This window comes from Delphinus delphis, chromosome 18 (genome assembly GCF_949987515.2).
Source record: "Delphinus delphis chromosome 18, mDelDel1.2, whole genome shotgun sequence".
In the NCBI taxonomy this organism is placed as follows: Eukaryota; Metazoa; Chordata; class Mammalia; order Artiodactyla; family Delphinidae; genus Delphinus; species Delphinus delphis.
The window spans coordinates 53,324,907-53,396,995 of record NC_082700.1 but is presented as its reverse complement, the minus strand read 5'-3'; the positions used below and the strand labels follow the sequence as shown (position 1 = coordinate 53,396,995).

Sequence of the window (72,089 nt, the reverse complement as noted above, 5' to 3'; positions counted from 1 at the left end):
TTTTTTTTAAATTGGAGTATAATTGCTTTATAATGTTGTGTTAGTTTCTGCGGTACAATGAAGCGAGTCAGCTGTATGTATACATATATCCCCTCCCTGTTGGACCTTCCTCCCATTCCCCCCATCCCACCCATCTAGGTCATCACAGAGCATCAAGCCGAGCTTCCTGTGTTTTATAGCATGTTCCCACTAGCTATCTATTTTACACATGGAGTGTATATATGTCAATCCTAATCTCCCAATTCGTCCCACCCGCCCCTTCCCCTACTGTGCCCACATGTCCATTCTCTTCATCTGCGTCTCTATTTCTGCCCTGGAAATATGGTACAGATGAAGCTATGCTGCTTTTTAATGCCCTGAGTATTGACTGCAGTAAATTGGTAGTTGAAAAATTCTCGTTTTGAAAAACGACTAGTAGAAACTCAGGTTTTCACTGGAAATTAAGATGGAAGTGGAGTGTGAGTGGGTGGCAGGAAAGATTTAGTGGCTGAATTGAACACCTGAGACAAGCATACTCTGCCAACACTATTTTAGATCGTCCTCCCTCAATTCTACAATTTCTTTGATATTAATTAGCCTTATTAAATTCATCACCTCTTCCAAGTAAAGCCAGAAGACCTCCAAAACTTTTTCTTCTTTTGCAGCAATAGTCTTTCTAGCTTTCCTTTCGTATACTTCATAGAATTAAACAGGCAGTTTCCACTAAAAACTGTCGCTATTTTGATGGGTATTTTATTAATTCTATAGGTCAATTTGAAGAGACTGATATCTTTAGAATACTGAATTTTTTCATTAATAATATATCTGTTCATCAGTTAGGTCTTCATTATAAACTTTCAGTAAAGTTTTAATATTTTTCATAAAAGACTTGTACATCTTTTGGTAGATTTGTCCCAATGTTCTTTATGTTTTGTTACTATTTTAAATAATATTTTCTAGTTTTATTGTAGATGACATATAAAACCTCAGTTGATTTTCTGTGTAAATTTGAATCCAGCAATTTTACCAAACTCTCTTTATAATTTTAATAACATAGCTTTATATATTGGTATTTTGATTGTTTCTTGCTGCATAATAAACTACTCTAAAGCATAGTGGCTTAAAATAACAATTATTTTATTATATCCCATAATTTTGTGACACACCTTGGCTTGTAAGTTCTCGTCTGTATACTGTGCTAGTCTTTTTTGATGTCAAAATTATGCTGACCTCAGAAAACTCATTGGAGTGATTTTAGTTTCAGTTTCAACATGTAAAGCACTTGGAACGCATAACTCCCACTTTCACAACAACAACAAAAAAGATGAACAAACTCAAAATCAATGATTTTTCATAGGTCTATCAGAGAATGAGGTCACAAGGCAAACCACTGCCTCAAGATTTGGAGAGAGAGGTAAATATGTACAGTCAGATCTAAGATCAGCTTAGCAGAAGCAGAAGAAATTGGAGACAATAATTGGGCTACAGTATAATCACAGTGGATTTAAACTAACTGTGAGACTTGTTAGACTCAGTTTCTATTTTAGAAGGAATTTTTAAGGAAACCCAAAGACAACAGGGAGGAAGAAAAGAGCAAAAAAGAAAGTATAAGAAGCCAAAGCCTCTGATATCTAGAGCAACAGCATACATGAAGCACAGCTCAGTGACTAGCAAAATTAACATAAGACCTGATAAAACCACCTAATTACCTCAATTCCCATCACACAATACTTCATGTTCAGCTTTTAACAAAAATTTACACGACACGTTAAAAGGCAAGAAAAAAACACAACTTGTAGAGACAAAGCAAGCATCTTTGAATCGGTTGAAGCACTTGTTTTTTTGAATTTTCAGCGAGGAAATTTAAAATAATTATGATTAACATATCAAGAGCTCACATGGAAAGGGTATACAGCAAGTAAGAACAAATGTAAGCAGAAGGATGGAAACTCTAAGAATCTGAAAATAAATGCTAGAAATAAAAAATTCTATAAGTGAAATGAGGAATGTTTTTCATGGTCTCATCAGTGGCCTGGACACAGATGAATAAAGAATGAGTTTGCTCAAATACAGGTCAACAGAAACTTCCCAAAATAAAATGTATATTAAAAAAAGGAGAAAAATGGAATATAATATTCAAGAACTGTGAGACAATTACAAAGGTGTAATATATGTGTATAGAAGTACCAGAAAGAGAACAGAGAAAAGTGTACAAAGGATATTTGAAGTACTAATGGATGAGAATTTTTCAAAATTAATGACAGACACCAAACCACAGATCCAGAACTCTGAGAACACAAAGCATGACAAATACCAAAAAATTTACCACTAGGCACATCATAATCCAAAGTGAAGAAAATCCTGAAAGGAGCTAGAGATAGGGGCAGGGGAGGACACTTACAGGAACAAGGAAAAGAAATACACCAGCCTTCTCATCAAAAACCATGGCAGCAAGAATAGAATGGAGTAAAAAAAATGTTAAAACCAAAAAACTATGAATCAAGAATTCTGCCTCCAGTGAAATTATTCTTCAAGCTGAAAAATAAATAAAGACTTTCTCAGACAACAGCTAAGAGGGTTTTCTGCCAGTAGACCTGCATTGCAAGAAATTGTTAAGTTCTTCCAGGAGAAGGAAAATTATGTAGGTCAGAAACTTGGATCCATGTAAAGAAAGAAAGAGCATCAGAGAAGAAATAAATGAAATTAAAATAAGATGTTTATGTTTTTTATTCTTAATTAATAGGTAACTGTTCAGAGAAATAATAGCAAAAATGTATTAGGTGATTATAGCATATGTGTAAGTAAAATAAATAAAAGCAATGTGTTAAGACAGGAGAGGGAAGAATTAGAAATACTCTTTTATAAAGTAGCTACACTATATAAGTGGGGTTAGATTAGTTATAAATGTATATGGAAACATCTAGAGCAACTACTTAAAAATTTTAAAAGAAGTGTAATTGATAGACTAAGAGATAAAAAAAAATAAAACCAGGCTTCCCTGGTGGCGCAGTGGTTGACAGTCTGCCTGCCGATGCAGGGGACACGGGTTCGTGCCCTGGTCCGGGAGGATCCCACATGCCGCGGAGCGGCTGGGCCTGTGGGCCATGGCCGCTGAGCCTGCGCGTCCGGAGCCTGTGCTCCGCGACAGGAGAGGCCACAACAGTGAGAGGCCCGCATACCGCAAAAAAATAAATAAATAAAAATAAAACCATAAAAAATGCTCAATTATAACCAAAGAAAGCTGGTGACACCAAATGCTGGTGAGGCTGTGGAGTAGCTGGAACTCTCATTCATGCTGGTGCGAATGCAAAATGGTGCAGTCACTTGGAAGACACTTTGTCATTTTCTTAAAAAAGAAGAAGTACTGCTTTCATACAATCCAGTGATTATGCACCTTGGTATTTACTCAAATGGGTTGAAAACTTACATCCACCATAAGCCTAATTTTGACAAACAAGTGAGACATATTTGACAAACAAGCAAAAGCAATTCAATGGAGAAAGGGTGTCTTTTCAACAAATGATGCTGGAACAATTGGACATCCACATGCAAACCCTCCCTGCCAAAATAAAACAGAAAAAAAAAAAACTAAACACAGACTTTACACCCTTCACAAAAATTAACTCAAAATGGACCATACAGTGAAATGTAAATTAACAAGTTAGACTTTATGAAATTTTCTTCTGTTGAAAAAGACTATTAAGATAATAAAAAGGTAAATTACAAGGGGAAAATATTTGCAAAACATATCTAATAAAAGCCATGTATCCAAAACACACAAATAATTCTTGCAATTTAACAGTAAGTAAACAAGCGACCCAATTTAAATATGAGCAAAAGATCTGAACAAACACCTCACCAAAGAGGATATAATACTGATGGCAAATAGATGTATGAAAAGAAGTTCAGCATCATATGTTATTAGGGAATTGCGAATTAAAATAACAATGAGAGGGCTTCCCTGGTGGCGCAGTGGTTGACAGTCCGCCTGCCGATGCAGGGAACACGGGTTCGTGCCCCGGTCCAGGAAGATCCCACATGCTGCGGAGCGGCTGGGCCCGTGAGCCATGGCCGCTGAGCCTGCGCGTCTGGAGCTTGTGTTCTGCAACGGGAGAGGCCACGGAAGTGAGAGGCCCGCGTACCACAAAAAAAAAAAATTTTTTTTTAAATGTAGTGTATTGTTGACAAGAAGGGTGTCAAACAATAACCATCTTTAATCCACCACATTCTTTTTTTTTTTTTTTTTAAGAAGATGTTGGGGGTAGGAGTCTATTAACATATTTATTTTTGCTGTGTTGGGTCTTCGTTTCTGTGCCAGGGCTTTCTCTACTTGTGGCAAGCGGGGGCCACTCTTCATCACGGTGCGCGGGCCTCTCACTATCGCGGCCTCTCTTGTTGCAGAGCACAGGCTCCGGATGCGCAGGCTCAGTAGTTGTGGCTCATGGGCCTAGTTTCTCCGCGGCATGTGGGATCCTCCCAGACCAGGGCTCGAACCCGTGTCCCCTGCATTGGCAGGCAGATTCTCAACCACTGCGCCACCAGGGAAGCCCAATCCACCACATTCTTAATGAGAATGCTAACACTATTTCATCTTAATTATAATATTAACTAAAAATGTTGTAGATGTCTTTGTGCTTTTTATTAGCTTAATGAAATTCTCTTCAATTCCTGAGTTGATAATATTTAATGAATTGATATTGAACATTTTTAAATGCTTTTCCCTCATCTACTGAGATGATCATATGGTTTTCTTCTTTATGATATTAATGTCTATTATTTAGTAGATAGATTCAGTAAGTGTAAAAGAATCTCAAGTAAGGATGGCTTAAAGCAGACTAAAGTTTATTTCTTTCTAATTTAATAGACCAGGCGTGAAAAGAACAAGTCTGGTATAGAATCTGTTCCAGACTCCTGCCTTTTTGTGCCTACATCCTTCCATTATTCATAAGGGTATTGTATTGATATCACCATTTCTGTCAGCAGAAGAGGAAAAGGGGGTGAAATCAGGTATGCTCCTTTTTATTTAAGAGAACTGACTGGAAGTTATACACATCACACCATCTCGCATCCCCTGGCCAGAATTTAGTCCTAAGGCAGCATGCATTTGCAGAGAAGGCTGGGAAATTAGTGTGCTGTTCTGGAAAAACACTTGCCCCCATTAAAAATGTATTTCTGAGAAAGCATATTTCTAGGCAGAAATTGTATTTATATGGAAGAAGGAGAAAATAAATATTGGGACAATAAATAGTCCTGACACATGTGGTGAATTATAAGAATCAATTTTCTAACGTGAATCCAAGCTTGCATTTCTGAGATAAATGCAGTTAGCACATACTGAATCATCACTTCTTTAAGCATTGCTAATTTGCTTTGCTACTATTTGTTTTTATTTTTATTTTTCATAAGAGAGATTGGCCTATAAGATTCCTTTCTTATTCTATCCTGATCCATTAGTATTAAAGTTATGCCAATATCAAAAAAAAAAATTGGGGGAGTGAAACCTATTTTAAAATTCCTCTTTTGTGTGTGTGTGTGTACATATATATATATATATTAGCATTATTTCCTTGAACTCCATTCTCTTTATTGCATTAGGCTGTACTACCAACCTAAAATCACTTTAGTTACTTTTTTCTGTACATACAGATATCCCGTATGAACACAGACTGAAGTGAGGGGTGATTGTTTTTCCTCCCCTCCAGATTCCAAGTTTAAGACAGGTTTTATTTGTTTTTGTCTGGTTTTGTTGTCACTTTCTGCTTAGCAATTTTATTTTCCTTTTATCCATATGATGCCAATGAAATCCTTTTCCCAGCTTTATAGAAGTTTCTTATTTTGGGCCCCTTACCCTCGGTTAGACTTTATTTCCTTATTCTCATCCCCGTGCAACTATCAGAACAGAAATTCAAGGTATCCAGGTTTTTTCAGTAGTGATTAAGGTAAAAGCACCTTCCTTTGTTGTTTACCTTTGCAGAATTTTAAAACCTCAGCTAAAATTGGAGTTAGGACAGGCCTGAAGGGTGAGCTCTCACACCCTGCCTCCATTACCAGTTGCTCCAAACAGGAAGAGACATAAGGCTGTAACCTCCAACAGGAAGGTGTTGCCTACTCTGTTATCCAACAGGAATAAGAAAACTTCTCTCCCACTGAGGACAGCCCAGCCAATCGGAGACTGTAACATACCAACCAATAAAAAGCCTCCATACTTTGGACTCTTAGCTTCCTCTAATGAACTCTTTGGCTATCACAGCCCCTCCCAAGTCCCCTGCTTTTCTCTATGAAAGCAACTTCCCCCTCACTTTTGCTGGTAAAATAACTATTTTACTATTAAAGTTGACACCTTGTTGATCTCATTTTTGTTCTCTGTGAGGGTCTTCCTGTCTTGCCACCTCAGCAAAGCAGATATAAACACATTTAATCTTTCACACACACACACACACACACACACCAGCTTTTCAGCTGTTCCAAGTAGCAAAGTCAGTCAACAACTCAGATCTACTTTCCTGCCAGGAAGAGAAGTGGCAGAGGACATCTAGGTCACCTCTTCTCCGTCTTCTTCATTCAAAGTTTCTGTCATTAAATAGAATCAGTTCTTTAACTCTCTTATCACTTATCACATGTCAATATAATTAAAATTTGGACATTATTTTACCAAAACATACAAGTAAACAATGAAATGGTAATTAAGTGTAATTTTCCAGGTAATTGCTTCATTCATCTTTTAAGTGAATGCGTTGCCTAAAGAATATACCAATTCCATGACTCAGTTGTTCAGCAGTCTTTCACAGCTCACCTTTGGCTACAGAATGCTGCCCTTCTTAACCATACCTTCAAAGAATCTCCAGAATGGCCTCAGTTGACCAAATCTATGGTTTTCTGCAAAAATTTTCTTCAATTCATATTTCTCTGCATATAGCTTGGGCTACCGCTAATAGAGCAGCCCCTATTATGAAAATTCTCTTCACTTTCTCGACTTGCTGCCAGTGATACTGAGATACTACCTAGCTGAATTGGTTTTCATTCATAAATTCACCTATCAAAATCTTACATACCCTTAATAATGAATTCAGTGTTACCTTAATCACTTTTCAGATCCACTAGCCATGAATAATATTGCCCTCATCTATATTGCCAAAATACTTTTTCAAAAACTTTTCAAAATAAAGTAACTTCATGATTCACATTATAATGTTTACTCTAGGTGTCTATTCGTCTCCCTAAATAATATCATTTCTGAGAACACAGATCAAGCTTCAATCACCTTGGAATCTCTGTGGAGACCCAACACTTTACTCATTAATCTGTCAATATACATTTATTGCATTCAATTACATTTACCCCTTTCTATTTCTTTTAAATCACAGCATGATAAATTTTAGATTCCTAAAGTTATCCATTTAAAGTATCAGAGATATTTTCTACTAACAAACTTCAAAATAAAATAAAAATAAAAAATAATAAAATGAAATGTAAAAATAAAGTGAAATAAAAAGCATAGAGGACACTAACAAAACAAGGGGATTTTTATGAGTGGAAGGATTTAACCTAAAAGGCAGAGTCTCTGTGGGCCTCTTGGAAATATGCAGCTGTACTGCAGGCTGCGGTCTGTAGTTCAAGAGATATTTTCTAAGCCTGTTGTTGTTATTAATTTGTGGAGAAGAGGTCTCTGTAGAGGAAAAAAATCCAAGATTTTTTGTTTCCTTTTCCATCACTCACAGTCACTGTAATGTCAACACCAGTTAGGTCAAATTTCAGGCATTCGAAGTGTGCAGCTTCGTCCAGCTGCAAGGACTAAAATCCTTCTCGAGCACTGCAGCCTGACCCATAAAATATGTCTAAGGGTGTTAGTAACAATTAACAGGTGTGCACCTTCCCCAGAATGCTTTCATAAGACATGAAATGCATAAAGTAGTATGCGTGAATTTCGTAAGAATTACATATAGGCAAATATATATGTTTTTACTAATGGATCTCAAAGAATTGAAATTATTCAACCATGTAAATTAAACCATGTATTTAAATTTGTTACAAAAGGGCACCTCAGCCCTCTTGTAGTCAATGTGCTCATTGGATAATGAGCTGTGTTGCCCAAGAGCCTATCCCTGAATCGCCTCTCTTCCATTCCCAGGAGTATTAAAATCCTCTTCAAGTTACTTAATGTATCTAACTTTTGGTTTCCTCATCTATAAAGTAGAGATAATGATTCAACTGATGGATGGTGTTATTGTGAGAATTCAACATAGTAACACAGGTATCAGTGTTAGCCCAAGATGAGCAATCACTAAATGTTAGCAATCATTTTTTTTACAAATTATTTTATTACTTTTAAACCACAGACAGACTCATCCTTCCACCTTGTATCTTCTTGTCTTCTGTCTCCTTCTTCATCATGCTCTTTAGCATCTTTCTAGTCACTCCTCTTCTTGGCTATGAACCACACCCTTTCTCTCCACTCTGCTTAGCCCAAGATGAGCAATCACTAAATGTTAGCAATCATTTTTTTTACAAATTATTTTATTACTTTTAAACCACAGACAGACTCATCCTTCCACCTTGTATCTTCTTGTCTTCTGTCTCCTTCTTCATCATGCTCTTTAGCATCTTTCTAGTCACTCCTCTTCTTGGCTATGAACCACACCCTTTCTCTCCACTCTGCCAAACCCACAAAATTAATCAGGTCAATAACACACTTTCAAACTGCCGAAGTCTCCCTGCTCTTTGTTCTTCTGTTATTTCCATTTACCAATCCCCACATTTCAATAACCCCCCTTGCCCAGTTTCTCTTCCCATGTTCATAAACCGAAGCATGTCACTAAACAATAGTGACCAAGTCAACTGACCTCAGCTGGGCTCTCATTGTATCTCAGCAATTCTTTTATTTATCACTTGTTGACTCCCCATTGCATTCCTTGCTGCAGCTGTTCCAAATATTTCCGCTCTGCTCAAGTCCCTAATCCCAGCCCTCCAACCTCCCCTCTTAGCACTTAACCTCACCTCCTACTGAGAAAATTGAAACCATCCCAACATAAGTTTACACCATTGCCCTCCTTTTCTACTTAAAAACAAATCTGTGAATCTCTCCCTCATTGCTTTTGGATTTACTTGAGGAAATGGTTTCCTTTGCAGGGAAACAGCATTATGTTCTGGTGGATAGATTTGGGTTTGGAGTCAGACAGACCAAGTTAGATACTCTGTGTTGACACAGTAAGATGTTGACAAATGTTTCAATTTCACAGCCTCAATGTCATCATCTCTAAAATGGAGGTAATAATTTCTACCTCATAGGGTAGTAAAGAATAATTAACAGACTTTTTGCAGATAGTAAACATTTAACAAACTACAGCTATTATTATTGTTTGAAAAGCCCAAACTCTTAACCTGCATTCTTGAGCCTATAGATAGGGTTGACCCTAATAATTATGGTGGTAATAATAATAATGATGATGATGATAAAGGTAAATAATAATCTCCATGCCTTTTCTATTAAGTTAGTTACTCAATTATCTATTTTTTCTTAATTCTTTAACTCAATCTAGTTCATTGGTCAAGTCTTCCTTTTTCTTTAAAAGAAAAATAAATGACTACCTTCTTTTTAAGCTAAAATCCCATTGTCCCAACTTTTGACCAGTATCCTTGAGAAAATTGTTACCCTACCTGCCTTTTCCAAATAGTTCTTAAAACCCTTTAAACATAACTTTTTCACCCTATTTAACCTGTTCCTTAAAAAGCACCACTGGACATACGCTCATCCAGCATCATTTCCTCAGTCTCCAGCCTCAAGCTTTTGTAGCTCTTGTTCTGACTCATCCACTCCCTTCTCCGATTTCTATAACTTTATACAAACCACATCCTCCTCTTCTTTCTCCATATTCTTTACTTGCTATTGATATTTCTTCTATCACCAAAATTTAGCCATTCTTTTACGTTTAGTCCTTGGCTTTCTTCCTGTATTTTCCCTGAGCAAACTCATTAATTCTCACAGTTTTAATGATTAGATCCTCACAGTGGCTGCTCATACTCAGGAAATTTTATATTCTCTGCAACAAGTTTTTTTTTCTTACCAATATAAGAGTACCTGTAAGTACTTTCAGTTTGGTATTCACCTTAATGTCTTTTTTCCCTACTTTTCAAGCTGCATAATTATAATTGCCTCTAAATATCTACACCTAAAAGTCCTACCTAAATTAAAATTGAGCATAAAAACATAAATTTGGTCTTATGAGAAATACCTCTTCCTTTGAGTTCCTTATTTCTATTCAATAATTATTTCGTATTCCAAGTCACCCAAACTTGAAATAGTAGATATCAAATCAGCAACAAGTATTCATTGATCCCTACTCTGTAACAGATCTGGGTACAAGCAGTGAGCAGAAAAGAAGTGGTTCTTGAATTCTTAGAGATTAAAATCTAATATGAAGCACACATAGAGCAACTAATACAAGTGTTATCAATATCAAAAAGGGAGAGTACAAGATGCAATAAAAATTTTATACACCAATGAGACTTAATTAGTCTGTAGAGCTAGTGAAAAGGTGTCACTGAAATTTACCTGAAGGAAGAGTTATGCATGGTAGGGAAGCAGAGGAAGATGAAGAATACAGGCAGAAAGAAGAGTATGTGTGAATGTCCTGTTATAAGAACAAGAGTAGGGAAGTGAATAACTAGTGGAGACTGGGTTTAGAAGGAAGTAGCAGAAATTTGACCTTACAGAGCTTCTAAAAGGCAAGGGAAGTCATTTGAGACTTTTAAGTGAAGGACTAAGAAGACCCCATTTGTATTTTTTATTTTTTTTCTGTTCCGCTTTATTAAAATATAATTAACATATAACATTAAGTTTAAGGTATACAGTGTGTTGATACTATACACATATATTTGCAATATGATTACAACCATAATATTAGCTAACACCTCAATCACATCACATGATTGCCATTTCTTTTTTTGTGATGAGAATATTTAAGATCTACTCTCTTAGAAATTTTTAAGTATACAATATAGTACTGTTAACTATAGTCACTATGCTGTACATTAAATCCTTGTTGTACATTAAATACTTGTTTTATAACCAGAAGTTTGTATCCTTTGACCAACATCTTTCCTTTTCCCCCAACATCCAGCCCCTAGTAACCACTATTCTACTCTCTATTGCTATGAATTTGGCATTTTTGAACTCCACATATAAGTGGTTTCATATAGCATTTGTCTTTCTCTGACTTATTTCACTTAGTATAATGCCCTCAAGGTCTATCTATTCATGTTGTCAAAAAAAGGCCGAATTTCCTTCTTTCTTATGGAGGAATAATACTTCATTATATATACACACCACATCATCTTTATCCATTGATGGACTTTAGGTTGTTTTCATGTCTTGGCTATTGTGAATAATGCTTCAATAAATATGGGAGTACAGATATCTCTTCAATATCTTGTTTTCATTTCCTTTGAATATATACTCAGACGTGAGATTGATGGATCATATGGTAGTTCTATATTTAATTTTTTTGAGGAAACTCCATGCTGTTTTCCATAGTGACTGCACCAGTTTACATTGCCACCAACACAGCCCATGGGTACCCTTTTCCCCACATGCTCACCAGCACTTGTCATCTCTTGTCTTTTTGATGATAGCCAATCTAAGAGTTGTGAGATGATATCTCATTGTGGTTTTGATTTGCATTTCCTTGATAATTAGTGAGCAACTTTTCAAGTGCCGATTGGCCATTTGTATATCTTCTTTGGAAAAATATCTGTTCAGTTTCTCTGCTCATTTTTCAATTGGGATTGGCTGTTGTTATTAGTGAGTTGTATGAGTTCTTTATATATTTTAACTATTAACCCCTTATTAGAGATATGATTTATAAATATTTTCTCCCATTCCATAAGTTGCCTTTTCATTTTTGTTGATTGCTTCTTTCACTGTGCAGAAGCTTTTAGTTTGATGAAGTTGCACTTATTTATTTTTGCCTTTATTGTTTGTACTTTTGATGTCAAATCCAAAGGAAAAAAAAATTGCCAAGACCAATGTCAAGGAGATTTCCCCCATGTCTTCTTCTCTGAGTTTTATGGCCTTAGGTCTTATGTTTAAGTCCATTTCGAGTTAATTTTTGTGAGTGGTATAAGATAGGGGTCCAATTTTATTTTTAATGCATGTGGTATCCAGTTTTCTTAACATTATTGAAGAAACTATCCTTTCCCCATTGAGTATTCATAACTCCCTTATTAAAAATATTAGTTGACTGTGTACACATGGGTTTATTTTTGGACTCTCTATTCTGTTCCATTTGTCTATATGTCTATTTTTATGCCAGTACTACCATACTCTTTTAATTAACATATCTTTATAGTATAATTTGAAATCAGAAAGTGTGACTTTTTTAGGTTTGTTCTTTCTCAGTATTGCTTTGGCTATTCAGGGTCCTTTATGGTTCCATACAAATTTTAGAACATTGTTTTTTCTATTTCTGTAAAAAGTGTCATTGGAATTTTGATTGATATTGCATTGAATTTATAAATTGCTTTGGGTAATGTGGACGTTTTAACATATTCTTCCAATCCATGAGCATTGAACATCTTTCCATTTTTTTGTGTCTTCTTCAATTTCCCAGCTATAATGCTTCATCTTTTTGAAAGAATAATGTATTTATATATTAATTATATGATTTAAAATTTATTTATATATGTATATTTATAAGATTTTAAATATATATTTTTAAAATATTATGAAAATTTGCCTTAAATTTTGAAAAATTACCTTAAAATTAAGAGATTAGACTCCTGTCTTAAATAATATCTTGCCACCATAGCAAATATTCCAGATTACTGTTGTCTTTTTATACATATCAAGAGATACAGATTTATGTTTCAATTAAACAATACCTTTTCTATAGCTAATAATAAACTGGCATATGGGACCCTATTATCATTTAAGATTTTCATCATTAGAGTGTAGATAACAAATTGATGTTTATTAAAGGAATTGAATCCTGAGATATCATGGAATAAAAAAACCCATCAAGATATCAGTACATCTTTTAAAATGACAAAATCCATGAATAGGCAGGAAAATATTAGGTAGAGCATAGAGAGAGAATAATTAGTCTTAGCTAGGAAGAGCCACAACATAGTGTTTTTCCTGGTTGAAACAACCTCGGTGCAATACTCGTTTAAAACTGAGTGACATCATCAATTGCTTAAGCTTCTTGTACTCAGTTCCCTCACAAGTAAAATTAAAGAATAATAATAAAGCATAGGTTTTATGTGAGAAGCTAATGAGAAAAAATGTTAGAACTCTGACAATCACATTGAGTAAGAGTTTGATGAAGTTGGCTGATTGTTTTTCTTATAATATGATCCTATAGGAACTGATGGGAATATATAAAAATAAGTTATAGGTGGAAGGAAGTAGAGGGAGAGCCCAAATAATGACTTCCAAAGCCTTTGTGACCTCAGCAAAGGTTATGTGTTATCTGGGAAGAAGAGGGAGGAGTGTAGGTTGTGGAGTAGAATTTTGAGGATAGAGAAGATACAAAATATCACCCTGAAGAACAGGAGAGAAAGGAAAACTTTTTATTGGGAAAATCATAAATTGTAGAATTACGAGTGTGTGTTTGTTTGTGTGTGTGTGTGTGTGTGTGTGTGATTATTGATTATTTTTCCTACCAGCACTCAATAGCCATGGCGTAGATTCAGAGAAGGCAGGAAAAGATTTCTCCAGATCTGTTTTGCTGTTTTTAACTGGATTCAGTAGAAAAGGGAGATGGGACAATGTGAAGACAGGTGCAGTGATGAACACATAAATTGAGAGAAAAAAGGGAATGAAGCATTTAGAAATATAACTGGATTAAAAAATGTGCAGATGAGAATAGAATTTTACTGGAAAGAAGGAGAGTAATGGGCTGGAAGAGATTTGGAGATTATGAAGGATACTTACTACAATTCCCAATTCTGATGTATATGAAAGATGACATAGTAAGCAGTTTCCAGTGTGGAAAAATAGTAATATCAGGAAAGATCCAAATTAATTTAAGGCAAATGGATGGATGAACTATTCAGAGAGGAATATAATAAAACTTCTTTATCCTCTGATGTCTGAATTGGTATAGAGCAGAACTGAGAAAATTAAGAAGTTATCAAATTCAAATCAAGCACAAATAATTGACATAACAATTTTTAGAAATTGGTCTGTGATTATTTTTAATTGGGGTAGAATAAGAAGTTGTTGTAATATTATGCCTTTAAACACTAGTAAGAAAATGAGACAAAACTCAGTAAACTTCTGATCTCGATGCTTCTATTCTTAAAGGGTTTTGAATAAGATTTTGATAAACCTACAAACAAGCACAGTTTACCTTGATAGGGTTGAAAATTATGAATTCTCTTCAAGATGATTTCAAGTTCAAAAATTTCAAAAAAATTCAATCACAGGAAACTGATGAAGATGTATAATAGAACAGAATTACCGAGTTACATATTTACAGGTAGAAAAATGCCAAAATGCAAAAAAAAAAAAGTCAAGAAGAATAAAATTATTACTCACTATGTCATTAAACTCTGAAGAACAATAAAATACAATTTTAGAATAATATTTAATAATATTATTCTTATAAATCCTGCCTTGCATATGTCAAATGCTCTTTAGATATACATTGAAAAAATAAATTAATGGTTATCATTTACAAAAAAGCACATTATACAATGATATGAAATATATGATGTTTGAAAATTTTAAAAGTGGCTAGCTCTAATTTGTATTTTATTGGAACACAATGGCTCCAGGTCTATTGTTGCAATTTGTATTAGCATAAATTAGGTGTGTTCATTATACCTGGACTCACCCCAGAGTTCAAATCATTATCGGTTCTTTGTCAGGTTACTTTGGCAAAAACTAGTAGGAGCTAATTAGGGGGATTGTATTTCATAGTATATCCATATTTACACTGACAGAGAGGACTGTATAGGGGCTCAATTAAGTTTGCCTATAGTGTTGTTGTTGTTGTTTTCTATAAAATGACATCAGTTCTTATTTCTAATGGAGTCAAAACATAGAATTGTAAATCAGATGACTTGAAATTACTCTCCTTTGTGATGAGCGTTAGTCAACTATAAAGTATCCTCTGTTAGGAAGCAGCTTTAGTGAGTGACTATAGTGAAAAGCACATTACCTGTGTCATCAAAACCTAGATTTTAGTCCACTTCTGCCATTTCTTATCTGACCTTGGACATGTCATTACCATTTCTAGATTTCAGCTTCTTTAATCTATAAAATGAAGACTCCGTTAGACAGTATAAAAATGGAGAAGAATTTTATAATTTATCTAATGATACCATGATACTGATTTTTTCTATCATAAATATAAGAAAGAGTAAATAAACAAGCAAACATCTCTTACTATTAACATACTTCTGGGGAGAGAGGGAATAAAATACGTTTATCTTAATTGAGACCACACTTTGGCAGTACTCAAGTACACTGAATTCCAGAAATCCTAAGAACAAGATGCAAAGCAGTAGATGGCATATACTGTGCAAACAGCATTCCCCACAATGGACTTCCTGAAGCATTGCATAGGACTGTCCCCAGTTAGGGCAGGAGCTCGATGTGGTGAAATGAATTGGACAGATCAGCTACATCTGGATAGCCAGCCTTCTACTTACTACATTTGGCTTTGTGCTTAGGCAGCACCACACACCAGCTCTCCTTTTCTTCCCAAGGAGTGTGAAGTCACCTATGGGTTGCACTAGTTCTGTGTTCCTTTTTGCAAGTCTACTCCCAAAACTCATAAAAAGTCCAAAGTGATAGATCATGTGGTGACCTTTGCAAGAGTAAATGAATTACACTGACTGGAGATTATACTTTGATTTGCTTGATTTATGTAAACATGCTATTGAATAAAATATATATTTCACACCCAAGCAAATACAAACTAAACTATAAAGTCATGAACACTATTATAGGAAGAAGTGATTTTAATCCAGAATTCCTGGGCTAGTAAAATACTCTTGTCTGATTTTAGTAAAGCCTGAAATGGCCTTTCACTTATTAATAATAAATGCTTACCTAGGTGGGATAGGGAGGGTGGGAGGGAGATGCAAGAGGGAGGCAACACAAAGTCCAATCACATATCATCCCCGGCTCAAAATACAGATTCTCTAGGTGATAACCAACCCTTCTCTATTTCTGTCATGATCCCATATTCTGTAATTTATGGACTAAGTTAAGAATATAAGCATGATAAACCCTATTTACATATGGAGAGACAGGCAAAGCACACTGACTGTAGGGGAAATATTGAATATTCCTGAGTACCAATCATCTTTGAATAATTTGCTTGTGTTATAAAAGAATCATCACATTATGAGTCATCTTCCACTCTGTAGAACTAACATTTTGAACTCCAGACTTGAGGAATGGTAGCAGTAGCAAGATTATATTTCTCATGCAGAGGTGGCATCAGTACTGGTAGTAATAATAAAGACACTGCAGTTAAGTTGATTTTTTTTTTTTTGGCATTTAGTTTTGAGAGAAGGCTCCAGAATGGATTTCTAGGAGGTAACTTTTGCAGCATGGTTTTAGATATACGTCTACAAGTTTGCTTTATTTTTACTCTGATCATCCTACTGATCCTGTTAAATATCTAATATTTAAGAAAATTTCCTTTTTCTTAAATTTGCCAGCACATTTCCAGGTTTTGCAACTACAAAAATAACCAAAAGAATAATGACATTGGAAATGATTGCAGGTGGTAGACATTCAATAATCATTATCTAGGATTGGTCATTCAATATGCATAGATCTGGATACAGTAAGAATACAGCTATAGTTAAAAAAAACAAAAACAGGATTCCAACAGTCTCTGAGGGGCAGCGGCAAAAAGGTGCCTTGTTAGTATCTGTGCTCTCCTGTGCCCATTATGTACAAGTCTTGATTAAGTAGCTGCTACTATTGAATAAAATGTTGATCATGACCTAGGAGTGTAGTGATGGCTTCCTTTTTTGTAATTGACTTGTAAGCCTAAAGAATGAGACAAACAATCTAAGTCCTAATTCTTTTTTATTGAAGTATAGTTGATTTACAATGCTGTGTTAATTTCTACTGAACAACAAAGTGATTTAGTTACAGATAGATAGATAGATACACAGAGAGATAGATACATTCTTTTTAAAATTCTTTTCCATTCAGGTTCATCACAGGATATTGAATATAGTTCCCTGTGGTATACAATAGGACCTTGTTTTAATTCTTTAAGATACCATTCAATAATAGTCTTTACCAATTGCAGCAGCAGGACTAAAGAAGCAAAATGATTGGCAAAATAAAATATTAATAATATTCACAAGTATAATGGCTGACCTTAGGAAACGGGGTTGGGGATAGTGGGGAGAATAGGTAAACTGAGAATTAGAATAAAGTCATAGGATTAGGTTACTATAAAACTGATCACTTTGAACCACTAAATCCTACTGAGCTTCTCAAGCCAACAGAAGTAGCTTGTTTGTCCTTGCCTTGTTTGAAGTCCCTTTAATGACCATGCCTAAAGCATTTACCTTGTAAGGACAAGGCAATTCTGCTTGTGTCCCACTTTTACCACCCTCAGTATTTCTAGACATAAAAACTAGAATCCAACTCCAACCTTTTCGTGGAGAGAAGTACAATTAAAACCCTAGAAGAGATGATTTATATGCCAAAAGTCTACAGAAATGAGGTTAATTCCCTGCTATTCCTATTTTGATGAGAGTTTGTTTTTTTTTAAACCAGGAATATGTGTTTGATATTGTCAAATGCTTTTTCTCTACCAATTGAGATAATCATATGGTGTTACATTTTTTAGTATGTTAATATGGTGAATAATAGTTCTTGGTTATTGAATGGTAAATGGTCCATGCATTCCTGGGATGAACTTCACTTTGTATATTTATGGATTTGATCAGTGAAATTCTGTTAGGAAGTTTTATATCCATGTTTATAAGGGATATTAGTTTCCATTTCTATTTCTTGCTTTGTCGTTGGTTTTGTTAGCAAAATAACGTTGGTCCCATAAAATGAGTTAGGAAATATTCTTTCCTCTACAATTTACTGGAGAAGTTTGTGTAGAATTGGTATTACATCATTCGTAATTTTGTTTTACATCACCAGAAAACCCATTCAGTTCTGGAGTTTTCTTTTTTCATAATGTTTTAACTACAGATTGAATTTCCTCAAGAGATATCAGGCTACTCAAGATATATACTTCTTCTTCATCTCCAAAATTTTTTTCATTTCATCTTTTTGTCAAATTTCTTTGCATAAAGTTGTTTATAATATTCCTCATTGTGCTTTTAATATTCATGGAATCTCTAGTGATGTCATTTATCTCATTTTTGATATTGGTACTTTTTTCCCCTCTTTTTTTCTGGCTGCTCTAGCTAGAATTCTTATTTTTCAAATTTTTAAAAAGAACTATCTTTTTTTAATTTTTTCTGTATTTTAAATTTGTTTTCTATTATATTGATTTACACTACAATCTTTTATTATTTCCTTTCTTCTGTTTACATTAGCTGTCATTTGCACTTTGTTTTCTAGACTCTTAATGTGGAAGGTGTGGTCATTAATTTGAGACTATTTTTAAAAAAAATAATACATGCATTTAGTGCTCCCAATTTTAAGTACTGAATAAACAACATCCCACAATTCTTGATTTTTTTTAAAATTCTATTCAGTTTCAAATAGATTTGAAACATGGCTTATTTAGAAGTGTGTTATATAATTTCCAAACATCTGAGATTTTCCAGAGATCTTTCTGTTAATGATTTCTAATTTCATTTTAATCAGAAACTATACGGTATTTAACTTGAATTTTTTGAAATTTATTGAGACTTGTTTTATAGTCCAGGATATAGATTATCTTATAAATTTTCCATGAGGACTTAAAAAGAATGAGTATTTTTTGTTCTTGGATAGAGTATTTTATCTTGTCAGTTAAGCTTATCTGTTTAATATTGTTGCTCAGGTTCAATACATGATCACTGATTTTCTATCTCCTTGTTAATTTTGAGATAAGCATGTTAAAATCTCTGACTGTAATTACAGATTTTTCTATTTCTCCTTGACATTCTATCAATTTTACTTTCATGTATTTTGAAGCTTATTATTAGGTACATAAACATTTAGGTTTGGTACATCATCCCTTTATCACTATGAAATGAATGTCTTTAATCCCTGATAATATTCTTTTCTCTGAAATATACTATATCTGTTATTAATACAGCCATTCCAACTTTCCTTTGATTAACGTTAGCATGGCATATAAGTTTTTGTCCTTTTACTATTAACATATGTGTGTCTTATTATTTAACACAGATTTCTTTTAGGCACGTATAATTGGGTCTTGCTTTTTTATCCAATCTGGCAGTATCTGTTATTTTTATCCCATTTGCATTTTTTTTTCTTTTTTTTCAGTTTTATTGAGAAATAATTGACATATATCACTGTATAAGTTTAAGGCATATGGCACGATGGTTTGACTTAAATATATTGTGAAATAATTACAATAGGGTTCAATTAACATCTGTCTTCTCATACAGATACAATAAAAAGAAAAAAAGTCTCCTTATGATGATAACTCTAAATTTACTCTCTTGACAATTTCCTATATATCATACAGGAGTGTTACCCATAGTCATCATGTACATTACTTCCCTCGTACTTATTTATCTTATAACTGGAAGTTTGTACCTTTTGACCACCTTCCTCCAATTCCCCCTCCCCTGACCCACTGCCTCGGGTAACCACAAGTCTGATCTTTTTTTCTAGGAGTTTGGTCTTGGTTTTTGTTTTGCTTTTGCTCTTCTTCACATGTAAGTGAAGTCATACAGTGTTTGTCTTTCTCTGTCTGACTTATTTCACTGAGCATAATGCCTTCAAGTTCCATCCATCTTGTCACAAATGGTAGGATTTTCTCATTTTTGATGGCTGAATACCCATTTACATTAACATAGTGTTTATATGGTTAGATTTAAATCTAAAAATTTCCTGTTCATTTTCTGTTTGTCCCATCTGTTCCTTGTTCCATTTTTCCTCCTCTTTTAGCCTCTCTTACCATTTTTTTACTTCCTTCTTTTAGTTTAATTTCATATTTTTCATGGGTCCGTTTTATTTTATTTCTTTTATTTACTATAAATGTTGTGTTACTGTAGTCATCCTTTTAGAGTTTACAAGTCTTTGAACTTCACCATCTGACTTCATGCAACCCTATGCCATTTCACATACGGTATAAGAAACTGATAGCAATTTACTTCCATTTCTTCCCTCCTGGTCCTTGCACTATTGTTGTTATACATTTACTTCTACAATTTTCATAACCTCCACAATACATTGTTATTGTGTTTGTTTTAATCATTCAGTATTTTTAAAATGAACTTAAATAAGAAGAAAATTTCTCATCTTCCTGAGGTACTTCTTTAACATTTCTTGTAATTCAGGCCTGCTGATGACAAATTCTTTAAACTTTTTTTTGCCTTTATTGTCTATTTGGCTTTATTCTTAAAGATATTTTTGCTAGGTATGTAATTCTAGACTGAGAAGTTGGGTTTTTTCCAGTTCTTTAAAGATGTTACTCAACTATTTTATTGCTAACATTGTTTCCAGCAAGAAATTATCTTTGTTCTCCTAAATGTAATATATGTTTCCCGCTGGCTATCTATATGATTTTCTCTTTCTCGCTGGTTTGGGCCAATTTAATTATGATCCACCTTGATAAAATTATATATATATATACACACACACACACACGTGTGTGTGTGTGTGTGTGTGTGTATGCATTTTTTCATTTTGCTTGTGCTTGGAGTTCGTTGAGATTTTTGGAACTGTGGGTTTACAGTTTAATCAATTTGGTAATTTTCATATCATTATTTCTTCAAATATCTTTTCTACTACTCCTTTTCCCCCATCTCAGCCAAACTTCATGCTTCCAACTGCAATTATAATTAGAATTTTGAAATTATCCCAGAATTTACTAATGTCTTGCTCATTTTTAAAATTATACTTTTCCATGTATGTTTCATTTTGCATAATTTCTGTTGCTATATCTTCAAGTTCACTAATTATTTCTCCTGCAATGCATAGTCTGCTGTTAATAATATCCAGTGCATTTTTCATCTCAGCCATTGTAGTTTTCACCTCTAGAAGTTTGGCTATATTTTGATATCTTTTCTTTCACTACTTAACATACTCAACTTTTCCTCTAGCTTTTAGAACATATGGAATACAGTTGTAATAACTGTTTTAGTGTCCTTGTCTGCCAATTCCAACATCGGGATCAGTTTCAGTCGACTTATTCTCCTTATTATGAGTTGCATTTTCCTGCATGTTTTCATGCCTGATAATTTTTTACTGGACATTAGACATTGTTAATTTTACCTTGTTGGGTGCTAGACATTTTTGTAATACTATATTCCCAACCTTTGTTCTGGGACACATTTATGCTACTGAGAAATAGTTTGAGATTTTTGAGTCTTACATTTAAGATTTGATAGGTGGGTCTGGAGTAGTGCTCAGTCCATGGCTAATTATTTCCCACCACTGGGGTAAGATTCTCCTGAATACACTACCAAATGTTCAGTGAATTGCGAGGGTTTCCAGTCTGACTGGTGGAAATAGGGTTTTATTCCCAAAGCTTGGCAAGCTGAAGTTACTCTATTGTAATCCTCTTAGTTGGTTCATTTCCAAGCCTCAGGTAGTTTTTCACATCCTTTCACTATCAGTACTCTGATGAACACTTGTGGGATCCCTCTACAGATCTCCAGAGTTCATTCTCTGTGCAGCTCTATTATCTCAACACTCTGTCTTATGAGCTCGAGCTACCTTGTTCTCCCTGGACTATTAGATCTGTCTCCTCTACTCAGGGAACCTGCCAAGCTCTACCCGGGTTTCTCCTTCTTGCTCTGTGACCTGGAAACTCCCTCAAGACAGTAAACTTAGGCAATTTTAGAGCTCACCTTATTTGGGTTTTTTTTGTTTGTTTTTTCTTTCTCAAGAGTCACTATCCTCCATTGCCTAAAGTCCAATATTTTGAAAAACATTGTTCCATTTATTTTCTCCAGTTATTTGTTTCTCTTAGGAGGCTAAATCCAGCCTTTGTTACATATTGGCCGTACTTTCTGGCCAGAAACAAAAACTTCTCTGAAACAGATATTTTAAAAACTGGCACAGTCCCCATGTTGCCTTTCCAATTCATGGAGTGAGAGCAATTTTGACCACTGAAAGTACTTGGAATTCACCGTACCTTTCAAAATTATAAGCTAAAAGCAGTATTATACTCCTGGGGGAACCAATAATTAATGCAATCACCAAAACTTTAAAAGATGCAAGGGTTGGGATTCCTATTACATACTCATTTAAATTGCCTACTGGCTGATACAGGTGATGATCATTCTTGGTATATGCCAGTGAGCTATTAGAAGCTTGCTCAGCTGTTTACTCCAATTACCAATTAACACAGACCTCAGGACCTATTATTCATTTATGGATCTTTCAAACACTAAAGAAATAAAATTATTCTAATATAACGTGGCAACTCAGAATAATCAGCTATCATGGATGACTTTGCACATCATATTTTTGAATAAAAAGATAAATCCTGGAGCCTGATACTTCTGTAAAATTGTTAGTTTTCCAGCAGTTCAGACATGTAGGTTAGTTACTTTAAGGTGAAAAAAAAATCACGGCATTTGGAGACTCCACCCTAGGTATACCACTTTGGATATACTGTTCAGAACAGACCCATTTACCACGTTGAGTCTAAAATCTGCCAATTTTGAGTGAAGCCCAAAGGAAGATAAGGCTCTCCAGCTGCTCCAGGCTTCAGTGTTCTGTCGCTTGGACCTTTTAAAGTCCAATAGCATCTTTTTTTTTTTTCTTTGCATGTAGGAAAAGCTTTACTAAGTCATGGAACTGTTATAATCTTTTTAAACTGCGATGTGGAATACTCAAACACTCTTAAATGATTTAGGAAACAATTGGCATATATTTTGTAAGCAAGTTCCCCTTTCAGAATTTTCTCTGCTCCCGCCCTCGGTGCTCAACTATAGAACATTCATTCATTGATCATGTTTAGTATCTCTCAGTCTATGTTTAGTATCTCACAGTCAAAGCTTTTGTTGCAAAAACATGTTTCTTAACAATTAAATACACAATGGGAAGATACGATTAAACATTTACCAGACTTGAAATGTTTAAGAATAATACACAATAATAGGATTACAAGAAGGGCAGTGGCATCTTTCAGTTCATTTTGCTGTTTCATTCTTTTTCAGACGTTAAGTGCATCATCATGAGAAGTTGCCAATAGCATCTTCTATATGTATAAAAAGGAGGCACTTCAGGTTGTATTTGTATTTTGAAAAAGAAGTCATGTAATCGAGTAATTAAAGCATAAGTTTAAAAAAACATGGCTCAAAGAAAAGGACAGGAGAGAAATGCAGGGGACAGAAAAAAGCACAAAAAACAAGGTTAAGGAGTGAATCAGGAAAATGAAAAATAGAGGAACAGTGTATTTTTCGGGATGCACATTTCAACCTAAGTCATGCTCCAAACCCCAACTCCATCTGTCCACCTTAGTTTTCTGGAACAAACTCCCACTTATTCAGACCCACCCATCCTCCACAAACAATTCCTTTCCCCAGATATTCTTATTCCCACACTTAAAACAGCATCACATATCACTTGGAATTTGTAATGCTTTTTATTTTGCACACCACTAAAACATTTGCCTCTTAAGCAACAGGATAATCACTTCTCTCTCTGCCAAATTATGTACTTCTATTTCTCATCCTGAAGGAAATAAAATCCAGAATAGGAAACTTGACAGCACTTGCATCATCTCCAGGCAGCACATCCAAAATATGTATGTGTGGACTCTTAAGGGAAGGACAATATAATTGGGGGTTTTTAATGGAAATTGAGAAATAAAAAGTTTGAACATAAGATCTATTTACTTTTTAATGATACCATACTAGAGCTATTTGGGGGGTGGGGGAGGCTTATCTGTATCACAGAGGTGATTTTTGGAAAAATTGATTCTTAAAGGAATCTCAGATCTCTTTTTTTTAATATGTGTTAAATGCGTACCTAGTAAGTATACCTAACTCTTTGGGTATAAACAAACACGAAGCTTTGTAATGACTTCCTCTATAGCATATTTAAAATTTAAATTATCAGTACTGTTTTTTAAATTAAAATCATCACTCAATAGGCTGTAATATTGATACTATTCTCATTTTTAACTTTAAATCGTAATGCCTTTCCACACAACATAATGAAATTTTAGTCTCACAGTCTTGATTTTAGTGTTAACACTTTTAATATTACATGAATAAAAACATAAAATATATCTTTTTATTCATGGGATTAAAAATTTCAATAAAGTCGACATACACTCACTCTTCTGAAAAAGCAGTTAAATGAGTATTTATCAGGTAAGCTATCCATTCCCTTTGTCATTAAATGTCATAGAAGGAGAACATATTTGCAGATATCTAGAATTCCTTTGTGCAGCCTGAGACCTGAGATTATTGCTGTATGATTTTTTTCGAACTAAGATTTTTTTTCAGCCTGCTTCTATTCATCAATTTTTTCAAAAGTATATAATTCTCATAAACTTGCACTAGAGAATTGGGCAGACCTGGGTTTGAGTTCTAGCGTCTCTCTTTTTATCTTTTGATTAGAGCAAATCACATAAACGGTTTTGCATACAGCAAAGGGAGTAATTGAGTGCCTACTTCATAGATTATATAACATGCTTGGCTTTGAACCTGGCTCACAATAACCAATCAATAAACAAAAGTTCTTACATTGTGCTCCTCTTTCCTTTTTTTTCACCATCATCTTTTCTTCTTCCTCCCTCTCTACCCCTTTTGCAATCATCATCATCATCATTGTTATCCTCAACATATTCATCACCCTCTGTGTCATTCCTTATTTCTTTGGAATATTGTGAAAATAAACGACGTAATGACAAATGCATCAACCTATACTTTTTACACATAAGGCATATAAATTGAGGTCTTTAGTAATCCTGTTGGAACTATGCATGAGAAGAAGCAAGAACCATTTCAAAATGCCTGATATTTCTGAGGGATGGAAGGGGACAGGTGGAAATGCAATGGCCCCTTGGGGAGCACTGAGGGCTCTTTATCCATATTAAACACTGAATTGATAATGGGCAGTGATCAGAAACCATTTTGTAAGAAACACGCTTATCTGCTTCTCTATATTTAGATATCTGTACATGATTAAATTGCCCAGGAAGTTAACTACAGTTAAATAACTCTCTTTAATAAAGACTTGTTGGGGATTTTGATCATTTTGTAAGGAGGTTAAGCTAATCATGAGGAAACCATTACTTAGAACTAATGTAGGTATAGAGAAACTAAATGATATATTAGGCTTTTACAGAATAGCTCTATTGTTAACTAACATTTCACTAATGGACTTGAGAAAAAAAATTATATGCACAATCAGGAAAAGCAAAAGTAATCATTTTTATTTGGACTAATCCAGATTCTCTCTTGCTATTTTCTGGATTCTCCTGTATGGCAACTCTGACCCTTGAGGTTCTTCGAGTGTGTTATTGGCACAAAGTAAACACTCTGTAAGTGTTGATTCTTGCTGTTATTTTAACTGCTACATTTATTGTTGATACATTTAAAATTTTTCTGTGCTTGATAAAAATTAATTTTTAAATACAAAAATGCAATAAATCTCCTAATTATTCTAACTTTAGCCCATGTACATTCTAGAAATCCAGGAGATACAACTGCTGTAATGCAACTGACTTCTAGGAAGTACTTTCTTAGGACTGTGATGAGAATTGTTCTTTACTCTCCTGGTTTTGATGACAATGAGATTATCTTCTACATTCAGTATTTGGTCAGTGGTTTCCCAACTTTGTCTAGGCATCAAAGTTGTTAGAGTAGTATTTTAAAACACAGATCCTGAGTCTCAACTTCAGAAATATTGATTCTGTAAGTCCTGGGTAGAGCCCATATTCACTGAATTTTTAAAAACTCTGTTTAATTTTACTACATATTAGGAGCCAAGTGCCAAAAATACCAGTCTCAAAGACAATTACCTTTTACAAATAAACCCTTTCCTACATGACTGCTTCTGATGCCCCACATTCAAATGACTCCTTATTCCAAAAACTGTCTGTTTGCCGTTTGATGGTGCTTGATTATTTCACACATTTGTGTTCAGATAACAGTGGATTTAACCTGAAATCTGATTTCCTAACAGGTGTCCTATTCCTACCTGCATGGCTATGGATTTACTAGGAACTGTTTCCTTGAGAAAGGGCATAGATAGCATAGCTAATGCTTTCTCAGATGGACTGGGAAGGATTTACGTATCACAGAAATAAACACAGAAGTGGCTTAACTTCATCCCAAGAAAATGATTTTTCTCTAAGCTAGGCAAAACTAGTCAAGTGATCTATAACATTAAGTATGATTTTAAAAAGAAAATGATTGTTTGCAACAACAAGAACAAAAATGTTTTTAAGTTTGATTTACCTAGAGTTATATTCTAGTAAACCACAAATACAGTACCTGAAGAAGCAAGGCATGCCTTCACTTAGCCTTCTGCATGGAGCTTCAGTGTTTGGGAGGGGCTGGGATATCAGTCTGACAAAGTCAACGGTTTGCTCTTAACATCAGGGATCAGGCTTGGGGTTACCTACAGGGCCTCTGTCCCTGCCCGAGGACACTGCCAGTTTTCACTGGGTGGGTAGATAAGGAGACAGATGAGGCCCACAGGTAGACTTGCACTAGTGACAGAGAAAGACAGCAGTAAAGAACTCCTGATCACAGGTCAGTGTTGTTGAAGCCCTGAGAGAAGCTTATTTCTTTGACAACAGCCTTGGACTGAAGCAAAAAAACAAAAAACAAAAACAACATTTTTTAAATTTGAAAATAGCTTGGCTCTCCCTGTTGCATTAGCTCTTTCCCTAAAACTGAGGGTTCCAGAGGACAGATTCCATCTGGCTCCAGTGAGGACACATTTCATCAGGGGGCAATGTGTTGAAGACCCCTCTGGGTAACTCTTATCCCCACACCTTGAAATCTCTGGGGTAGTTTCTGAGGCTTCGTGAGATTCACTAATCCTGTATTATCACCTAGGATGACAGTCAGAGGATTTGATCAAACATTAGGTAGGAGGCCTCTAGCCTATGACTTGGCACAAAGATAGGCCTAGAAAAAGCATAAGACTGCCAGTTCATATGGCACTGAAAAGGGCATCATTCATAATTTCCAAAGCTTTACACTAATAAATAATTTCCAAATTATGGCTTCTCTCATACGTGTTAACATACAGAATATCACTTTCACTTGATGGGAAATTAATATTCATTTACTGGCATGAGGCTGTGGTTGAAACAGACCTAGATGTAAAGTAGATTCTCTTTCTTTTTTTTTTTTTTTGTATTTTATTTTATTATTTTTTTATACAGTAAGTTCTTCTTTCATTTCATCTCCTGTGGTACTGATTTTGATTGTGGAACGGAAGGTATGAATTTATAATGTGATGTGTGATTGAATAACAGCTATCAGTAATTGGATGCAGCAAAGATTGTAAAGGAATCTCAAGTCATGAAAAATTTACCTGATTTCTGTTTCACTACAAAGACCCAAAAATCAGTCTATTTAGGTTATTGAAACAGGTGCCTCAACTTTTGAGTTTCTGCCGCCTTGAAAACCCTACCTCAAATAGTTGTTTGTATAAGGGTAGACCAATGGATTTTTTTGTTCCTGAATTTATGGATTAGAGTTGCCTTTCTCCAAAAAAGGTAGATAGAATGTTATGTTAATATGTTTTATTTTGAGATATTTGCACTTCTCTGAAATATAGATCCAGATGATTAATTTTTTTTCCAGGAATGAGTCTGTGTGAATGAAATGGCACATTAATTTTCAAGGGTTTTAAAAATATATATTAGATAGGACTTCTGTATTGTTAAACCCATTGCAATTAAGTTTCAAAATCATCTTTTCTCCAGGGAAATAGGATCTTCTTAATGGTTTAAAACCTGTTAAACTTTGCCCAAATAAGAGATTAATTTTAAGGTATATAATTAAATGAAAAGTCAAGACAGCCAAATTCTTCATGAATGCCTAGACAACACTTTTTTATGTTTCTGCTTCATTTCTCCTTTTTAAAAAAGGAAGATTATTATTATGAGAGAATCAGAGATATCAAAACACTACAAAGCTTTCTGAAATCAGGTAAATATTATTGCCCCCAGTTTAGAGATTTAAAGTCCCAGAGTAAGGAAATAAAGAGAATATTAAAACCCAGATTTCCAAACTATTAAGGAACATAATAGAATCACTGGGCATCAAATGAAACAAGTATAGCAACCTTACATTTTGTTAGAACCCATTGTTACATTCCTTAACTGATTCAGTACAGTAAGTCATTTCATAGGCAACTAAACATACGTATTCCACATGGACTATCTTTTGGTTTCTGGAACAAGAACTTACCAACAATTATTTCTATGTTGAGGATAGCATTCAGATGTGCTTTCACAATTTAACAGAGGCTTTCCATCTCAGCATTGGAATTACCAGGATAGCGGAAGCTTGGTTCAGATAAAGACATAGATCCACAAAGGAATTTTTATAAGTGATATTAAAATAATTGTCAATAAGTCATCCACATGTAAACAGATTCTCTTGTCTCATGTGCCAGGAAAACAAGTTTCTGGGCTTTCAAAGAAACGTTCAGAACTGCTGTCTGAAGAGGGTGCTAAAGTCAGAGGAAATGGAGATAGGCAGCTGGCAAAAGGTTATGCACACAAAGTATGACTTAGGTTTAATACAATCCGATATAGTTCTTTATCCTCAACGGCTATAATTTTACAGTTGACCAACTCTCAGTGAAACCTATTTCATATAACGGTAAAAACAGTACATTGGATATGAACAGGTTTAACTGTCGTGCAGTGCTGTCTCATTTAACTGTGAACTCATGAATTAGTACATTATTAGTAAGATAAAGAAAGTCAACCTTAAGCTACTTGATAAAGATAATAGCAGTTTCTCTTTTATATGGTCTATCTTATCATTAAATAATTCAAACATACTGAGAAGTGTAAAGAAAAATATTATAAACTTTATTTTATAAACCCACCCAGGATCAGGATACCTTAACATTTTGCCCTAGTTGTTTTGAATCTATTTTCATCTTTTGTTTATCCCTCCCTGATTTTACTTCCCTCCATCTCTCCTCTGAGGTATTCAGTAATGTGAATTTGGTGATTTTCATTCTGATGAAAATTTTTTATACTTTTACTATACTACATTTATATAGCCATAAACAATACTGAGTTTTATTTTGAATATTTTTAAACTTATAGAATAGTATATTGTATAAATTATTATTCATTTTGCTTTTTGGCACTAAAAATTATACCTCTAAAATTTGTCCATGTTCATATACATACTGCTAGTTCACTCATTTAAATTATTTTACATTGCGTTATATTAATACATTGCACATCAGTTATCCTTTCTGCTGTTGATGGACATCTAGATGATTACAATTTTTCACTATTAAAACCAAACTGAGTGGGGCTTCCCTGGTGGCGCAGTGGTTGAGAATCTGCCTGCCAATGCAGGGGACACGGGTTTGAGCTCTGGTCTGGGAAGATCCCACATGCCGTGGAGCAACTAGGCCCATGAGCCACAACTAATGAGCCTGCGTGTCTGGAGCCTGTGCTCCGCAACACGAGAGGCTGCAACAGTGAGAGGCCCACACACCGCGATGAAGAGTGGCCCCCACTTGCCGCAACTAGAGAAAGCCCTCGCACAGAAACAAAGACCCAACACAGCCAAAAATAAATAAATTAATTAATTTATATATTAAAAAAACAAACTGAGATTTTACTGAATAATCATGTACATGGCTTTTTTTTTTTTTTGCACATATGCTAGAGCCTTGGGATCTAGGTTTTATATCTAAAAGTAGAAAGCTAAAAGTTACAATGTAAACAACCTCTAAATTTACAAGATATTGACAATCAATCAACAATTCATAGAAATTATTATTGCTTTACCTACATGCCAGATATTTTTTGTTTTACCTATCAAATGAATATGATAAAGTATCACATTACTTTAATTTGTATTACCTGTTTACCAGTAGTATGAGATATTTTATCCTGTGTTTATTGGTCTTATTTTCTATAATTTTTTTTTTTTTTACAAATGATGCCTGTTGGTGTCATTTTCCCAACTTTGTACAAATGATGCCTGTTGGTGTCATTTTCCCAACTTTGTATTGAGTTTCCTTGTTGCTTTTTTCCTATTGATTTGTATGCAGTTATGTGTGTGTGTAACTATACATACTCTAGATATTAAAAATATTTTAAATTTTTTCTTGCCTTTTACCTCTTACTGTGTCTTTTCATATGTAAATGGTTCTTTTTCCTGAAATATCTATTCTGTTCCATAAAATATGGAATACATCTTTTCGAATAAAAACTTTCATTCAGTGATTATGTCACTTTATTTCCATTTCTTTGGCTACCTTTAATATTTATTTTTTTCATTTTTTCAGTGTATTGTTTTTGAAAAAATTTAATTTCCAACTGTTCATCAGTAATATATAGTAATTCAAGTCAATTTTATATATGAACTTGTTTCCTGTAGCTTTGCTACATTAGCTTTTTAGTTCTGTAAACAAATTATTTAGCATTACATAAATGATGTCATCTATTAAAAGTATATGATTTTTTTTCTTTTTTTCTTTCTTGTATTTTTGCACTGACTAGGATCCAGTGCAATGGTGATTAGATGTGGTGAGAGTGAGCATCCTGGCCTTGTTCTCGATCTTGGGGTTAAAAAAAATCAATATTTTACCAACAAGTATAACAATGGCTGCAGGTTTTTAGTAGATGTATTTCTCGTTTGTTAGAAGTTTTGTTTTGAGTGGGTGTTAACATCATCAAATACTTTCTTTGTATCATCTGTAGAGGTGATTATGTTTTAGTTGCTATTGTTGTTGCGTTTAGTCTGTAAACATTCCTGGCATGCATCCTACTTGAATATAATAAAAATCCCTATTATTTCTCTAAACAAATTCCACAAATTCACTGGCTTAAAACAATGCAAATTATTATAGCCTGTAGGTTAGAAGTTTGACACAGGGCTTACTAGGCTAAAATCAAGGTGTTGGCAGAGCTATGTACCTGTCTGGAGGCTTTGAGGGAGAATCTGTTTCCTTACCTTGTCCAGCTTTGAGAGGCCATCCACATTTCTTAGCTTGTGTCCCCCATCCTCCATCTTCAAAGCCAGCAACTTTGCATTTCTCTGATCATCCCTATGTAGTCACATCTCCCCCCTCTCTCTTTTGTCTCCCTCTTTCCCTCTTAAGGGCCCATGTGGTTACATTGGGCATACCTGGATAATCCAAGATAGTTTCCCCACTTTAAGATGCTTAATTTACAAACTTTCTTTTGCTATGTAAAGTAACATGTTAATAGTTCCCAGAGATTGGGACATGGACATTTGTGGGAGCCATCATTCTGCCTTTCACAATATCTTTTTATTTATCTGTAGATTTGATTTCCTGAAATGTTTTTAAGGACTTTGTGTTTATATTCATGAAAGATATTAAATTGAAATTTTTCTTTTTCAAGAATGATTTTGTCTGGTTTTGGTATCAGAGTAATGCTGGCCTCATAAAATGCATTGCAAGGTGTTCCCATCTTTTCTGCTTTCTGGAAGATTTTGTGTAGAATTAGGATCAATTAATCTTTAAATATGTGAAAGAATTTACAAGTGAAGCTACCTGATCCTGGAGTATTTTTAATCAGAAGGATTTAATTAATTTAAATAGATCTGAAGCTGTACTAATTTGCTAGGACTACGTAGTCATAACAAAATACCACACTGGGTGGCTTAAACAACAGAAAGTTTATTTTCTCACGGTCTGGAGGGTGGAAGTCCAAGATCAAGGTGTTTGCAGGTTTGGTTTCCTTTGAGGCCTCTCTCCTTGGCTTGCAGATGGTCACGTTCTCACTGTGTCCTCACAGGGTCTTTTCTCTGTGTGTCCAAGCACCTGGTGTCTCTTTGTATGTCCAAATTTCCTTTTCTTGTAACAACCCCAGTCAGATTGGATTATGGCCCACCCTCACAACCTTATTTTAAATATAATGACCTCCTTAAAGGCCCTGTCTCCAAATGCAGTCACATTCTGAGTACTGGGGGTTACAGCTTCAACATAAATTTGGAGGGGAGGTTGGATGACAACACAATTTAGCCTGTAATAGAGGACATTCATATTTTTGCATTCTTGAGTGACATTTGATAGTTCACTTCTTTCAAAGGATTTATACAGTTGCAAAATTTATTGGCTTAAAATTGTTTATAATATTCCCTTAGTTTTTTCTTTTTATTGATATCTATAGAGTTTCTAGCTATGTGACCTCTTTCATTCCTGACATTGATAATGTGTTATCTCCTGTTTCCTTGATCATTAGGAGTACATATTTTATCAATTGTATTCATTTATTCAGAGAACCAGAGTTAAGAACTACTAGTTTTTCTCTAATGTTTTTCAGTTTGTTTTTTTTTTCACTGATCTCTGCTCTCACCTTTATTTTTTCCTGATTTCTGTGACATCATGGTTAATTTACTCTTATTTTTCTTGTCTCTTACCCAAATAGTTACCTTTCCTGGAGGGCCTTAATACTCTTTATTTCACTTTCAATTTTGAAAGATATTTTTACTAAGTGTGTAAACTGCCTAGGTTGACAGTTTTTTCCCCCTTTCAGTATCTCAAAGGTATTATTTGATTGCCTTCTGGTTTGCATAGATTTTTCATGAGCAGGTCAGGTGATACATTTCTGAGGCCTCTACCTTATACCCAAATGTTATGAAGGGAATTGTTTGCCCTCCTGTTTTATACATTTGGGTTGCCCTCCACCCCACCCTTTGGCCCTGAATAGTTCTCTCTCACATTTGTAGATCAGTACTTGCCCCAGAATTCAAGAGGCCCTCTCTGAAGATCTTCAGTGCCTTGTTGATGTAGTTCCTTTTTCTCTGTTATGCTGCCCCCAAATTCGAGCTAGTTGATCTACCCAAACTCTGATCTTTACCTCCATGAGACAACCAGGCTCTGTTTGATTTTCCCCTGCCTTCACTGCATTCTGAAAACTGTCGTATGCTGGGGCATTTGTAGTGGTCACCTATGTCGATTACTTTCCTTTCTTCAAGGATCACTCTCTTTTGCTGTTTATTATCCAGTGTCTGGAAACTAGTGTGTCATATTTTTTATCTCTTTTCTTATTCTTAAAAGAGAAGATGTAAATCCAGCACCCGTTACTACCTCAAGGTCAGAAGTATAAATCCTCTGAACATATTTATTTTAAACCTTCTCCCACCACCCAGTTTGTTCTACATTTTAAAATTCATCCAACTGATGGACAGTTTTCTTATGGTCATATTTTTTCACGTGTTTTTGAAACTTGTTTTGCAGCTCATTTGGAGTGGTAAAGAATTTTTGTTCTTTGTTATCTTATTTTGTTTTATTTTTTGTTTCCGCTCATTATTTTGTCTTGAAGTTATGCAGCCACCTCCACCTGGCCCCCAAGGCCTCTTGCAGGGAAGCAACTCTCAAAACATGCATTTAGGGTAATGTTGGTGACACTACAGGTTCAGTCAAGGGGGCAGTGGGAGAATTAAGTCACTCCTAATCACAAGCTTGTACCTGTGACCTCTGACCTTCTTGGGTCAGAAGTTTTTTATAAGGCAGAGCACATTTTTTTCTAACTTTTTAAAAATTGTGGTAAAATATAAATACCATAATATTTACCATTTTAAGTATATAATTCAGTATGATTAAGTACATTCACAATGTCGTACAACCATCTTCACTATTTATTTTCAGAACTTTTTCATCTTCCCAAACAGAAGCTCTGTACCCATTAAACTATAACTCAACTGTAACTCTCCATATCCCTTCCCCAGCCCTCAATAACATCTATTCTACTTTGTGTCTCTATGAATCTGCCCACTCTAGGGACCTCATACAAATGGAGTCATACAATATTTCTCAAAAGTTAGTCTCCTTCTTTTCAAAGTTTATCAATTGTTAATTTTTTTTTGAAACAGAGGAATATAGCTAATCTTTGCATTTTACTGTTTTGACTTATATCACTAGGAATTTCAGTAGGCTGAATACCGACCTCCAGAAACATTAGGTCCTAATCCCTGGGATCTTACGGATTTGAGATGGGGATATTATTGTGGATTATTGGGTAGGTCCTAAATGCAATCACAAGTGTCCTTATAAGAGAGAGGCAAGATGATATTTCACAGACAAAAGAAGAAGGTGATGTGAAAGTAGAACAGAGAGAGATGAGAAGATGGTGGCTTTGAAGATTGGAATGAGGTGGCCACAAGCCAAGAAATGACAGCAGCCACCAGAAACTGGAATAGGCAATGAACAGCCCCTTAGCTGGATCCTCCAGAGGGAGCATGGCCCTGCCAATACCTTGATTTCAGTCCAACGGTACTGATCTTAGAATTTTGGACTCCAGAATTGTTAAGATAGTAACTTTCTATGGTTTTAAGTTACTAAGTTTGTGGCAGTTCATTATAGCAGTCACAGGCAACTAGAACACTGTTCTTAATTTTTGCGCTCAAAGCCACATGAATACATACATATTTAAATATTGAATATTATTTACAATCCCACTTATGGCATACAGAAAATATTCAATAATTCTTGTCAATGACATTTCTCTCTATTCTTAAGGAAGATTTAATTTGGGAAATACAGGGTTTATTCATATCTTCTCCTTCTTCCTCACCACCCACATTACCAAGGAGTTATGAGTTTATACTTTAAGGATCTCTCAAATATATAGTCAACTTTTATACAAGTCTTCTCTCATTATAAACCACCACATTAACCCAGAAATTCATACTTTATTTTTTTTTCAGACCATGCAACAATGTCTTTTATTATGTATGGGTTTTTAAAATTATTTCTGCAATCTCTCCATACACAGGCAAAAAAAAAGGTATTGTTTTGCATATTGGAACTTGCAGGCCTGATCACTGCATAGAGAAGGGAAAATTATCCCTACAACATGCTTAACCAGGAGGCCCATTCATCTGCCAACCTCCAATAACATGGAGATGAACATGATAGACAGACTATCCCCCATCTGAACCTTCATTCACCACCATTCAATAACCCTTCTTCAGGCCCAGATCAGCAGCACATTTCTTGCCAATGATCATTAAATATCCAAGAAGACATTCATCGTCAACTTCTGCTGCAGAAATCTGGGATATATGTTTCTTGGGTATCACCAGAAAATGTGTTGGGGCTTGAGGGGAAATGTCATGGAAAGCAAGACACTGGTCATCCTCATAAATGATTTTGGCTGGGATTTCCTTGCAAAGGAATCGTGTCGCCACCAGGCCAGACGGCCTGAGCCTTAGGGATCTCATCTACCTTCAGGGCCTCAAGGTCGGGAGGAGGAGGCTGGGTGGGGGAGGGGCTTACTTTATTATTTATCTAGAGCAACAACCTGCTAACTGGCCTCCGACCTCCAACCTCATCATTCTCATGTCTACCCTCTACCCCCAAGTAGGAGTAAACTTTCTAAAAGTGCGTATCTGATCACCCATTAGTTCTAATTAAAATTCTTTACTGCCTCCTTCAGCTTTCTAGTCAAAATTCAAGTGCTTTCATTTAACTCGCAAGGCCATCTGTGATCAGGACTGTGCCTAACACTCTAGTTTAATATCCTGTTACTCTCCTATCTGAGCTATTCTAATTTTACTTTAATACATGATTTAACTGCCTGTGTTCTGTGCTCACCTCGGATCCTGTAAATGCCTTTAACCTAGCTATTCTCACACTTTATTGTAAAAATGAATTCTCCTAACTGTCTTATCTAGTTTAATAATAGAGTTTCCTTAGGATACGAATCACATGATTATTGGTTCAAGTATGCTCATAAAAAGTGTAGTGCTTGCTTCACAGTTACATCTATTTAATGAAAGTTTTTGTATGAAAAAAACCTGTGTCAAAGCCAAAATTTCCCGAAATGTGCAGACACTACCTAAGTGAAGAAAAAGTTTTCGGTGTAATTAAGAATTAAAGCAGGGCTTCCCTGGTGGCGCAGTGGTTGAGAGTCCACCTGCCGATGCAGGGGACACGGGTTCGTGCCCCGGTTCGGGAAGATCCCACATGCCACGGAGCGTCTGGGCACGTGAGCCATGGCCGCTGAGCCTGCGCGTCCGGAGCCTGTGCTCCGCAACGGGAGAAGCCACAGCAGTGAGAGGCCTGCGTACCGCAGAAAAGAAACAAAAACAAAAACAAACAAAAAAAGAATTAAAGCAAACACTGGCTAAACTCATGACTTTGAATAGAATAAGAGTAAGCATTAAAAGTTATTTTAAAATGAGAGGGCAAGTGTGTTTAGTTACTGTTTTCCATCTCTGTCTTTAAAGGGGAACTGTAACTGCTTATATAAAATGAATGTGTATAAAATTCACCTAGATTTATATAAAATTAATGTAAACTGCTAAGCATGTGTTTGATTTGTACATTCCTTAATAATAACCTGTTTCCCTTCCAAACTGGAGTGGTTAGTTTAGATTCTTTCTGAAAAGATAAAGCACTTAAATTTTTTCCCCTTTTACTTTTCTTTGTTCCCAGCTCATTTCTCCTTTTTTTCCTACTAATATTGTAGATACATTGCCAAGATTGTTATGGCAGCTAATAAAGTTTGAAATATAAGACATTCAAACCAATGTTAATAAATAATTTAAGAATTAAATACCTCTCACGACAGGGTTATCTTTATTTTATTCAAAAATAGTTTGTTTTATGGATGTTTTATTTCCTCACATGAGGAAACACTGGTTGAAAAAACATGATACATTCTAGGAACTAATTTTTTCCAAGTTGTACTTCAGTGCTTTAAAAGAAGAATATACAGGAACAGATGTTTCTGCTATGTCAAGATACTAAAATAGCCGACCCGCTTGGTCCTAATTATTGATAGTTTACCGCAGCACCAGCCTTGGCTTCTACAAAAGCGTTAGCAGAAGTGACAGCAGGAACACACAGGATTTATTCATTAAGAACGAGCTATAGCTTCCTGCATTTTCAGCTCCAGGCATCACGCTGAATAGTGCCCTGTCATTCGGCAAGAACTAGTCTGAGACAGGAAGCACTTTAGCGTGTTTACAGAAATATCTTTTAAAACGGACTTAACTATCAGACAGCCCCCTTGTAAAGCTTTCGCTCTAAGAAACTCGGGTAAAAGATTATCACTCTGCACTCCCAAAAATCAATTTTGGAGACTGACAGTTGTTCCAGACTGATGCTGGATTTCCTTTCTTCATTGAATTGAATTCCCTGTAGACTGTGAATATACTAACATTCACCAGGTGCTTTTTCCTGATTTTTTTTTTAAATCATTAAATACCCCCCTTATTTTGTATCAAGTATTCTGTGTATACAGTGGAGAAGATTGTGACTGATAGTTGTTTAAGAAACCAACAACTGGTGAAAGGCAAGCCTGCCAATTTTTGTACATAAGCTAATAATGATAACATTCATAATAATATTAAGTAACACTTGTCGAGGACATAGTAAATGTCAGGCATCTGCTCATCCCTTTACATGCATTATCCCACTTAATCCTCAACTAAAGCTCTGAAATAGTTTTTATCTCCATGTTACCAGTGTTCCTGCTGAGCCTAAGATATTTTGAGTGTCTTGCCCAAAATGACACAGAAATTCCTGGAGCAGTAATTCGGCAGCAAACTCTCAGAGTCCAAGACCTGAGTTCTCAGTCCCAGTGTTAAAGTGCATTTTGATTTTTAGCATTCCTCCCATTCCAGGAGTAAATAATACATGAATCAATCACTGAACAACAGAGATCATTTCGATGTGAATGATTTCCAAATTTGTCCCTAAATTTTAGCACCTTCCTAAGCCGCTTATCTGTATTTCCCAATGCCTAAAAATGCTCTGACAGCATTCACACCCTTCTATTCTAATACTGCCACCACCTTCATTTACTCTCACGAGCTCCAGACAAAACCTATAATTGATTTTCCTCAAACCTCGAATTTATTTTTTTCCTTTATATGAGCAGCCCCCATCTAGAGAATAGAGGATACGTAGCTGTCAGAAGCGGCTGAATATGGCTTTGGCAGTTACAACGGAAGCAACGTCATGGGGCCTCCAGTTCACCTGCTCTGCTCTCATTCACTTCTGTACTTACTCCCAATTCCCAACACACACATGGGTGCTTTGCTCTGGTGTATCATGCTCTCTTCCTTTCTTCATTGTAAACATATGCTCTTGGGAAACGATCTAAAAACAAATAAACAAGTAAATGAACAAAAACCAGTACAGATACCTATTAACATTTACCTGTAATCATTTCCTTCTGTATTTGAATCGTAAGAAAGGACTAAAGATCTAATGATAGAATTTTATTTATCACAGTGCCAGCTGGTAGAGGTTTCACTGAGCAAAAGGGCCTTTGCTTATCTTATTTTACATTCATAACATATTGATCAGTATTTTTCATTAGCATATTCTCAATAGAAGACTGAAGCAAGAATAGGGAAGAGATCTAGATGTAAGAGTTCTCCAAGAGGTGGTGTACACAGGGATGATGGATTATCAGTTGAACAATAACTGAAAGAGCCCCTGGTGTGTTAAAAATGATGTTCCTTTGAGAATCTCCAAGTGGACGAATGGATTTTAAGTGGTTGGAGAAGCAGCAAATGAAAAAAAAAATTGGATTTCTCATTTATGTTAACCACAAAAACAACAAAAATCATAAATGTACATAATATTTATTTATTAGCCTACTAATCTTAGAAGTTTACTACTGTAATGCCACAGCTCCTTAGTAGTTCTCGAGAAATTCTCCCAAGTAAATAGATTTGTCTGACAGTAAATGTAAGGTTGTCAAATGTATGGTTGTCAACTCACCTGGGGATTCAGTGCTTCTCAATAATCTTTTATTTCCTTTAAGCAGTTTTCTCTCCTACTTCCTCAAAAGTTATTTCAAATGTTAAAATTTTCCCACAAGTCTCCTATTCAAATACCTTCCTCTACTCTATTCAAAGAAAATTGTCTTGGAGAAAACGCGGATGGTCAATATTTGAACTGTTTCAAACTTCCACCCCAACTTTACAAATGTATCTACACTTCTATATATGTTTTCTTTTACAGTCTTAGAGAAGAAGTTATCCTTTTTCTTGTTTAAAACTAAGCTGTTCACCTGTGTAATTCATCTTACACTTTCCCATCTGCTGCGTTATTTGGCTTCATCATTTTTTTCCCATCACTGCTACAACTGCAACCTACTCTTGCTCTCCTTCTCTGAAGTTTTTAAATATAATAAAATCTCCTCATCCTAAAAAAAATCCCCCGATACTTTATGTGTCTTTCGCTTTAACTTTATCGCAAACAAGCCTCTAGAAGGTGTGAGCCATGTTTGGTATCTCCATCTCAACAACCCCCTGTTGGAGGTGACCTCCTATGTCATAATTATTGGTTCCATTGTGTCTCTATTTGTTATGGACTAGATGTGTGTCCCTCCCCCAAATTTATATGTTGAAGCCCTAGCCCCCAATGTGATGGTACTTGGAGATGGGGTCTTTGGGACATAATTATATTTAGATTAGTTCATGAGGATGGGTCGCTCATAATCGGATTGGTGACTTTATAAGAAGAGGAAGGGAAGAGGATCTCCTTTTCTCTCTTTCTCTCTCCCCGCCCCCCACCGTGTGCACTGAGAAAAGGCCGTGTAAGGACACAGTAAGAAGGTGGCCATTTACAAGCCAGGAAGAGAGCTCCTGTCCTCCAGAAAATAAATGTCTGACGTTTAAGTCACCCAGTCGACGGTATTTTGTTATGATAGCCCAAGCTGACTAGGACACTATTTCACTAGATAGAGAATTCCCTGAGGGACGGGGTTCAGACTTTGTTTCCTAGCATCTAACAAGGGTCCTGGCACATAGCAGGTAGCAAACACTCGTCTGCAGAAAGGGTAAATGAATACATGAATAACGGATGAATACAAGGTGCCAAGTAATTTTTGTAGGGTTAAGTGAACAAATAAATTTCATACAGAGAGCATTTAGCTTTGCACTGAGTCATTAAATGGAGCCTTACAGTAAGCCGTGATTTTGTTTTATTTGAATAAATGCAGTATTTCCATCCTACTTCAGGGAGTCTATATGTAACAATCCCCAGAAGGAACTAAATAAACAAGTGAATGACAATGACACCAAGGTCTTGATGTCATAGACATATGCAGTAGAAATAACATTTATAAGAATAATATTTATAGACATCTTATTATGTGCCTGGTACTTTGCTAACACTTTGCTAACACAGATTCATCTGTTTAATAAATATTTATGTAATGGGTACTATGTGCCAGGAACTGGAAAAATAGTGATGAACATACGGAACCTTTCCCCTCGTATTTGAAAGCCCTTTGTGCATTCTCCTCAGGTTTCTATTAGCTTTGTTCTTCTTCTCTTCACTATTTCAATCCTTTAAATGTGAATGGACAGTCTGATTGTCAGGGGAGATAGTCACTGGGCCAGGATATATACTATCTACAGTATCTTCATCTTAAAGACTGAGAACCTTCTGCCTTTCCTGGTTCCAAATAATTAACTAACGTGGTAGACCTAGGCAGAGTCTGGTGGCCCAGGTATGGCCATGGTCCCTGGTCAGGTAGTACTCATTTTCTCTCTATTTCTGTTCTGGCAAGTTAGACTGCTGCCAGTTGATCCACAAATTTACTCAGTTTTATAAGTTGAATTGTGGTTCCCTCCACAAATATATTGAAATTCTAACCCCCAGCCCCTCAGAATATCACCTTATTTAGAAATAGGGTCATTGAAGATATAATTAATTAAGTTAAAATGAGGTTATTCTGGAGTAGGCTGGTCCTCTAATCCAATGTGACTGGTGATATTATAAGAAGATGGCCATGTAAAGACAGACTCACATGGAGTATGTCATGTGATAACAGAAGCCGAGAATGAGGTTATGCAGCCACAAACCAAGGAATGCCAGCAACTGTAGGCCAAAACCAGAAGCTGGGAAGTTGCAAGGGAGGATTCCCCTGCAGGTTTGAGAGGGAGCTAACAACACCTTGATTTCATACTTCTAGCTTCTAAAACTGTAAGGCAATAAATTTCTGTAGTTTTAAACTATCCAGTTTGTGGTACTTTGTTAGGGCAGGCCTAGGAAACCAATACAATCAGCTTTACAGAACATCCTAGATCTGAATTGATTGATGAGACAAATAGGAGATCTGAAGTCAGGGGGAAATTTTTCCAGAACCTGCCCAGCTATAATAAAATCCCACTACATTACCAATCCTTGTGTTTATACTCCCTCCATGGGAACTGCAGGGAAAGAGCTAGGAGAGGAATTACTCGGGGGGAAAAGAGAATATGGTGAGCCCTGTATGAGTCAGTATTCTCCAAAGAAACAAACCAACAGAATGAAAGAAAAAAAAAAAAAATATATATATATATGTATATATATATATATATACACACACATACACACATACATACACACACACACATATAATGTATTTACTATATCATATATGCATGTTACTAACACAATGAGGTTTAATTAAAAAAGTGATTAGTGAAAGGGTGGTAGAATCTTGGGTTATATCACTCACCAGCTTTGAGATCTCAGGTGAGTGAGTTACTCTCCTGCAGCCTCAGTTTCCTAGAGAATATGATAACTCCTGCACTCCCAACTCAAAGTGTTGTTGTGAGAATTAAATAAGATGAGGTATGTAGTGCTACCTTGTGAGTTCTAAGCACGATACAAGTTATGAGCTCATTGAACCTACAAGGTCTCAAAGTCTTCTGCAGCCAGGCATTACTTGGAGGGCTGCTGAAGAAAACAAGACGGTGACAACATGGTCTCTGACCTCTAGGGATTCAGAAATGTAAATGAAGACATAAGTGTGTTGAGTTAGGAGCTACCAATAGTTCAGTGTGTGTAGAACTCAACGTGTACCTGGAAGTGTGGTAAAAAATTAAATTTTAATTATAGTTAGGGTCCAATTTGAGAAGAATCTTACACATCCTGAGTGGGAGTTTGGAGTTTCATACTAAAGGGAGCTATTAAAGGATTTGCAACATGGAAATGACACGATCAGTTTTATGTTTTCAGACACTCCCTTTGGCAGCAGAATAAGATATTACCCTGCAGGAGACTTAAAGCTCAATGGATTAGGGAATGTTAACTCATGCCTCTAACATATTGTTGATTCTGGACATATATCTAATATAAACAAAAATAGTAATAAAACTATTGAGCCAAAGTTTCAAAACCTATGGTAGTAGCTTAATATCCTATCTTCACACTTGTCTTCACATCTGTGCATTTCTTTTGATGCCCTTTACAAGCAACTGTTCTATCTCTAGTCAACAAGTAAAGAAACTACAGCACAAAAAGTTAATGACAAATTATAATGAAGTAATAAAACAGAAGGGATAACCGTATATTTATACTCTACAGGCACTGTGATAAATATATTAAATACAAATTCCTAATTTCAGGGTGAAAATGTCTTTTTAGTACACTCTACCACGGGAGACGTGTTCTGCTTCAGCTCCTTAACAAGGAGTTGATCAAGAGGCCTCTGGGCTTTTCATGCCATTTCACTGGAGACATTGGATGTATCTTAAATGAGAAATAAAATGGCAGATGGAACACAAAATTTGGAAACAAGGTTCAGATACTCTGCACCTGATTTTCAGAAATGTTGTAAAGTATACAAATTTATACTATAAAAAAGAACAGAGCCTGAAAAGCACATGATATATGACAAGATAGGTTGAAAGCTCTTCCTGATGAGATATTATTTTGGTTGGATTAAGGGATAGATGATAGCAATCTTTTAAATTTATGGGAACAATATGTTGTCCTTTGTACACTCCGTTGTTTTCTTCCCAATCCAATGAATGAAACTGAGCCTGCTGTATTAGAAGGAAGAAATGTAGCATCCAGTCAAAGTGTGGATATAGTCATTTTGGCTGTGTAGTGGCTCTAAAGGGCACAATGAAAAATAGCAAGCAGCTATGGAGATTCTGCGTAAGCCCAACTACCTTGAAGGATGTAAAAAAAAGGGGAGTGAAAGCTACCCTTTTTTCTTCATGCAGGCACACTTAATTTACATTTTACAGGGAAGTATTTTGTAAATACAATCTAAATAATGAAGATGAATAATAAAAATTATGATTTTCAATAAATACCACTAAAATAGATTTTTAGGAAATTGATGTATTTAATAAATCAATAAAAATGTATAAAATAGATTCACTTCAAATTAAAAACAGTAAATTATCTTCTTTTATAATCTTAATTTAATTTCAAAGCCTAGAAAAAGAATTTAAATGTAAACATGTAGTTCATGATCAATACATGAGGAATATAAAAACCTGAAGCATAATAAAAAGTGCACAGTAGATTTATATGTTCATTATTGTGATTTATGGACAGTTTATTATCTTCTTTATACTAACCTCAAAAGAAAACAGTGTCTTTAAGAAACATCAACTTTTTATATTAAATCAGAACAATAAACAACTCAGGGAGATAAAGATAACTTCATTAATGACGATAGGAAGCTGGCTCGGATATAAGTAATTTCCTACTCTTTTGTTTTTAGTCTCAACTTCAAAGAGTAATGAGAATCAGCTTTTCCTTCTCCTGTTCCTCTCAAAGCTCTTCGTAAATGTATACGGGAAGTTTAAGGCTTTATGTAATGTTAAGATGACATTTGGGAAAGAAATACATGACTACGTTTTTAAACAGTATTCATTTCCACTATGTCCTATCAACAGTACTAAATAATTACTGGAAAATAAAAGAAAGCCATGACCTGAATCACTGTTCAGCAATTAAAACTAAGAACACAGGTTTGTGATCTTCTGTTGCTGTAATCCATGCTTTAACCATAAAAATTAAGGGTACGAATATCTAGGACTCCATTTATTAACTGTTTAGTATTACATGTGAAATGATGATGGTTTCACAATGTTGAATGTGAAATGATTTGTATGTTTCAGGATATAACCTAGTAACCAAGTGTAACAAAGTTAGCTGATTTTATTATTAACAGAAAAATAATTTTGCTGAAATGTAGTTAATGTAGAATAAAATTGTAAAGATGAGTTCTCTTAGAGGACTAAGCTTACTTTTGTCTTCTTCTTTTCCTTTCTCCTTCTTCATCATCTCCTCTCTTCAATTTCTGAGACCCTTTCCAACTCTAAAGATCTAGGAACCATCCGTGAGTTAAAAAATAGCAAACCCCATCCTTCATCCAGATTCTAGTTCACAGTCCCATTTACTCTCATTATAAACTCTTCCCCGGTTCCTGGAAACCCATGCCTCTTCTGTTCGCATCCTTTGCCCTAGCCTATGACACTTCACACCCAGCATGCTTACACCCCTTTTCCTCTACTTATCAATGTCCATCTCTTCTTCAAGAGTCTTTTTAAACATCACTTCCTTCATTAAGTGCCTCCAGATTCTCCAAAGTAATATGGTTACTTCAGGAAATAAAAAGATCTATGTCTTGATATTTAAGGTATTTAAGATGATGTTAAGGCTAGAGATGTAAGAAGGAACCATGTCAAAAACAATTTGGAGGGATAAGCCAACAAATTTGTACTTTATCATGAAAGTCATGGAGTGCGTGAAGGACTTCAAGTAAGAATATGTTATATATTCTTATTTGTATTTTAGAAAAGTTCCTGTAACTGAAAATAAAGGGTAGATTGGAAGTGAGGAAGATTGGAGCCAGGGGAAACATTTTCTCTTTCAATAATTACATACGTACACAAAATAGACTACAGGTTTTTTAATGGTAGACTGCATCTTATACATAAGTATTTTATTATCAAGTGACACTGTCCAAAATTTATACTTGGAAGGATACTAAACTTCGATGGTCTATGTAAATTTGGTGACATTTTAAAGTGGAAAAGAACCAAAATATTGTGAATTTTTCAACAATTAATTCAATACCTTTCCTTCTTACACACACACACACACACACACACACACACACACTGAAATTGGTAAAGATACATTTTTGTTAATCAAACTTTAAAAGGACAAATAAATGTATTAAGTGAGTATCTAACCATAATCATAATTGTTTATGGCCTTGGAGGCAACAGGTTCTGTTATAAACTTTGAACAGAAAAATTTTGTAACATTTTTTGGTTCCAAGGTTACGGTTGGCAAGTTATTTCCCCCCAATATTCTTCATTAGTACATTTAGGTTCTCAAAGACCGTGGTCTTATTTGTTTACAAGGAACATGGCTCGATGCTTATCGCAAATAAATCTCACCTAAATTTTATAAAACAATTCATGAAAAATTCTAAGGATGAGAAAAAAATAATAAGCAAATGCCTTTTCCTAACCAAATATTAACAAAATAAAGGTCATTTAACAGGCGAAAATTCAGATTCTTTTTAACTACCAAAATTAGCATAAAGAATTCAATAAATGAGAGAAACAGTGAGTGACAAGTATTAAAAGAATAAATTGTCTTTTATCTGAAAATCAGTGGATGATTATACCACACACTTATACATGCACACATAAACCTTACATGGCTGAGTACTTTGTGTGCATATATTGGAATTATTTCATATCTAACAATTGTGGAATCTGAGACAAATATCTAAACAAAACCAATGGCAGTTTTGTATTACATTTTTCTATAAACTTGACCAAGTTTTTGTGAATTGGATGTAGTCTGATAAAATTCATTGGCAGTATCAGTACCGAATGAGATGCACTGGAGCCTAGAGAGATTAAGATCAGACCCAGCAGTTGGTGCATGTCCGCAAAAACGCCCACAAAACTAGAAAAGAGAAAAAGAAAATTGGGCTTTTTTATTTTTTTGAAGTACAGTTGATTTACAATGTTGTGTTAGTTTCTGGTGTACTGCACAGTGATTCAGTTATACATATATATATTATTTTTCATACTCTTTTCCATTATAGTTTATTACAGGATATTGAATATAGTTCCTTGTGCTATACGGTAGGTCCTTGTTGTTTATCTATTTTATATATAGTAGTTTATATCTGCTAATCCCAAACTCCTAATTTATCCCTCCCCTCCTCCCTTTCCCCTTTGGTAACCATAAGCTTGTTTTCTATGTCAGTGAGTCTGTTTCTGTTTCATAAATAAGTTCATTTGTGCCATATTTTAGGTTCCACATATAAGTGGTATCATATGGTATTTGTCATTCTCTTTCTGACTTACTTCACTTAGTATCATGATCTCTAGGTCCATCCACGTTGCTGCAAATGGCATTATTTCATTCTTTTTATGGCTGAATAATATTCCATTGTATATTTGTACCGCATCTTCTTTATCCATTCATCGGTTGATGAACACTTAGGTTGCTTCCATGTCTCGGCTATTGTAAATAGTGCTGTTATGAACATTGGGAGGGTGCACGTATCTTTTCGAATTATAGATTCCTCTGGATATATGCCAAGGAGTGGGATTGCAGAATCATACGGCAACTCTATTTTTTAGTTTTTTAAGGAAACTCCATAATGTTTTTCATAGTGGCTGCACCAATTTACATTCCCAGTGTAGGCAGTCTCCCTTTTCTCCACACCCTCTCCAGCATTTATTATTTTTTTTTATTATTATTATTTTTTTGGCGGTACGCGGGCCTCTCACTGTTGTGGCCTCTCTCGTTTTGGAGCACAGACTCCAGACACGCAGGCTCAGTGGCCATGGCTCACAGGCCCAGCCGCTCTGCGGCATGTGGGATCTTCCCAGACCGGGGCATGAACCCGTGTCCCCTGCATCGGCAGGCGGACTCTCAACCACTGCGCCACCAGGGAAGCCCCCAGCATTTATTATTTGTAGACTTTTTAATGATGGCCGTTCTGACCGGTGTGAGGTGGTACCTCATTGTGGTTTTGATTTGCATTTCTCTAATGATTAGTGATGTTGAGCATCTTTTCATGGGTCTGTTGGACATCTGTATGTCTTCTTTTGAGAAATGTCTATGTAGGTCTTCTGCCTCCCACGAATTGGGCTTTTTTAATCAGGCACATTCAGGTTTAAATTCCACTTTGACCGCGTAGCAGTGGCTGACCTTGAGCAAGTGTCTCAGCCTTTTATGAATTCTGTTTTCCTATTTGTAAATGAAGATAATAATATTAACCTCAAAAACTTGCTGTAGAGATAGTATGAGGGAACATATGTATTACACCTAGTGCAGAGTCTAAAGGCAGTGTAGGTGCAGTAAAATGTAGCTGTCATGTAGTTGCAAACAGAACTGTCAAAAAGAAGAGATAAGAATGCCATTCACAGCACAAAACAGTTAAAATGTGATTATTTCCAGAGGGAAGGATATTAATGAAATAAGGAAGATTTAGAAAGATTAACTAACAAGAGTGTCCTCTGTAGGTTGAATTTTAATATGCAAAATTGATGGAAAAGGGAATTTCAGACACAGAGAACATAGGAAAAAGTGTCAGACTATTTGGATGTTTTAATATGAGTAAACGGTACTGTTCGACTGGAGTGAATTTGGGTGTAGTCATGAAGTCTTGAAAACCATGCCAGGATATAATTCAATTCTTGAAGAGCAACTGACATGTTTTGAACAAGTAAATATCATTACATAACTTTTTTCCCTTTACCAAGATTATTTCTCCCCATTTTGATTTTTAAAGCCAACGATCCTATTCAGAATACCTAACAAGTCATTTTTCTCCTCAAATATGTAAATTAAGAAAGTATATATATATATATATATCAACATTTATTACAAATTCTGTAATATATTTTTAAATGTTTGGGAAAATTATTTTTATACCCTTAGCAATGCTATTTTAACCATTTTTGTCTCAAATATTCTGATAAGGAGAGCTAGCAGTCATGGATAAAACATTTCTTAGAATGCTTTATAAAGAAAAGTATTTCCTAATTTGAGGATGTGATTTTATCAGAGCCCCCTGCCCCCAAATTTGTGTGAACCCATGATGAACCATTCTTCCTCTCTCCTCCTTGGAAAGGCCTTGTAGTTTCTTTTGGAGCAGACAAAATTTCCCCGCTACTGCGTAAGAAACACTGGCTGATTCCCCCATCCAGTAAACATTCAACGGAAAGAAAACAGCTGGTGTATGAAAGAGAAGCTTACTCACACGTTTCAAGATAACTTCAGATTAGATTCATCCTTAGATTATTCCAACCCACAATGTTTCTGGCTTGAATAAAAAACATATTGAGTATTTCAGGAAGGAGGGTTTGTTTCTGAATGCCAGGCTCTGTGTTCAGCCTAGCAGAAAGGCCTCTTATCTCTTTGGGCTCCCACAGGCTTGTGGAATAAAAGTGAGTTGTGCATCGTTGGTTTGCCCTGGGCTCCAAAACCATATCCAGCTGCCTGTGTCATGCTCTTCATTCAACAGATGGAAAATATTGCCTTGCAGTTCAGTGCCAGGAAGGGAAGCTCATTGCGAGAGGTGAATCGGGGCCCACAGAGGCGTCCAGGCCTTGTGCATTCCAGTTAGGGGTTAACGGTCAAGGAAAGTCGGAGTTCACTGAGGCAAGACAGAGAGAAATGGCCAAGCTGCTTTCGTGATTGATGATCGGTGGAATGAAAAGGAAGAAGAGAGAGTAAGCACAAAAAGACGTTTTAGTGCGGAACACAAACACTGGTAATGACTGTTACGACTACCTCAGATGATGATTTATAGTGTGGTTCCGAGGCAAATCCATTCACCTCAGGTTGCTAATAATATGCAAACCACGGGAAAACGCTCAGAAATAACAGAGCTCATCACAACCACTAAAGCTCTTTTAAAATTTTGCTGCTGCTTTTAGTCTTTTATGTTCTCTCACAATATCTAAAGTCATCCATCCAGATACAGTGGCACAGCACCTGAGTGGAACTGCAGTTAATCACAATTCCCAGCATCATCGGCCTACCTCTCACTAACTTCAAAGTTTACTGGGCTTGTATCTTTCTTAAGCTGCACTTTAATGGGGATGCTTTTGTATTTTCTGACTTTACGTTCCTCCCTGAGTATCGTAGGCCATACTGGCCCTCCTCAAAACCATAATGACAAGTGCAGGCCTGAAGAGACCGTTTGTTTGATATCTTACAAATCCAGGTGACGATGCTCAATAAGCATACTCCACTCCACTGAGGAGAAAACTACAGGCTTCACACAGGGAGAGGAAACCGTAATGTACTCAGTTCATGAAGACATGTTTCTGTTCCTCAGTGGTCTTCACAGCACAACATGCAGAGACCAGTTTTAGGGCAAAGTACAGGACAGGTAGCATCAAGTCCAGGTGGCTGCCCCAAATTCCTGAGCACCCTAATAACTTCCAGTAAGACATGTATGTTTTCTTTTGCTAGAATCTCTTTATCCACATTGAATGCCTTTTGTAACGAGGTAGAAAGTAGACAAATGATAAATAGATAATAGATGATAGAATATCTTCCCCTCACAATACTGTAAGTTGCCACTCGATGTGCTTACTGTGTATCAGATACTTTACATTTATATTTACCTCTCTTGATCCCTATTTAACTCTACAAAGTAGGCTCCTTTCCTGGCTACAGGTTTTTTGATATGGAAATGAAGTCACAGTTTCAAAGTCACACAGTCACTACCTGGCAGAGCCGGGTGGACCCATTCAAGCAGAGGCCAAAAGCCCATGTTTTTTGGGGTTTTTTCCACATCTCTATTAGAGTATAATTGCTTTACAATGGTGTGTTAGCCTCTGCTCCACAACAAAGTGAATCAGCCACACATACACACACGTTCCCATCTCTTCCCCCTTGCGTCTCCCTCCCTCCCTCCCTCCCTATCCCACCCTTCCAGGCGGTCACAAAGCACCGAGCTGATCTCCCTGTGCTATGCGGCTGCTTCCCACTAGCTATCTACCTTACGTTTGGTAGTGTGTATACGTCCATGCCACTCTCTCACTTTGTCCCAGCTTACCCTTCCCCCTCCCCATATCCTCAAGTCCATTCTCTAGTAGGTCTGTGTCTTTATTCCTGTCTTACTGCTAGATTCTTCATGACATTTTTTTTTCTTAAATTCCATATATATGTGTTAGCATACGGTATTTGTCTTTCTCTTTCTGACTTACTTCACTCTGTATGACAGACTCTAGGTCTATCCACCTCATTACAAATAGCTCAATTTCGTTTCTTTTTATGGCTGAGTAATATTCCATTGCTCTTAACTGCTCTGCCGGGCAGCTTTCGTTGGATGAAAAGACTCAAAGAATAAATCTAAATTCAAGAACCTTACTCCCTTCTGACTTGAAGAATTTGTACTGTTGCCTACCTGCCGTGCTCAGGAGCTCAACAGACTTACATCAAGGAGCTGTGGTACTGAGACTGAGACAGAAGAGAATGGGACCTTGAAGTTAAAGTGCTTCAGCCACGCTCTCAGGGCTTAAGTCACCCTATTCTGGGTTTACATGCCCCATGTAGTAACTACTCTCTTTAATCTTTCCCCTTTCCCTTAATGGTCTTCTACTTTCTTCGTGGTTTATTTTTGCTCACTTACAATAGTCCAGCTCATCGTAGTCAGTGTAAATAATTTAATCTTTAACAATAAGATATTTCAATCAAGCTCTGAAAAGTTCATGTAGACCCATAGGAGAATATTCATAGGACTGATCCAGTGTCGTAGCCAGTAATTATTTTATTTTAAATGTGAACACAATTTAAAGTGTATTCATCTAGAATTCTTTTTAAAGATCTGGATTTGTCATTGGTACACTAACCAATTAGTATATTCCACCGCTGTGGGTAAAAACGTGAACTTAAGTACTGACAACTTTTTCACAGCAACCACTAGTGACAAAAATCAATGAATGCTGCCAAAGTTATGGTTGCAAGGAAGAGTCTCCATTATGTTTCTTCATAATGGATGATTTTGCATCAGAACTGGCATGGATAGAAGGAAAACAGGAATTACCAACATGGAAGCAGGTCTCACAGAAACCCAAACCTGTAGAACCATAACACATGAGAAGAACAAAGTAGAGGATTAAATCAGGATTTAAGGTGTCTTCACTTCACTGAGAAGTTTTCCTGCTGCCCAAACTAGGGGTTTGCTGACGTCGACTGTTCTAAAGGCAGGTTCTCTCCGCCTTGATCTTGTTTCTGCTTCTGTACCTGAATGTCTCACTACAGCTCAAGTGCAAATTCCTTTCCTTTTTCGGTATATCTATCTAACTCCAGGTTATTTTCATATTTTGTAAGTAGACAATATCGTTGGCTTTATGTTATAGGTAAAAAACGTAAGTATTATAAACTCATATCTTCCTGAAATAAACTAGATCTTGCTTTTCTGACAAGCAACAGGAGAGAACTGGCTTTCTTAAATGCATTTAGGATACAATTCACCTGGAAATAGGCAACTTCAGGGCAGGTTAGCACAAAGTTTTGACCACATCTTGGCCCTTGCTTGGCGTCACTGTAATCCTTAGTTTTTCTCAACTGTTTAAAGCATGTGTTCTTTCACTGCAACCCATTAAACAGAAAAAAGAGAAAAGGTAACTACAGAGTTAGGTATTCAAACCTCAGTGAGCAATATTTCAGAATATTACATAGGAACAGCAATAATCAATATGCCTTCTTTTTGGTAGATTTTATTTTCTTGGCTTAATTTTGAAAAATAGAATTCCATGTTTGGAGAGCTGATTTACGAAGGGCAACAAATTCCAAATCTCTTTTACTCGTTCACAGGAAAATTCCTTGTTAGAAAATACTATATCGAGTCATGTGTTGGATAAAAATGATTTCCTACTTTGTCTGAGAAATATTTAACCTGAAAACCATTACTGTATTTTTATATCAGTTTTAATATTAACTTTCAAACTTAGAAAAAGTACTCCATCTGCTTAGATGTCTGGAAGCCAGAGGTGGGTGAAGCAAGAGAGAAATTCCATGGCATGAATACAGCCAAATATTCCATTTATTAACATTATTCCTTATACCTATTTTGGGTGCTGATGGCATCTAGATATCTGATATCAAACTCTATTTATAACCCCTTTAGAGAATACGATTGTTAGATTGAAATGGGACAATAATTCAGTTGGTCAAAATTTGTTACCTAGATCCTATATGTATAATACTGGATTTGATGATTTTTCCAAAGAAAAGAAATCAGGTTTTATAGTCTAATGGAGGAAAAGACTCAAGAAGCATTAAGGAAATAAACCATAATATGAACCATGGGGCATATTAGAGTTAAGCATCAATATGTAAACATCAATACGTATTATTTATAAAAAATGATCGTATGTTTTTAGGGTGGGGCTTACCATGAGCCTGAGGTTCTCTCACAAGCAATCCTTTCCTGATTTCCTCTCAAAGGGATTCACTACCCGCTCACTCAGACACACACACACACACGCACACATCTCTTTGTGCATAACTACCATTTTCCTCTCCCTGCTCACTTATGTTTTGAATTGCTTCACTTAGAAAGAGAACTTTCCCAATACACTGGATAAGTTTAAAATAGAAATCATTTGCAGGAGGAAATTAATAAATAAATTCACAGTCCTGGTAGTGGTGAAGATGAAGTCAAAAGATTTTTGGAAAAATTATTTTTCATCTTAAAGAAATGTCAGTTGATTCTTTTACAGTCTGTTATAAATTACAGCAGGACTTTTCCTACAATTTTGGTAGACTGGATGGGATCCTGAATGAGAGGAGGAAAGTGAAACTGAGCTGTAACCTGTGAGCGTATCCTTCTGTAGAATTAGGCGGATTTTCAGGAGAAAATAAGCAAAAGAACAAACCTAAATGTTTTTGTCATTGTTTGTTTTGCTCTTATAACTTCTCATACTTACACCTTTGCCCTACATAATGCTTTCTCTGTATTGTCTCTGTTATCCCCTTGGGGATACACACACACACACACACACACACACACACACACACACACACACACACACAATATATATGTGTACACTATATGTTTATACATATAATACATGCATATATATGTATGTATATAATTAGGCTAAAAATAAAAATCAGTTTGAAAATCTAAAAACAGATGTCACATCTATGTTTCCAGGAGGTTGTTAAATAGCAGAGTGAAGCACAATGTATTATTAGCATGTGTTTTTACATTGACCATATCCCTTTACTTGCCTGCTACTAATCCTTTCCTATTTCTTTTTTTAAGACTGAAAACCCTGTGTGTGGTATTTGCATGTGTGCATAAATAGAAATCTTAAAGAAGTTTCACATTAGGATCCAATGCATGAATAATTATTGAAATCATAGCTAATAACTAAAACTTAGCATCGACAATAAAGTATCCTGAGAATTAGAATTAGAACTAATTACTATCAGTTAGAAAATAATGGGAACCAAGACTATTACTTACTTTCCTCTATCTCTTGATCTAAATAAATCAATAGAGAAATAGCCTCAAAGAAAACTACATAATTAGAGGGAGATTAAAGGATAAAATTCTACACTAGCAAACCAACAGCAATACCCACTGCAGCGTTTTGATGTGATGCTAAGGGCTGAGTGGTTTGTTCAAATCCTGTATCCCTAGGTCCCCATCTTCTTTCTGCAAATCTCTTTGTCTAGAACAACATGAATAAGTTCTGGAATTGAAAGTCTGATATTGACAGTAGACTCAAAACATCTCACCTCTGCTAAAGTGAATATGAAAGATTTTGGCACTGTTTCTCTAAGACTTTTCATACTATGTGTTAAAACTAGAGTAAACTGGGATTACTGTAAATAGATATAAAATCTATGTGACAAAGGCATTGCCTTCTGGGGGAAAAAAAAGCTGACAATAGCCAATATAAAATGAAGGTATTAGAGGCAGAGGTGGCTCTTACCACTTCTGATGAAAAAGAAGTCACATGTAGAAGATCCTGGAAACAGTAATTAATCCGTAAGAGTACAAACAGACAACCATTGTTTAATTTAGAAAATGAATGACTTGAGTTTTCAGTCATAGTCTTACCAGCACAAACATAATCAGCATTACCTCGGATATCAAAGAACAGTAACAACGATCTTGATAGCAAATTTCGCAGGATTCAGGAAAATTAATAAAAATTCTTTTAAAATACTTTTCAGATGGTCTAAGGGTCACTGTTAAAGAAAACACTGTTGTTGTAATGGCATGTTGTTTAGATCAGTGGATACTAAGTGTGATCTCTGGACCAGCAGCACCTGCATTTTGGGGGCATCTGTTAGAAATGCCAGTTCTTGGACCCCACTACTGAATAAAAAGTTCTGTGGGATCTAAAAGAAAACAAAACAAATGAACAAACAAATAGAAGCAGACTCATAGATACAGAGAACAAACAGGTGGTTGCCAGAAGGGAGGGGGATGGAGGAATGAAAAGGAGAAAAAATGAAGGTAACTAAGTGAGGTAATGAATACTAATTAGCTTGATTGTGGTGACCATTTCACAGTGTAAATCGATGTGAAACGGTCATGTTCTACACCTTACATATATACAGGTTTTGTCAATTATACCTTAAAGCTGAAAAAAAAATTTTTTATCATTATTATTTATTTATTTATTTTTGCGGTGTTGGGTCTTCGCTTCTGTGTGAGGGCTTTCTCTAGTTGTGGCAAGTGGGGGCTACTCTTCATCGCGGTGCGCGGGCCTCTCACTATCGCGGCCTCTCTTGTTGCAGAGCACAGGCTCCGGATGCGCAGGCTCAGTAGTTGTGGCTCATGGGCCTAGTTTCTCCGCGGCATGTGGGATCCTCCCAGACCAGGGCTCGAACCCGTGTCCCCTGCATTAGCAGGCAGATTCTCAACCACTGCGCCACCAGGGAAGCCCTGACAAAATTTTTAAATTAAAAAAAAAAATTAATTCTGGGCTGGGACCCAGTAATCTGTGTTGTAACAATCCCTCCGGGTGATTCTGACTTACAGTAACTTAAACCATTGGTTTACATAAAGCCACCAAGAAAACTAAATTATTCTTTTCAAATTGTAAAAGAACACCAAAAGAGCGAGAGGCATATAACAACACAATCTAATTTTGTGAGCATACTATCACAAGAGTTCAAGTAAGAATAAAGAGATACTGTGTTAAATCATAATACTGCCTTAATTTCAGAGCATTTAACAAAATGTATAAAGCACTTCTCCACACAATACCATACATTATTGTCCTTATAACACCCATGGATTATTTGTCAAACATATCCTTGTATCAGGTCAACTTTCTAGAGATAGTGAACTGTAAAAAAGTGCTGAATATCAGCAAAATAATTTACGCAGATTAGTGATAATATGACACTCTATCCAAGAAAAAAAATACTTGGCAAAATATGAAAGAATCCTAAAAAGGTAATGCTGCATTTCAGAGAAGGACATGTCTGGGTATAACTGCTGCTTTTTTTTACTCTTTTCTTTTTTGTTTTTCTAGTCTTCATATTGGGTGACCTGCAATTACACTCAGGGGTATTGTCCAGAGTACAGTTTTTCAACAACGGGAAAAAATTTTTGTAACCATATTACTAATCCTTGTGACCTGCATCCTTCATAAGGAGAATTCTGAATGAAGCTTTAATGCTTATGAATAGTTTTAGCTCCATGGCCTATTTGTTATCCCTAGGAGGTGGGTATTTAATCTGTCAAACATTTGTAAAACACCAAAAGCTGTATGGCCTTTGACCTGGGTCACTAAAATCATACCCCATTCTAGTGACTTTCTGATTTCACCCAGCAGGTCCCATACATTTGTACCGTGCCTTATGAAGCGTTCAGGCAGAGTATGATCTTTGACTTCTGGCCACCTGTGTCCCATACATTTTGTGTGAAAGAAATAAGTGACAGGCTTGGAGATTAAGTCTAGCTCTCCCTTTTTATTCAGGTGTATTGCCAGCTGAGTTGAATGACCCATGGGTACTTTAATTTATAATGTTTTTTCTTACTGTTATAACTTGTAGCAATGCATGTGTTACCAACAAATTATCTTAACATTCTGTGTCACAAATACGTTCTATTCTTTGGTAAGTAGGTATGTCAATCCAGTAAAAAAAAAACTAACACAGTGCATGCACACATACATATAGATCCTTAATTACCGCATGTGTTTTCCATATTAATGTCATTATCATTGTTTTTAAACCAAGGAGCTTTGACATTTTGGAATGCTTTTCATGGGTTTACAAGAAGGTTTTCTATATTACTATTCCAGAACCTATCCTGGGGATAACATTTGGAGATTCTATCATGAGCAAGTTTCATTTTATCAGTTTTGAAAAGTTCTATGAAAATCTACAACAAAAGGACCTCACTTTTTAATAAAGCATAAAATCTAACTCTTCAGTTGCCTGTCACTTTAATTCACTCATTCTAGGGATGTTTATTGATCTCTAGAATGTACCAAGAACTATTCCAGGCGCTGTGGAAAATATGTAGAAGGGTTTCTTCCCTTTAAGAGTCTGATAAAGGAGCTAAGACAGATGCACAAATAACTATAGCATAGGGTCAGATTGCCCGCGTTCCAAACCAGAGGTGTAAGTGATGGTTTATGAGGACTTGGCTAAGAAAGATGGAAAGAGGCTTCATGGAAGAGGTGATATTTATCCTAAGATTTGGATGATATATAGGACTTCAACAAATATAAAAGTAGAGAAAAGTAAGAATGAATAGCATGACATTAAACAAGAGAAAGAAAACAACTGGGCCTTTTAAGCAAATGTCAAGTGATCCATGCTGAATTGATAATAAAACAAATGAAGAAAAGTTGGGAGACTTAAGTAGAAAAACATGGAGCAAACTGGATTAAGGAGAATATTGAACGCCATGCTAAGGAATTGCAACTTTCTAGGAATGTGGAATTGAGAGTCATCAGATTTTTTTAGATCAAGGGAATAAATTTTGACTGGAGGTTTTCAAAATTAATTTGTACCAATAGAAAAACAATCACTATTGGGAATTCCCTGGTGGTCCACTGGTTAGGACTTGGTGCTTTCACTGCCGTGGGTCCAAGAGTTCAATCCCTTGGTCTGGGAACTATGATTCCACAAGCCAAGTGTGGCAAGTCTAAAAAAAACAAAAAAAAAACAAAAAAATAATCACCATTGTCAGAGTCATGACGAGCTGCTTTCTACTTCCAAATCTTAAACTTGTTAGTAATATGAATAAGTCTGTTTCTTCTTCTTCTTGTGCCTCAGTTTTCTCACATGGAAAAATGAGGGATAATTACTTTTCTATCAGGGTCCCTGTGAGAATTTATTCAGGTAATACATGCAATGCATCCGAACAAATACATTCTTTCTTTATTTTTCTCCAAAATTTTAATGAATGGGGAATTGAAGACTGTTAGTAGAAGGATAAAATATAAACGTGAAATTAGGTAGTAACAGAATATTAAGATTTTATTTTAACATAATTTTGTATAAAATATAATGTCTTCAATATAGACTACATGTTTCTAACCTTTAGATGCAGTAGAATATTTAGCTCGTCTAATTTACCCTACCTCATTTCAAAATCATGGATGAAAATTGAAAATTATACTTTAGTAGTGTGATGAACTGGGCAATTGGGATTGACATGTATACACTGATGTGTATCAAATTGATGACTAATAAGGACCTGCTGTATAAAAAAATAAAATTAAATTTAAAAAAAAGAAAATTATACTTTAGTTTCAAGTCATAAACCTTAACCACATATATAATATGCTCCAATATTTGTTTACACAAGTTGAGTCTATTAAGTATTGATACTTAGTGTTGTCTCAACTTAGACAACAGCCTATTCTACTTTGGCAGATTTCAGAACAGCTTTAACCCTTTAAAAATATATATATTTCCCCCTCAGACACATACATATATCTAAGATTTTTTTTTTTCTTTTTTTTTTTTGCGGTACGCGGGCCTCTCACTGTTGTGGCCTCTCCCATTGCGGAGCACAGGCTCTGGACACGCAGGCTCAGCGGCCGTGGCTCACGGGCCCAGCCACTCCGCGGCACGTGGGATCCTCCCGGACCGGGGCACGAACCCGCGTCCCCTGCATCAGCAGGCGGACCCCCAACCACTGCACCACCAGGGAAGCCCCTAAGATTGTATTTTATATGATCTTTACATACGCTGCATATGAAATAGCATAAGTAGGTCAATCAATTTGTGAACTTGTTGTTAAATGTTAACACAGTTCCCAACTCTGATATGAGCAGTTTGAAGCATGTATTACATTAAGTTCATTTTTTTCTACTTTTCAATTCAAGGAGTGCATTAAAAAAATCAAAATGGTCACTGTGAATGATTAAATGTCTCCTGTCACAGTATCTGATTTAGCATCCCATTTATAGCAACCCCCACCAAAAATCCTCTTTAGTGAATTGCACTGCCTTTTTGAAGATTAGGCCATTAATAAATAATGTGACTTCAGATTTTACCGATTTGGCTGTGTTTGCAGAGGCCACCAACTCTGTCAGAGGATGTCATCTGGAGATTGTTATAGGAAGGACGAGTGGTGTTGAGATAAAAACATGTAAATAAATAAATTAATGAAATCTAAAACAATTATGTCCTGAACATTGCCAAATCTGATTCTCAAATTTTGTCTTCTCAAACCTCTCCCCTACCCATAACCCTCTCCACCACGCCCAGATCTTCTCTTGGGAATGTCCAAGATTGTGAACTGAAGCTGTTGAGGGTCTGAGACCAGAAGCCTGAGCAACAATGGATAATGGAGCAGGGAGTGGCAAGGGCATGGGACACGGTTGAGGGACTGCAGGGCTGCAGAGAACATCTACACATAGGGGACGCCTTTCCCATCTGGAGAAGCATGACCTCACCTGTGTCCTCAAAGTAATGGCTCTCACATGTGAGTTCTGTGTACACATTCCTGCATCCTGCAGAGTCTCAGGAATACCTGGTGGGTCTCTGCTTGTCCTGAACAAGACTTATTTCCAAACTTAGAGATTTGAGTTTGGAATCATTCCTATATTTTTAAATCATTTACTCACTTTATGGCAGTGTAACTGACATACAAAAAGTTGTACATATTTAATGTATACAGTTTGATTGGTTTGGAGATTAACATACGCCTGTGAAACCATCACCACAGTCTATGTCATAAACATATCCATTACCTCCAAAAATTTCCTCCTGCCGTCTTTATTTATTATTATTACTTTGGGGGGTGATAGAACACTTAATGTAAGATTTAGCCTCTTAGCAAATTTTCAAGTATACAGTGTTGTTTACTATAGTCACCATGCTGTACAGTAGACCTCATCTTGTATAACTGAAACTTTGTACCCTTTGACTGCTCCCTCCCCTTACCCCTCCCCCAAGCCCCTGGCAACCACCATTCCAATCTGTACCTCCTCCATCACGTTCACTAAACCACGGATATTTCTATAAATGTGGTGGGGTTTGTACTCACATATGCTGAAGGCTGGGATGGATTTTTGCCTAAGAAAGTAAGACGTTTCATTCATTTCTGAGTGGCCAAGCTGCCCCTGGAAATCTGCAATAGTTCTTTTGCTCCAAGAAAATAGGCCATGCATCAACTTTCACCAGGGAAAGTTTATACAATATAAATTCTGCATCTATGCTAGAAATACACAATCCAAATAATTATGTAAATACATTGTGATATTGTACTGAAAATAGATGGACAGAGGAAGACAATGAGGAAGGGGATATATCCAGTCTTGGATTTCTTTCTTTTTATTTCATAATCTTCCCTCCCCACACTTCACACCTCTTCTTTCTTTGTTCTCCTTTTCTAATAATTCCAGGATGGAAATTGCTACAGGTGCAAGATATTTAAAGTGTACAATATAATGATCTGATATACATACATATACATTGTGAAAGAATCCCCACAATGAAGTTAATTAACATTTTCATCACCTCATATATTTATCTTTGGGGTTCAAGTTCTATGTCTTAGCAAATTTCAGTTATGCAATACAGTGTTATCAACTATAGTCACCATGTTATACATTGGATCCCCAGAATTTATTCATCTTATAACTGAAAGTTTATATCATTTTACCCATCACTCCCTATTTCCCCCACCCCCCGGCAACCGTTTCTCTACTGTCTGTTTCTATGAGTTTGACTTTTCCTACACTCTGTTTATCTCAAAATCTTCATTGTTATGGAAGATTTTATGAGAAGCCAATAAATCTCAGGTAATAGGAAGGCAGGATGACCACTCATGGGCATATGCTGTGACTTTGTGCATTTAATGTTAGCCAATGGAATATTGGGATTCTAAAAAGATAACCAACATGTTTTCTATTAAAGGGACAGTCAGAGAAATTGAGATTGGGAAGGGCCATCCAAGCAAGTTGGCATGGCTGCAACTTATTACTGAAAATTAATTTATTAGAATTCTATATTATACATCACTCTTGAGTCCTTAGTTCATGGTATAGTATGGTAAAAAAATGTGTCTTTCACCTGTGTCGGAGCCTTCAGAGCTGACAGCCATACCCTGGACCTTTATAACTTCATTAAGCTGACAAATGTCACCTAATGAGACCTCCTTGTCCACAAGGTATATCCAGACATCAATAATAAGTGTGTTTTGTTTTTATAATTTTATCCAGGCATATTTTGACTTATATTTATCAGTGGTCAGTGTATGAAAGTATTTTATATTGATACCATTCATTATGTATTTGGCTAAAATATTAAGGCCATAATGATAAAGTAGAATTTATTGATGAAACATTTTATTGCTCACTATAAAAAAAAAGAACCTGAAAAAAATCTTTGCAAAATACCTTTAAAGTTTGTGCTTCTAAATGAAAAGGAACATTCTAGCAAGAATTTTTACCATCTAATTTATAGTAAGAGTACGTACCAAATAAGTTTCAGTGTATTTTTTTTTTCAGTTCTATAAGTACTTAGATGCTTCCAGGATAAGAGGCACAGTGCTGGGTGCTGTGGAGAGTACTTAAAAATATGAGACAGTCCAGTGTAGGAGGTGGGCCGTGATAAAAAGTAGTAATTGTCATATCAAAGTTAGGATAAACCACTAGGAAGAAAAAGATTAAATCCACATGAGCTCAGGAGAGGCTTCTGGATGGAGATGGTGTTTAGACCAACCTTTGAAGGATGGCAGTTCTGTTTTGAGTCACATTTTTAGATAATCTATATCATACATCTGATAGTCATTTTTCTACTTTGTATTAGTTAATATATCTGAACTGTGCTTTCAGCATTCCTAGCTCTACTTAGTTTAGTCAGCCCTGCACAGGTTTGTTTTATGAGCTAAGTGTTTTTAGTTTTACATAGCGTACTGTACTATTTTTCTTTCCTAATTTAAAAATTTTATTTTCTGATTCTGTACGTGCCCCTGTTCTTAACCTGAAAATTCTTCTTAAACTTTCACAGTTTTTCTCCTTTCGAAACAGATTATGTTTTCATTCCTTACACATAGGCCTGTTTAAGGAGTTCTTCTGTAACCTCTGTTATATCCTCACTCCCAACATTGTTTTGATTGGAGATCAAAGAAGCAGCAAAGCCAACTTTTCTAAACATTGATTTCCATCCATCTGGGCATTTTAAATTGGCATATTAACTCATCCTAGTAACTATTAAGACTCGAATATTTTATAACTATTGTAACAATTCTGGCAAAGTAAAAACATTTTAAGTCCAACAGATAAAGTGAAAACTCTTCCAAGATATAGAAATAATTTTCTTCTGTCTGTAAGTTTTTCAATGGTATAAATGTTATCTTAACTTGAAAATATACTAACTTAAAATATATCACAGGGGCTTCCCTGGTGGCACAGTGGTTGACAGTCAGCCTGCCGATGCAGGGGACACGGGGTCGTGCCCCGGTCCGGGAAGATCCCACATGCCTCAGAGCGGCTGGGCCCATGAGCCATGGCCACTGGGCCTGCGTGTCCGGAGCCTGTGCGCCACGACAGGAGAGGCCGCAGCAGTGAGAGCCCTACGTACAGCAAAATATATATATGTGTGTATATATATATATATATATATATATATATATATATATATATATATATCACAGAAAAAGTTATAATAATATTATAGAAGATAGATATTTTGAGTTGACTGACAGACTCACTGGAATGTTTTCAATATTACTGCAATGGAAATTTTACTTCGTATAGTTATGAAGGTACTACCACAAAATGAATAAATAAATACCAAATTCTCTCTGTGCTCCATAAGGATATTATGATAAAATAATTACTTTGCTTACTTTCATAGTTGGTAAAAATCTTGTTCAATGCAAGTTTTCTAGACAATTCTTCCACTGTATTATTAATAGTAATAGTTCCTGGTTTTCTTTCTTTGATTCACATGAAGCACTAAAAGAAAGGCCACAAACTCAGAAATCACCCTATAACAGGCAGCATGACTTGGGTTCTACAGCTTTTTCCGTGAGACAGGAAGCAATTGAATGTCTCCATGGCTTTATTGAAAGTTTTTATAAGTCTAGACAAAAACTTACACAGAAACTGTTTGCAACCCTGTAACTACAGGATAAATGTGTGCAGAATGACTCTCCATGGAGAGTCAGTAATTCCAATTAGACTCCTGATCTCTGGGAGTAGACCATTTATTTGTTTGTAACTTAGTTACAATTCCAAATATTTTTAGGTCTTGATTTAAGCTTCACTAAACTGAAGATTTCATAAACTAGTAAAAAAGCCTTGGTGTATTATGACTCCATTTTATACTTTAATCCACTTGTAACACTGTATTATAAATTGACATTTTGATATTTTCATGTTTTGATTTTTTTTAATCTACATGCAAACAGATTTTATTAACATTTAAATAAGATGACTATTACATAGAAATGCATGGTAAGATCAGATTATTTATTTTAAAAAAAAAACAATCTCTATAAAGATAAGGACAAAGTATTGGGCAATAACCAAGATGGCTTTGTAAATCATCAGCAGTGTTTTGTAATTAATCGCCCATTCATACATTTGAAATTGCCTCTTAAATAAAAGGAGTAACAAATCAAACCTGTTTGACTTTTGGTAAAGTTTGGTTTAATCCTGTGTGCTGTATCTGTCATTAAATCAGATTTTAGACCTAATAACGTTGAAATGGGTGATCAGAAGAATAGAAAGTTGTCTTAACTAGGATAAGTGACAGAAAACAATCATGGCTGTTTTAGGTAGAAAGTGATAATTCAATATAAGGACACGAAAATTCTCTTGGAATAAGTCAATGCCTCCAAAGTTTCTAGAAACAGAAAATGATAGTTTTCAAACTCTTCATTACCCCTGCATACCTGTTATTATGACATCTGCTTAACTATTTTCACCCCAAGCAAATTAACTTCCTTTGCTTCTGTCATCTGGAGGGTTAGTGGATCATAATCTTCCATGTTATAGGTCCAGACTTGGTGCATACAAAGAGCTTTTCTGTCGATAGAGAAACATAAAGATTAGGTAGATATGATTGTTACTCTCAAAGTGCTTATAATTGGATGTTTGCAGTACTTGATAATTTCTCTAATTACCTCACTGTCTACTATGAGATCATCATATATTCATGGTACAAAATGAATATTTACTAACTTAAAAAGTAATGTATATTTACTTTCAAGTGTACACCCATAGTTATATGTATATATTACTAATAATGATTTCAGTAGACCAAGCAAACAGCAATAAGGGGTAAAATATTTAAGATGTCAGGGAATCATTAACTTAGTAAGTAGTGTGATTGCTGTTTTACAGATCCAGGATGTCTGTAAGATACACAAGAGTTGATTCCATAACTATTCTAAAAGGTCGAGAAAGCCAGCTTTTGGTAGTCCATCAACAACTTTGTTCTAATTGTTTTTTTAAATTGTTAGGAAATAAGATCCATACAAAAGTGTGAAGGTGTAGAGAAAGTCACCTCTGGCGAGGCAGTAGCTCCCTTTCGGTCCCTTACTCTCACCTTGTAAAGCTGACACGATCATACCACACCTCAGCCCCAAATCGTCCACGTCTTCACATCTCAGAGTGAAAGACAAAATCCACCCAATGGTCCCAAGACCCCACAAAATCTGCTCCTTCCTCTTGGCTCTCTGAACTGATCTAGAACTTTCTCCTGCCCATACTGCTCCTGACACACTGCTTTTCTCGCTGTCCTTCATTCTTGGAGCTTTTGCATTTGCTGTTCCATCTACCAGACGTGCTCTTTTCTCAGATTTCTGCATGGCCCTTGCCCTCATTTTCTTCAGGTCTAAAATAACAACACTCTTTCCACAGCCCAGACTTTTCTATCCTACCTGCTTTATTTGTCTCTGTATCTGGCATGCAACGTATTCACTCAAACTAAAGCATGAGGGACTTAGTTTAATCTAATTATATTTTTTTTTGTCATAAAGGTAATTTTAGGTCATTTTATAAAAACACAGAACTTAGGGAAGTTGTGAAATCATGTTGTGAGATCTTTTAAAAGTGTTAGGTTCTTACCAGTTTGGGAGAGTTTATGAGCGATCTACCCTAAAGTTAGTAAATGAGTTGCGATTACTTCACATGGTCATGATACAGATGGTTGGCAAGTTTTGGGATGGCCAAGTGTCATTCAACAGGCAACGGAGTGTATGAGATTTGGAATCAGAAGAATAGTGTTCAGATATGAGTGTTGCCACTTCGTTGCTTGTAATGTTGGGCAAGGTCATAAAATAGTACAGAAGATATTAGTAATGGAAGCTTAAAATATATGAATAAATAAGTGAAGGGACTTTTGTAAACCACTTAAACTTATTAAAGGGATGTAGAACTTATAGTATCTGGCTCACTTTGTTGTAGTGAGGATGAGATAAAATATAAAAATGCTCTATAAAGTGAAAAACAATATATATTATTATTATTACTCTTGGTAATCAGGAAAGTAATAAGGTAAACACATAACTGAAAAAAGTTTATACAACCTTGTGTGGGTAGAGATGCTGGTCAACACACTGACATGCACAGGTCTAATAACAATATAATTATGAAACTATAATAATGAAAAACTAATAATAGTAATATTTATCTCAGATGACTATGTGCCAGCCACTGAACTAAGAATTTTACAGCCTTATCTCTTTTGAGTAATTACTGCAATCCTATGAGGCAAGTGACTATTATCATTCCAACTTTACAAATGAAGAAAATGAAAGAATAAGCAGCCAGTTCACATAGCTAGTGAATGCTTCAACAGTGGCTGGAGTTGGTAAGTTTATTAATCATTTGGTATTGTACACACTCATATTGGTATTGTTAATCTAAACCCATAACAATACCCTTCATAAAGCCAATTTCCATTTCATTTTTGAAAGTGGAAATATAAAAGGTAAACAAATTAATTAACGTTTGTTAGGATTTAAAAACAAATATACAAATTCCTACACACATGGAAAAAAAAAGCTATTGCAATGAGTCAGAAAAGCATGAGGTCAGAAGTGTTTATATAAATGTTTTTTTATTTTTTTTTTATTTTCTAACATCTTTATTGGAGTATAATTGCTTTACAATGGTGTGTTAGTTCCTGCTTTATAACAAAGTGAATCAGCTATACATATACATATATCCCCATATCTCCTCCCTCTTGCATCTCCCTCCCACCCTCCCTATCTCACCCCTCTAGGTGGTCACAAAGCACCAAGCTGATCTCCCTGTGATCAATTTGAAATAAATATACAATAGGTTACATCCTCAGTGGCACTGGTAAATTTTATTGCAGGATGTGCTTCTTAAGGAATTTGCAAATAAAAGTCCTCAAGAGTTCCGGCCCAGCTGTCCCTTGCAGACCATAATGGCTCTTTGGCCCTCTGTTCCACCAGAGGTCACTGCACCACCTGCCAGGCAAGGCCCCCAGGTGCTGAGGGCAGATCCTCCCTCCCCCGTGGTGACCTCTGTACACACAGTGCCTTCCTGGGTCTTAAGAGAGGATGATCCATCGATATAAGTGAGCTTTCTGCTCCCACAGAATTCATAGAACACACAAGCAGGTGATTATAATTATCCAGGCCCTAGAAATTCCAATACATCTCTTCTCATGCTTGATTATATGAAAACGAGTAATACAAATTGCTGAAAAACTGCTCTGAATGAGGTTGAAACCCAAGGTCTAGAATGTAACAGAATTGCCACTATCTTTGATTTTTTTTTATCATCTGAAAGATCAGCTCCACCGTGAATAACTTTGAGGGGTTGCCTACATAAGTGGGGTTTTTTCCCAGTATGATTTTTAACTTCAGCGCTGATGGCAAGAAAGAATTAAATGATTTAAGGGGGTGAAAAAAAGTATTTACAGGGGAAATAGCCATGTGATTGTCAAGGAGCTCTTACATATTAAACGGGACAGTTTCGTCTCTCGTCTCATAGCTACAGAAAAACAGGAAGTATTGGGAAGGGAAAAATGAGGGTTGGGAAGAGGTGAAGGTGGGACGTCTGGTTTGTCTGTGTGAGATCTCTTGCTGGCACTATGCCCAGAAATTTTTTCTTACCCCTTTGAAAGACAGAGGCTGTATAAAGAGCTCTAAAGAGATTGATTTTCCTGGGAAAAGATTTGAGACAGGACAGTCAGGGCAAGCCAGGCTGGTACTGGCCGTGAGACCAGACCAGAACGGATGCGGGATCCTGGTCAGTGCTGTGAAAAAGGCCAGGAAGAACAGCGAGGTGAGATGCCCAGAGAAGGCACTGACTCTGAGGTTCTTGGAGGACATGGCGGTGGGGGAAAGATAGAAAAGGCAGCTTTGGGAAGTGGGAGCAGGGGAAATAGTAGAAAGGGAAAACACCTGTTATTTTAAGCCAGTGATTAATGATCACAAGGAATTGGAGACTTGGAGATGAAAAATAAATGTGAGGATTTACCTAAAGGAAACAATGAAATATACATGGATATTTATATACAGGGGAATTTACTGCAGTGTTATTTATAATATTGAAAATTTTAAAGTAATCTGTATGTCTATATACATATATATGATATAGAGGATATATATTGTAAACATATATATGATGTATATGTGAGTATGTAAATACCATAGACTACGTAGCCATTAAAATATATTTTCTAATAATATTTTAATTCTAAATAGGTATTTTAAGTTTAAAAATCCATAAAGCAGCATTTACCCTTATATATATATATATGGTATACAAATATACATATACATGCATGTATACACATAAGTGAAGAGAGAAGTGAGAGATAATGAAAGAATACATCAAAATGTCAGCAATGATTTTCTTTAGATAATGGAATTGCATGATTTTAATTTACCTTCTCTATGCTTTTTGGTGTTTTTCAGATTTTTTTACAGTACTGGAGTCTGCCTTTATATTTTGTATTTTCTTAATTTGTGTCACTTATGAACATTTTCTAAAGTTTTCAATAAATACTGGATATTGTTTGTTTTTTAATTAATTTTTATTAATTTTAATTCAGATTCATTTTTTATTAAATTAAAATAAAAATGCATATCAACTTCAAGTAGCACACTTAGAATAACCCCATTTTTCTTTTTTTTTTTAATTGGAATATAGTTGCTTTACAATGTTGTGTTAGTTCCTGCTGTACAGCAAAGTGAATCAGTTATACATAGACATATATCCACTCTTTTTTAGATTCTATTCCCATATAGGTCATTACAGAGTAATGAGTAGAGTTCCCTGTGCTATTCAGCAGGTTCTTAGTAGTTAAATAAAGCATGAAGTTCCCCTGTTCCAGTTCCTCTCAAGCCCCTGTAATATTTTGTGTCACATCTCTTGGTGGCCCCATATTTATCCATGTTTGTTTTCAATTCTTGTATTAATTATTATCAGGATTCTAAATAATATGTTTATATTTTATACTAGTTATTCTACATATGCCTCTGATTCTTTCTCTACTCTTTATTGAGCAGTCCCACTCCTGGATATGAATCCGGAAAAAACTGAAAACACTATTTCGAAAAGATACATGCACCCCAGTGTTCGTAGCAGCACTACTTAACGTTAGCCAAGATATGGAAGGAACCCAAATGACCATGCATATATGCATGTATATATACAATGGAATATTACTCAACCATTAAAAAAAGAATGAAATTCTGCCATTTGTAGCAAGATGGGTGGACCTAGAGAATATTATGCTCAGTGAAATAAGTCAGACAGAAAAAGACAAACACTATATGATATCACTTGATGTGGAATCTAAAAAATAAAGCAAAGGAATATATAGAGCAAGACAGAAACAGACTGTGGTTACCAGTGGGGGAGGGAAGGGGGAGGGGCAAGATAGGGGTATGGGATTAAGAGATACAAACTACTATATGTAAAATAGAAGAGCAACAAAGTTATATTTTACAGCAAAGGGAATTATAGCCATTATTTTGTAAAAACTTTTAATAGTCTATAAAACTTTTTATAATCTATAAAAATACTGAATCACTATGCTATACACCTGGAACTAAAATAATGTCATATATCAACTGTACTTCAATTTAAAAAAAGTCAATTTGTGTCATCAGGGTTGTGTTCTTTCTGGAAACTCTAGGGAAAATACATTTCCTTGCCTTTCTAGCTTCTAGAGACCACTTATATTTCTGGTACATGGCCACATTCTTCTTGATAACCAGCCAGAAGCATCTCAGATCTCTCTTTCTGACTCTGACCTTGACTTTCATGCTTCCCTCTTTCACTTATAAGACTCTTGTGATTACAGTGGGTCTATCTGAATAATCCTGAATAATCTCTACATCTCAAGATTATTAACTTAGTCACATCTCTAAAGTCCATTTGGCATGTAAGGTAACAAATTCACAAGTTCTGACCATGAGGTCATGAACATCTCGGGGGTCACTGTTCTGCCTGCCACCATGGCTAAGGATAAAATGCCAAATTTAATTATGTGGTTTGCAAAATTACAAGCTAGTTAAATGCCTGACTCTCCAAGTCTTCCATAACAAGAATGGGCACTGGTCAGAAAGGAATGTGATCCTTAGACTTGGAATGGGAATATTTGGGCAGACACAGACAAGTCTGAGAAACATTTCTCTCAGCCCCTCCAAATCACCCTTGCTAGAAGCAGCCACCTCCTCACATGTCTAAGTAAACTGCCTCCCTTTCATTAAAACCTTTCTTTAGTTGTTTGTTCCCTGGGGAAGGCCTCTTATCCTTCCTTACTTTTTCTACCACTTCTCACTGTTTTCAGGTTCATAAAAAAATCAGATCTCAGAATGTCCCAGAGGGAGAAAGGATTTGGCACATATACCACTTAGGAAAAAGAGAGTGAATATGCTAAAGAGCTCACAAAACTTTGCTAATATATTTCAATAAAAATCTGGGGAATACAGGTGTAAATGATTTCTGATGATGGTGGTCAAATATGATGGAACATAAGGTTAGACGTGTTTGAATTAAGCCATTGGTGCTCTCTGTGGTTCTAGTTTTGGGTTTTTTTTTTTTTCTTTTTGGCTGCACAGCATGTGGAATCTTAGTTCAACAAACAAGGGATCCAACCCCGGGCCCTTGACAGTGAGAGCATGGAGTCCTAACCACTGGACCACCAGGGAATTCCTGTGATTCTAGTTTTAATGTATAAATTTTGAGTAGCCATCAGTGACAGTTTGGTTGGTTAATTGAAGCCCTGTCTCAATAATGACCTCTATTCAGTGTGCCTCAGATGCTGGAACTTCCCTGGCATGCTTTAGAGGAGGAAATTCAGACGCTCAGGGAGATGGGAATCTTGAGGTGGATCAATTATGTGCAACCTATTCAGCAACCATCAATGAAATCCATGGAGGGGATTCAGAAACTTCCCTCCTGAAGACACTAGGAAACACACGGCTACAGGGAGCTCAGTGGTGGCTGTCCTCTACAGGCTGGGGACGGCAGTTGGGAGATGCTGCCACAGAGTTGAATTCACTGATTGCAGTAGAAACAAGAGAACGCCACAGAGGCAAAGAACAGATAGTAACATCTAACCTTCAGAGAAAAGATGGGAACAATGGGAACAATTACTATAATAGAAAGAAGAAACAGTTTCTGATCTAGAAGGATCCATGGTTGTGGCTAGTTAATCACTGTGTCCCTAAGAATAAAATATATGAGAAAACATATAAAGTGTATCCTGAGGAATATGATCAAACAAAACAAAACAAAACTCTAGGTCTGGAGAGTGGAAAAGTGACTTGAGTCACTGTAGTGGAAATTCATAACTTCAGACCCAGTTTCTGAACGTAAGCCTGTGCACCTGAAATGAGAGAAAATCTGGGTCCTCTGGCATAAGAACCTGAGATAGGACCACAAATTGTATAATTTTCTTATATTCCTCACGTAGTTCCTTAGGATTTCCTTGCATGGCCACGTGCTTTGGTAATGTTTTCTCACTTTAGGATTTCTTTTTGATATTTATGCAGTACCACAGAAGTAATTTTTTTAGAAAGAATACTAGTAAACATGTCTTACCTTACATATCTGAATATGTCTAATATATGCTTTTACACTTGAAAGCTAGTTTAACTGAATATAAAACTTTAGATCAAAATATTTTCCGTAAAATGTTTATTCTTCCCTAAGAACTTTTGAAGACACAGGAATTACAGTGTTCTTTAGTTGGATGCAAATCTGATTCTTATTAAATTATGGGTAACATGGTTTTTCTCTCTTCTAGCAATGAGATTTTTAGAGGGCTTAATTGACACACCAAGGCTACCAGCTTAGGAGTTCACCAAGAAGAGAAATTAGCATAAATTTGTGTGTTATAGGAAATGAAATATTGTAGCATCCTATGACTTGTGGTAAAATTAACTGGCTTATGGGATTTCAAAATGTTTGTTAATAAAACCTTTCTTTATCTTGATACTTAAGAGATTATGTTACTCCTGTAACAGTAATCTGTAATCAACTAAGAGTTTGCTAACAATACATAAATGTTCGCTGGCTTCAGTTCCTCTCCTCCTCCCAGAAGTCTAATATAGTAGGTCTGGAGCCTGTGTGTTTGCATTTTTAACATGTATCCCAGGGAATTATGATCTTCTTCAAAGTTTAAAGATCATTTTCATATATTTGTCCCAGTAAAATATGCCATGTAAGAGGCAGTCAGTGAATATTTTTGAAAAGGAGGATAAATGAATGAGAATGAAGGAATAAAAGCAAATTTAAAGGGAAACCAAAGTCTGAGACCACTTGTCTCTGTGAGCAATGCTTTATTTCTAAGTCTGCAGATCTGATGAGCCAATAGAATATGATAAATAGTGTAGTGTAGTATTGTAGCAGCAAAGATATTTCAACCTCTCTGAATCTCCATCAACAAAATGGTAGCATTTCTCACAAGGTTCAAATTAGGAACTGATTTAGTTAATTTCTCCCAGCACATAATAGGTACTAAATAAATGGTGGCTCTTATTCCAGAAAATACTTCTACCTTATATCTATGACATAAATTCAATGTCCTTACTTGACACTGTTGAGCAGAATATGTATCTTTTCATTCGAACATGAAGACCAAAGTCATAAAACGAATTCAGATTTATACTAACCTGAGCATATTATTTTCAATGACATTCATTTTCCTCACATTGCCCCTTTGGTGCTGGCTGAGCTATAGAAAGCAAGAAATAGGCTTGTGAGAAAAAAGAGACATATCCTAATGAGATTTAGGTCGCTTTTTTCCCCGCATTTTCTATGGTGAGCATTGATTAATTACGATGAGAAAGTGTTTCTAAAAAACATAGGAGGGGCTTCCCTGGTGGCGCAGTGGTTGAGAGTCCGCCCGCCAATGCAGGGGACACGGGTTCGTGCCCTGGTCCGGGAAGATCCCACATGCCACGGAGCGGCTGGACCCATGAGCCATGGCTGCTGAGCCTGCATGTCCGGAGCCTGTGCTCTGCAACGGGAGAGGCCACAACAGTGAGAGGCCCGCGTACCGCAAAAAAAAAAAAAAAAAAAAAAAAAAACATAGGAGACTCAGCTCAAATGCAACTGCCACTCAGACTTCACTAGATTTTCCAATTTATATTCAAATGATCCCACATTTTGGGATCAAGACTTGGAGGGAT

General features: G+C 35.8%; 1 pseudogene; it reads right to left on the bottom strand.

The window, feature by feature from the left end:
* Window positions 1-35,115: 35,115 nt before the first annotated feature.
* Window positions 35,116-64,271, bottom strand: LOC132413621 (adenosine 5'-monophosphoramidase HINT1 pseudogene; annotated as a pseudogene).
* Between the last annotated feature and the right edge of the window lie 7,818 nt (window positions 64,272-72,089).